Raw genomic sequence first — 72089 nt, forward strand, 5'->3', positions numbered from 1 at the left:
CCCAAGAGAGAAGTCTCAGTGGAAAGGCCAGTCCATCCACACACGCACACCCATCATCTGAGAGAGGTCTCTGCAGAGAGGCCAGTTTCTCTTACCACACCCTACTACGTACACCCGTCATCTGAGAAAAAGGTCTGAATGTAGAGGCCATTCTATTCATACAGTCTACTATGGTCACCCGTCATCTGAGACAGAGTTCTGGAAGCAAAGGCCTGCATGCCCTGCACCTTACATGGCACACCCATCATCTGAGATAGAGGTCTGACAGGAGGGCAGTCCCTTCCCATACACTGCTACAAACATCCATGATCTGAGACGTGTCAAACGAGAGGCCAGTCCAGGCACACACCTTACTCTCGATAACTTGTCATCTGAAAGAGAGTCTGACAGGAGAGGCCAATCCATGTACAAACCCTAATATGCACACCCATCATCTGAGTGAGAGGTCTGTAAGGAGAGGCCAGTCCATGTACTCATGCTACTATGCACACCCGTCCGTCATCTGAGAGAGAGGTCTCAAAGGAGAGAGCAGTCCATGTACACATCCTACTACACAGTCCCGCCCCATACACTGCTACAAACATCCATTATCTGAGATGTGTCAAAGGAGAGGCCAGTCCATGCACACACCTTACTCTCGCTAACTTGTCATCTGAAAGAGAGTCGGATAGGAGAGGCCAGTCCATGTACACACCTTAATATACACACCTGTCATCTGAGAGAGAGGTCTGACAGGAAACAGAAGATCCTCTCCACTCACTACTATGCACACGTGCCATCTGAGAGAGAGATCTTAGCAGAGAGCCCAGTCTCTCCACACACCCTACTCACACCCCTCACCTGAGAAAGAGGTCTGGAATGGGAGGCCTGCCCCTTCCCATATCTTACTATGGTAACCCATCATCTGAGAGAGGTCTGGTAGGAGAGGTCAGTCCATTTACACACCCTACTATGCACACCTGTTCCTGAGAAAGAGGTCTGGAAGGAGAGGGAAGCCCCTCCTCACACTCTACTGCACACACTCATTATCCGAGACAGAGATCTGAAAGTAGAGGCTAGTCTTTCCATACATTCTACTATGCACTGTCACCATCTGAGAGAGGGGTCTGACAGGAGAGGGCAGGACCTCCCCACACACTACTATGCATACTTATAATTCAAGAGAGAACTTTGAAAGAAGAGGGTAGTCCCTCCTAACTCCCTAATATGCACAACGATTATCCAAGAGAGGGTTCTCAGTTACACAATTCTGTGTCAGGACCGGAGGCTCAGATTATGCTTTGTCTTTCTTCGCTTTATTGACAAAGTTTTCACAGCAGCCATCAATGAAAATGTTTGAAGAAGAGACACCCTTCCATGAACCATAGGGAGAACCATAATAGGATAGTCCTTTCACAGTGTCCATGACGCCCAGCACAAAATACCTCCTCACTGACAGTGCCTTCTCTTTCTTCGATGCTTCGCAGCCAGTTAAGTGTGTTTTTTGTGTTCTCTGTTATCGTTTATCTAACGTTGTTGTTTTTTCCCTGTTTCTGCACGCATACAGTGGTGCCCCCCTTGGGGGTTTATTGTGAAGTTTCACTTTGCAGATTCCCGTCCTGGTGCTACTCGTACCCGCCAGGTGGCACTGCTTGGCGCGTCTCGCTGGCTCCTGTCTGGTGCGTCTCGTTACCTCAAGAAACCGCGCTGCAGGAGCTGCAAAACGCCTAGCCTTGTCCCGCTGTCAGGGAGATGCCCGAACCACCCGGGTCTGTAATTTCCACGGAATTTTCTGTTTCTAAACGCCCCAACAGGGGTCTGTAACAGCAGTAACGTCTGATGTCGAATTGTGTACTTTCACCAGTTGCTGATAAATACCTCATTAGGCGCATGGCCGGAAAGCGGAGCCCTGTCAGTTTCTTGAGGGCATTTTCTGTGCGTTAGGACAAGTGCATCCCTATTGTGAGCCTCTGGTCCACCCATACCTTGTCTGAGTTCCCCAGCCTCCTCTCTTCTGCGCACCTGCGCTTCCACAGTTCCTCCCTCTACTTGAGCATTTGCCTGCCTTCCACCCCCATGGAGGCCCAGGATGACACCCATGAGAAGGAGGACTCACTTGCGTATGTGCAGTGGGATGAAGATTTTTATGAAGCTGTTGAATCTTCCATCTAGCGGGTGGTGAGTGAGGTTGTTGGCCCTATGGAGCAGCACCCGTCGAACAGGATTGTTTAGGGGTGCGCAAAGTTTGCCCAAGCCCGAGCAGCACCCTCTACCCCCATCTCTAATGAGCTTGCCAGAGATTATCGTCCCCCTAAAATAAAATAAGGACAGGGTTGATAGGGATACACCTCAAGAGCTCCTTCCTCGCCAAGTCTACTCCTCCACCTGCCTCCCTCTCTCCCACAGACCCCCTTAAGACTCCCGGCCCAGCAACCCTTGAGCCTGATGACGACTTCCTGGGAGACTCGGATGACGAGGCACGTTCCTCGCGCCCATGGCGCCCTGCAGTGACTCCATCCTCTTCCCCAGGGGAGGGCTCAGGCATGTTAGATCCTGATGATATTGTCCACTCGCGGTCAGCCGCTTGGGCTCCTGGTGACAAGGTAGACAAATTTATCACCGGCCGATTCTGCAAGTCCCTTGAGAAGGAGGCCCGGGGCTGCCTCAATGCAGAGTGTCCGCTTCCCTCTCTAGAGGGCAAGGTTGCTTTTACCACCGAAATTGATTCCAAAATGGCCACCTTCTTGGCCATCTACATGAAGGATCCTCGTAAGGCCATTGACAGATCTTGGCGGTCACGCCAAGACAAGTTCCTCAATGCCATAGGCCCCATGATCAAAATACTAGACATGGCTGAGGAGGCTAAGGTTTCAGGATCCCTGATTTCCCCCGATGTGGCATCGCCGCTCCTTACTCATCAAGCTGGATCCCAAGCTTGGAGACTTGGCTTCTTCAGAGGCAGGCGCAGTGGTGCAAGGGGGCCACTTTGGGGACCCCTTCATCAAGGAACTTGGCAAGTTCATGGCGACCTTTACCTCTTTAGATAAAGCGCAATCCAACATAAAGAGAGTTTTTACCCCGTGGATTTTCCACGGACCGACCGAGGCAGGGGCCTCTCAGTCGGGAGAGGTTTCCTACAGAATCCTCCCATGGGACGAGGCTCCGGATGTGGCCAGAACCACACTAGTGTGAACCACAACAACTTCTACCCCACAAGGGGCCAGTGCTTCAGAGGTCGTGGAGGCTTCAAAGGCAACGCCGGAGGCGGCAATGCGAACGATGAGTGTTTTACCACATTGGGGGTTGTTTGGCCGTTTCTCCGGCCGCATGGGCTTTCCTCACTTCGGACTCGGGGGTCCTGCAGACCGTGCAGGGTTTCCACATAGAATTTTATGATCATCCTCGTCAAGCATTCAATCCTCGGCACATTTGTTTTACAGTTCGCGATGCAGACCTTATCGACGAGGAGGTCTCCGCGCTCCTTTACAAAGGGGCCATCTGTCAATCGGCCCTGCATCGCAATGGTTTCCTCAGCAATGTTTTTCTAGTAGACAAATCCGACGGAGGACGACGTCCGATTATCAATCTCCGAGAGTTCAACGAGTGGCTGGTTTGCCGCCACTTCAAGATGGAGGGGATTCCCCTCCTTTGGGACGTCCTGCTCCTATTGGATTGGATGGTGCAATTGGACCTGGAGGACGCCTATCTGGTTGTCCTGATGTCGTTTTCTGCAGTCCTGTTGGAGAGATTGCGTCAACGAGTTCACCACTCTTCTTTTGGTCTGTCCTCAGCACCATGGTGCATCACCAAGGTGCTCTACCTGGCAGTAGAATTCCTCAGGGCCCAGGGCATCCAATGATTGTGTACTCAGACGATATTCTCCTCATGGCGCAGTGCCCCAGGACTCTGATCAATCAGCTCCAACAGTCAGTGGATCTCCTGCAGGGGCTGGGGTTCATCATCAAGTAATCACAGTCGGTCCTCTCCCCAACTCAGAGAGTGACCTTCTTCGGATTCGATGTGGATTCAATACAATCCTCCTTGAGCCTTCCATCTCAAAAGATGGCCAAGATCCGCCACAAGCTACGCCAGACCATTTCCAAACCTCGCACATCTCAGACATATTGCCTGGTGGGCCTTCTCTCGTCGTCCATCCAGTCCATTTTTACGGGCCCCTTAACTATCGGGCCCTCCAAATGCCTAAAGGTGCACCATCTGCAGAGGGGTTTGTTGTAGGCCCAATCTGTGCCACTTACCATGGAAGCGAAGGAAGAAATCACTGGGTGGCTGACCCATATGGAGACGGGGAACAGCGGGCGATTTTTTGGCTCTGACCTCGAATTGGTCATTGAGTATGACGCCAACAGGTCTGTTTGGGGCTCCTGTTGTGGGGAGTTCTCCACTGGAGGAAGCTGGTCATTAGACAAACAAGCTCTGCACATCAATTGCCTGGAAATCCTGGCCGGGTCCTTTGCCATCCAATGTTGGACCAGGGACAGAATTCAGCCCTTTGTGCTCCTCAAAATGAACAACGTCTCTGTGGTCTGTTATATCAATCATCTGGGGGGCTCCCGCACCCTGGCGGACCTGGCAAAGGACTTTTGTAACTACTGCTTGGCCCATCACGTCTCAGTGATGGTGGAATATCTTCTGGGTCAGGCCAACCAGGTCGCAGACTGGCACTCTTTTTTGTAAGTAAGTTAGTAAATTTTTATTGTATATAGTTAATTAAAACCTTTACAATTATTGTGCAAAAATCTTCCAACTGGCATTTAAAAAATAACAAAAAATACATAGGCAATCTATACAATCATTTGTTAAAAAAATTGACTTTGTCGTGGGTTCTAAACTATTATTTACACCTCAGTCCTTTGGTTTTGAGCATTTGATCTCATGCCCTGTTTTTTGCTTTTCTGTATTAAAAGGCTAACTTTCTGCAAGAATCTGGCAGCACTGTATTCTACCTGTAACAGTTGACTATTCTGTGCTAACACAACTGCTGGCCGACATGATCTAATTTCAAATGTGCGAAATGCGCGTAATAGATAGAAATGTCTCAGGTAATTCAGGGATGAACAAATACACAGTAAATGAATCAGAGTTTCTTCTGCTTGGCCACAGAGTCTGCAGAGTAATGTTGGCCATGTTTGTTTCCATGCAGGAACCTGATCTTTTGAGATAAATGTCCCCATCCGAGTTCGTAGTAACCGTTGCTGGGTGGTTGTTGTGATTGACTAAGTATGGTTGTGGGGACCATCTCTCGTACGAAGCTAATACCATCCAGCCATGCTTTTTCTTTGCTATTGCGGCTTTATCTGCTATCCAGGCTTTTTGTTTTGCCGCATTATTGGCTATTTTTCTAAAAGCTGCAAAGGTGTAATTGGTGTTCCATGCGTCTTGCATTTTGAGGCTTATCAATGCTTCTCCTAGGACTGTATTCCAGGCGTATTTTACTTCTGTTTGATTCTTTATTTCGTTCCAACAGTGACCCATCAGCGAATCCTCTTGTGCTGCTTTTAATTTCCAGCACGTTTTTAATATTGCAGCTTGTCTTACTAAATGCTGGTACTTGTGCTTGTGATACAATCTTCGGAATCTGGAAGATGTATTTGAATTACTCTGATTGTTGTAGACTCAGGAAGTTTGTGTTTTGGCCTCTGAATAAATCGGAACCATACGTGAGGGTTGGGAGAAATTTAGCTGCGATTACTTTCAGCAAGTATAAGTTGGATGGGCACTTGAGTTTTGTTTTTAGTAAATTTAGAGCGAAACGTAGTTTGTTAGCCTGGGACTTTCTATACAGTAGATGATCTTTTAGAGTCCACCTTGAGTCTACCACTATTACTAGGTACTTGTATGTGAGACTTTGCTCTATGTTGTTCCCTGCTGCGTGCCATTTGAATTTTTGCCGCCCTGTATGTGATGATAAACAGATGAACTTCGTTTTTTTATGATTGATAAGCTAACCGTGCTCCCTGGTGCATTCATGCAACCTTGTGATGGAGCGTTGTAGGCCCATAGGGGTCTGGCTGCATAGGACGATGTCATCTGCGTACTGCATGCTACTTATTTTGTGATGTGCTAGCTTTGGGGGATCACTTTGAATTTCCATCTTTTGCCATAGGATCTCCCTTGGTACAGTGTCAAACGCTGATTTTAAATCGACAAAACAGGTGTACAATTTTGTTGATTTATCCTTTGCTTTTCGACAAGAAGGTTCAAAGCGAGCAAGGTTGCACGACGTGTTTGTTCCCAGCCTGAATCAAGTCTATGTGATTGGAAGGATCTTATTCATGGTGACCCATTCTTCCAGTGCTCTCAAGAGGTTTGATGGGTATATATTTGGGCCTCTACGTCAATGAGAGCGATCAGCCTGTAGTTCGTACGGGTCCGATCTAGCGCCTGCTTTAAAAATTGGATGCAAAATGCTCCCTCTCCTTGATGAAGGTATACTTCCCGTTTGAAAGGTGTGGTTGTACAATGGGGTGAGGTGTTCTGCCCAGAACAATTGGTCATGTTTAAAGAGCCCATTTGGCAAGCTGTTTGGGCCAGGTGCACTGTTTGTCCTCAGTTTTTTGGTCGAGCTGGAAAAGCATGCGAAGCATGCGTCCAAGCTCGACAACTAATGTTGCCGACTTCTGGGAATGTGTCTCAGATTTGCCCGTGTGAGCGCGCTTTTGCTGCTGGCTGCTTGCTGTGTGGGCACGCTTTCGCTTTCGGTTATGTCTTTCGCAAGACGTGTAGTGCTGGGTGCTGGCGTACTGCTGTTTGGAGCGCGCTCTTGTAAACATCTGTAATAGTTACAGTTTCTGTAAACATAATAAAATGAAATGCTTACAACACATGCAGTGCTGGCCGCTGGCGTTCTGCTGTTTGGAGCGCTCTCGTGATAACATATCCAATGGTTACAGTTTGTGGAAACATTACAATTAAATGCTTACAGTTTCTGATTCGCAGCAAGCAGTCTCCCCGCTGGTCTTCACCCGGGCCCCCTCCTGGGACCCGGGACTTCAGCTGCGGCACTTCGCTTTTGCTCCGGGTCGCTCCTCAAAACGAAACTTAATAATGGCAATAGCGCGCATGCACAGGCAGCCCCCGCCCTCCCACTCCTCACAGCCCGGAGACTCCTGTCCTGCACGTAGCACTGGCAAAATCTCTACCTTGCCAGCGTGCAAGTCTCCCACGCATGTGCTGCCGTTGCCCAAGCTGCCACAGCAGGCCTGGATGGAGGAGCGCCGAGCCATCACCGCCGCCCCCTGCCCAGCTCCCAAGCCGCACAAGCCCAGCAGGAGTCCTGGTCGTGCAGCCCCAGAGCCTCCAGAAGATCGCCCGCCCCTCCAGGGGCTTCGTACCAAGGCACAGACACCGCGCAAACGGAGCAGAAACCACAAGGTAAGCTCTCAACTAAAGTCCTACTTGCTCGGGTTATGCATCCAGAAAAAACATTAAGGGCATCTTAGAGCTTTCTTGATTCAGAATGTAAGCATCGCTTGCCCGGAACATCCACTGAGTTATTGCAAGGTCATCATTCAGGAGCCTCCGCGTTTCAACAGGCTCCCATGTTTTTCCCGAGAGATCAGCTACAACCGACACTCAAAAGAATTGGTTATGCTTGTTGGTATTTGTAGCAGGGGTGGTTGTGTGCATGTGTTAGGAGTGGCGGGAAATGTGCACTCCATCCCAGTGACTGGGTGTCACGGTCGGCAGGGTCAGGTTTGTGACCATCCCAGGGTGTGGGAGCCTTGGCCAGGGCACGGCAGGAGTGTTACTCTTCCAGTGCTCCAGGCGGGGTATTCAGGTGGCGGAGAGTAACGAACCTAGTTGGTAAGCCCCCCGAGCAGAAGAGCGACCCGCCTCATTGTTTGAGGGTCTGTGACAGGAGCGCGCAGACTCGGCGGCTTTCTGTCTGTCAGTGGCGTAACAGGGCTACTTTGGGGCGCCTAGTGTCACGCATGTGAAAGGGACAGTGTCTAGGTGTTAGTTTAGGGGTGGCACTAGCAGGCCCAGAGTCTGTGGATCTTTGTGAGAGGTGACAGGCAAAATATGAAGCCTGATGGGAGGAATGTGCCGGATTTGTATTTGTGTGTTCACCTCAAGGGTGGCAGCAGGGATTTGGTCGGGGCCTTTTTATTAGGTGTCCATATTGGCTGCAAGATAACCTGACAATAGATTACTTTATTATTTTGACATTTGTGCACTTGTTAAAGCTGTCTGGGCATTGTTTGCATCTCATTACTACCAGTTTAACAACCAAACATAGCAATACGCAGCATAAATATGACCAGTCAGCGCGTACGATTTAAAAAAGCACCTGCTGCAGAGGTCCTTGTGCATCGAGCTTCCAGGCAGCAATATAAATGTCGAGATAACTCTTGTGCTACATGTTCTTGCCAGAGATAGGGAGGTCAGAGTTTTGGCTAGTGGCAGTTTTGACTTGCCATAGTAGCGCAGACGGTTAATATGCCTGCTGCGAAGAACAGATCTATATGTCATGTGGATAGCTCAGCTCAAATTAAGCAATGGCCACCAGCATTAAAGCTGGCCCTGTTGACCAGTGACGTAAGTGTGACATCTTAAGGTTGCGTGAACACGGGGTGGTACAGGTGTCTGTGGTTATTTGACACATCAGTTGATTAGGTGTCTGGGCGGCAGGTGAGTGGCGGATCCTTTGCTGCTTTAAATGCAGGAGAACACCACGCCTTGGCGATGTGTCTCAGCGGCAGACAGCCCTTCCAGGTCCCCTTAATTATACCTTTATTTTTCTCACACTGTTTTGTGTTTATTTCTGTTTTCATATATTTTCTCTTCTCCAGTTATGCCCCCCCAGCCCATCTCCTCCCTCCTCATTTGCTTCACCAACATCTATCGCATCTTCTTCCTCCATCGATCACGTTATACTCCCTTTTGTCCCCATCTTCTTCATTCTCTCTCCCTGTTTCTTTCTTACCCTCAGTTTCCATTACCAGTGTGCCCTCTCTCTTTCTTTAGTTCTCTTGTGTCGCTCACTGTTCTTTCAGTCCCCTCAGCTTAATTTGCCAGTGTTTCCTTTCACTCCGTCTTTGTTCTGTCTTCCCCTTCCCTCGTTTTTCACCACCAGTCTATAAATTCCTTCCTCCGTCCCTCTTCCCTCTGTGTCCCTTCTCTGTGACCCCCTTCGCTTTTTTGTTCCTTCTCGCGTCGTCTCTGCCCCACAGCCTCTTTCGTTCATCTCTTTGTTGAACTCCGCCTCCACCCTCTCCCATCTGTCCACACCCCTCTTCTGCATCACATGCTGCGCGCCATCCTCGTGTTACACACATACATGTAGTGCGGTTAGCACTCTAGTTTTGCCAATACATGCACCCCCACATCCGCAGGCCAGGCGTGGCCTGCGGGGAAGTAATAAAAGGAAGGCGTGCGCTCGGGCACGTCACTTCCGACTGAGAGACCGGTGTGAGCCTCAGTCATTTTATGCTGCGCTAGCATATAGCGGCCTGGTGCCCAGCCTGGCACAAAACTACACTGGCGACGAGGAGAGGGGGCCCAACCCTCGCCCGTACACCTGGTACCTGTGGAGCAGTCCGCTCCCTTCCGCAGCGGCATCGCCCGCGTGACTGCTGGCTGGCTCGGACCCTGTGAGCCCACCGCCTCAGGTGCACCCCTGCTGCTGCTCTTGGTTTGCCCACTGGGGAGCAACATCAACCCCCTGGCCACCCCGGTGTGGGCGCGAGCTTCCGGCTGCCTCCCGCGGCGTCCCGCTCCGAGGTTTGCGACGCCTTGCCGGACCTCACGCATCTCGCGTGGTCCGCGGTGCCGGCGCCCTGCCAAACCTCACGCATCTCGCGTGGGGGTGGGAAAACAGCGTGCCGAACCTCACGCATCTCGCGTGCAACGCGTTTTGGGTGTGCTGTGATCCGGGGGAGTGTGACGTCGCCTGGGAGGCCTGCTGCCATCGCCTGAAGGCCCTGGAGGTTCGCCCAGAGTGGGTCTTGACCCTCCAACGCCCTGCCAGAAGCGGCGCACGTGACGCAGGGAGGAGCCGAGACGCGTGGTGAGCGGACGGCACAGATCATCGCTCAGGTACACGTGGGTGCAACGCTACACCGAAAAGACTGTCAAGGCCTAGAGACGCCCCTCCCTAGCCAGGAATCGACGTCATGGGGGATGCAGACGCTGCAGCGCCCGTCATAACCATCCCCTTCCAGCACGCCGCGACTGGGGTTCTCCCGCCATTTAGTGAGGCAAGTGACCCGTCCACGGCGTCGCCTCGATGGAAAATCTGGCTGGAAAGACTTGAGAACTATTTTATAGTTACGCGTGAGACGGACGACGCGGTCAAAAGATCCTTACTACTCCACTACGCAGGGGACGAGATCTTCAAGCTCTTCAAACATCTCCCTGACACGGGTGCGGCGGCTAGCTACGCGGACGCGGTTGCCGCCCTCAACGGACATTTTGATCCCCAATTAAACGTGGATTTCGAGGTCTTAAAGCTGGGACAGGCACGTCAACGAGACGGAGAGACCATGGACCAATTCCACACGCGTGTCAGGGAACTGGCCAGTTCCACCGACGAGGATCAACCAGGAGGCAACTGATTCAGGGATGCAGGGATAAGACACTGAGGGGTCAGATCCTCCGAAAACCTGGAATAACCCTGGAGAATATCCTCATCTTGGCTAGATCCCACGAGCTCTCAGATGCCAGAGCGGCGGCCATGGAACAGGCCCTACACAAAACCCTGATCAAAGTGGAGAATATCAAGACTGAACGCGCGGATGCGGTGCGGCCTCGGACATGTGGTCAGGCGCCGAAAGGATATAGGAAGAAGTCACCTCAAGCCCGGTGTGGATACTGCGGCCATGAACCACACGCAGCCAAAGACTGCCCGGCCCAGGGACAGACGTGTGGGAACTGTGGAATCCCGAACCACTTTGCGACTGTCTGCCGCAGGAAGAACCAGTCTAGGAACCCCAAGAAGTCGTGGACACCCACCAAAGCGGTCCGCCAACTGTCACTAGCTACAACTGACCCGGGCCCAGAGAGGTCAGAGAGACACCTGCCCACGGTCTGCGACGACTCAGATTCGGAAGACGAGGAGGCGTATGTCGTCTCGTTTGCGCGGGAATCAAGCAGCGACGGCGGCCGCAGCCCACATGTGTGGTACAAATGGGACAGAACGAGGTGAAGGTGATCATCGACACGGGGGCCACCGTGAATGTGATGGGACTCCAGCAATTCAACAAGTTACGTCCCCGCCCAGAGGTCCTACCGTCCAAAACGAGAATCTTCGCATATGGCGCGGACACGCCTCTACCCCTCAAGGGGAAGATCGTGATACCGGTTCGGGCAGATGAGGAAGAGGTAACGGCAACCATTCACATCATCAACCGGGAGGCTGATACTCTCCTGAGTAGCCACACGGCAGAGGATTTGAAATTGATAGCTTTCGCCAACCGGATCCGAGCCCACCAAGTGGACGAGTTGTTGGAGTGGTTCCCCGAGTTGTTCAGGGGACTAGGGTGCATCAAATGCGACCCCATCAAACTCCACATCGATAAATCAGTCTCCCCCACGGCTCTGCGCCATCGCCGGATACCATTCCACCTCCGACCCCTAGTGGAGAAAGAACTGGAGAAGTTGGAGAATCTTGGGGTAATTGAAAAAGTGACGGGACCCACTCCCTGGGTGTCGCCCATGGTGATAGTCGAAAAACCCAAGCAGCCGGGCGAAATTCGGCTATGCATCGATATGCGGCTTCCTAACACAGCCATCCGGAGGGAGAGGCACCTGACGCCTACCATGGACGACATAGTGGCCGACGTGAATGGATCCAAATGGTTCTCCAAAATTGACCTCAATGCAGGGTATCATCAGCTGCCCCTTGCGGAGGAGAGCCGATTCATCACCACATTCAGTACCCACCTCGGCCTACGGCGCTACAAACGCCTCAACTTCGGCATATCATCGGCAGCCGAGGTGTTCCAAAATACCATTAGAGAACTTCTATCAGGACTGCCAGGAGTCATCAACGTCAGCGATGACATCCTAATACACTCATCCACCGCATCTGACCATTATAAACACCTGCGGAATGTCCTGAAAAGACTAAGTGAACATGGAGCGACACTCCACAAGGACGAATGTCAATTCTTTCAATCATCGATTGAATTCTTTGGCTACATATTCAATCAGGAGGGGATTCAGGTCGACCGGAGAAAATCCAAGTCCATCAAGGACGCACCAGCGCCCAGATCGCCAACGGAGGTGAGGAGTTTCCTTGGGATGGCCACGTACTGTGGCCGATTCATACCGGGCCTAGCCACCCAGAGCGAGCCATTACGAACTCTCACCAAATCAGACGCTGTATGGCAGTGGGGCACAAAAGAAGAGGAAGCATTCCGGAGCATCAAGGATGCCTTGCTGGAAAACGCGACACTGTCCTATTTCGATCCAGGGAAGCGCACCGAGGTCATCGTCGACGCCAGTCCGGTAGGCCTGGGAGCAGTCCTGACCCAAGAGCATGAGCCCGGACAATGGACAGCCCTAGCGTTTGCCAGCAAGGCCCTGACCCCCACCGAGACCAGGTACGCCCAAATAGAGCGAGAAGCCCTCGCAATCAAATGGGCCTGCAGCCATTTTCACCTTTATCTCCAAGGCCACCCGTTTACCATGGTTACAGATCACCAACCCCTGGTACATCTCTTCAGGGGCACAGCCCCACATCCACCACCACGCATCGAAAGGTGGGTGATCCAACTACAGTCGTACGGAATGGAGGTGGTATACCGGCCAGGAGCCAAGAACCCGGCGGATTACCTGTCACGCCATCCATCTCCCCAGGAACCGCCCTCCTCCGATGATGACTGCGAGGAGTATGCCCGGTGGGTAGCACTCACATCATGCCCTCTGTGTATGACCATCGACGAGATCAAAGAAGCGGCTGCTGATGATAACCCGTACATGCGATCAATACAAGCCATTCAGGAAGGCACATGGGCCAACTACCTACACCCTCCCGATACCTGGACGGCAATGGACAAGGAGACCCTCACGAAATTCTGGCACGTCCGTCATGAACTCAGTGCCACAGATGATGGCGTGCTGCTAAGGGGAACACGACTGGTGATACCGCAACGTCTTCGAAATCGGGCTACCCAGCTGGCCCACGGCGGCCACCAAGGCACCACGAAGATGAAGGCCCGCATGCGGGAGAAGGTGTGGTTTCCCGAGCTGGAGACCATGGTCGAAGACTACGTGAAAAACTGCCTATCCTGCCAGCTGACAAGTGCTCCAGAGAGGCCGGCCCCAATCATCACGGAGGAGGCCTGCACGATGCCATGGACCAACATAAGTGTGGATTTTGGGAGTTTCCCGGGAGAGGGACACACGCTAGTGGCCATTGACTCGTACTCAAAGTACCCGTTGGTTGAAAGGATCGACTCCACAGCTTTCTCACACGTAGGACCCGCCTTAGAGAAAATGTTCTCCATGTTTGGCTATCCCCAGGAACTGAAAAGCGACAACGGGCCACCGTTCCAGGGAGCGGAATTCGCCACCTTCCTGAAGGCCAGAGGCATCAAACACCGACGCATAACACCCCAATGACCGCAAGCAAATGGGGAGGCCGAAAGGTTCATGCGAACCCTAAATAAGACATTCCGCATAGCAATGGTAGAACAAGCCGACCCTGAACAGAGACTACATGATTTCCTACGAGAATATAGAGGGACTCCTCACTGCACTACACAGAGAAGCCCCTGGGCACTCATGTTCCAAGGACACCGCAGAGATCTCCTCCCCACTGCCCCGGGGACAACACCAATCCCGAATGACTCAGAGGGGACCCAGGAACGGAGACGGCAGAATAATCGGAGAACAAGCCAGCGCCGGAGGGCGACCACGCGACGGCTGCGCCAGGGAGATCACGTGGTCATACGGAACCGGCGTCCTGGGGGAAAGTTTCAGACGCCCTATGAACCGGGGCCGTGGATTGTTACGGCCACGAAGGGGACCATGGTGACCGCACGCAAGGAGGGAGAAGAAGTATCGAGGAACACCTCGTGGTTCAAAACAGTACCCCCGGGGATAACCAACAATTCGGAAGTGCTGGAAAGCGCGGAGACAGTGCCCAAGGCTCTGACCCAAGAGGGTGGAAGCAACTCGCCGGCAGGGACGCAAGGAGGTTTGCCAGAATCAGAAGACGGACTTCCAACGTCGCAAACCCCCACCAGGAACACCCCACACCATCGGGGACCTGAGCGAAGTGAGAACCTGCGATACAACCTACGGCCCAATCCACCCCCAAGCCAGAAGCTAAAAGACTATGCCTGTCAGCTAAGCCCCTGAGTCCGTCAGCAAGGGACACGCAAGTACAGCATTTTGTTTTGCTTGAAATTATGAGAGACTGGTTATCCCACTTCGAGAATGTTTGATGAAGACATAAAAGTTTGTAAAGTTGGATAGGGATGTAGTGCGGATAGCACTCTAGTTTTGCCAATACATGCACCCCCACATCCGCAGGCCAGGCGTGGCCTGCGGGGAAGTAATAAAAGGAAGGCGTGCGCTCGGGCACGTCACTTCCGACTGAGAGACCTGTGTGAGCCTCAGTCATTTTATGCTGCGCTAGCATATAGCGGCCTGGTGCCCAGCCTGGCACAAAACTACAATACACACACCCATCACCTTGCTAAGCAAACACTCTCTTTCCAAACAAACTGTGGCAGAAGGGGGGCGGGGATTCCAGGATGGCCGAGTGGTGGACAGGGCAGGAAACAGATGTGAACCTCGCACACTACCTTGGGAGGTAACCGAGCCCAGTCTGCCTGGATGCAATCTATCCTCGCCCCCTGCTCTCATGACATCACCCCTGACAGATGTTTCAATTTTGACATTATTTATGGTGTTTCTGTGGATGTTGTACATGCACAGTACGCGCCTTGCGCTGCTCCGCTCCCTACCACCCAGGGACTGCACTGCAAGCGCTGTGCCCCGATAGGACAAGTGACAATAGGCGAGCATATGAGCATATTCAGAATTCAGAGTGCATTATTGACCCGAGGTTATAATGCCATAAGTTAAGGGTCTGTAGGGGGGGGGGGGCGTGGCTTAAGCGCCGACCGGGATGGCTGCGTGAGCGAGTTGCTCCGCGCCAAGCCCCGTACTTTCTCCTGTAAACCCGAGCCCCTGCTCGCCTGACGGCGGACATCGAGGTCCTGGAAGGTCACTGACGTGGTGGGCTGCGTCTGAACCCCGACTGGCCACTGGTCGCCGAGTGTGAGCGGACCTGGAGACTGGCCCGGTCTGGCCGGACCAAGACGGCAAGATGGCGGCGCCGACTAAGTGAAAGCGCCGAGTGCTGCGCTGTGAGGAGGCCCGGACTGCAGGGAGGCACCTAGAGGGCTGCGCCGAGGTGAGGCGGTGAGCCGGGAGGCGGACTACTGGTGCGGGCCGGAGCGGTGGCGGAATCCGTAGCGGCGAGCGGAGGTGGGTGGCGCCCCTCCCCCCCCTGATCTCCCGGCCGGCTGCAGAGCTGGGCCCCGGCGTGCGCTGGGCGGGCAGGGCGCGGCTGAACGCAGGGCCGCCGGGCCGTCAAGACAGCCACAGCGGAGACAGAAGAGGCGCAGCGGGAGGCAAGGAGTGCCGGAGTGCTGCAGTGGGAGCTGCCTGCGGCGCCTGGGCGTCCCGAGGGGCGGATTGACCGAGTGGCGGCTGGCGGTCTGCTCGCTGATGCAGGGCCCGCCCGGGGGCTGGCAGGGGGGCGCTGGACCTGCGCATTGAAATTTCGGCCCCAACGAGAGCTGGAGCAGCGGTGGCCTGCGTTCTGCGGCCCTGGTCTGGACATTGTGAACGGCTCCGAGTGACTCTATGCTGGGATTCTGGGGGTAAGAACGCTACCCGGCGGGGACTGGAAGGATCTGCAGTGGGGCCTGGGGCGAGCTCCCACGGTCAACCCAGGGCTTACCAGGGGAGTGCTCTTTGCGCCAACGACTGCCGGTCCCCACTTGAAGAATCTGGGTGGCGCTGCTCGCTGATCGCGGCCGACCCTCTCCAGACGCGGGAGGTGGGCTGAGGCACGCAGGCTCGGAAGGGGCAGTTGGCTGGGCCTGCCCGGTGACACAGGCTTCTGGCTGCCGCCATCGCGGGAGGGCGAATCTTCCCTGGCCCTGTGGCGCACTGAGAATTGTGGGGCCTGCACTTCTGGACTGGAGGCTACCGGCTGAGAGTGGTGGAGGGGAAGCTGGCCCAGCGTGGTTGTGTTGGTGCAGGACACTGGGGAGTGCCGCTCCTCCGGATATACCGTTGGACGTCACGGGGTGAGCCTCGGATCGAACTGTCCGGAGGGACTACCGCCGTAGGCTGTCTTCAGTGGACACTGCTTGCTCAAGATGGCCGCGCAGGGAAATGGCGTGGTGGCGCTGCCTGAGCGTGGAGGCATGGGATCAGAGGACGTGGATGGCAGTGTCGCGGCAGGGCCGTCGCCACAGGAACAACGTCTGAATCTCCGCCTTGATGCTATCTTGGCCGCGATCACGGCCACAAAGGACGAACTACACCAGGACATAGCACAGGTGGCGACAGGGCTTGGCCTACTGAGGGCGGACCACGCTAAGCTCTCGGACAGAGTGAAAATCAACGAGCAACTGCTCCAGGAGCTGAAGCCGGCAGTGGTTACCGCGGAACATAAACTTGAGGACGTTCTCCGTAGATTGGCGACCTTGGAGCGGCGGGCAGAAGACGCGGAAGGACGTAATCGGCGGAACAACGTGCGGGTGGTGGGGCTTCCGGAGAAGATTGAGAAAGGTGACGCAGTGTCCTACATGGAGGACTGGTTCCGAAAGGTGGTGGCGCCGGAGGGCTTGTCCCCCTTTTTCTCGCTGGAACGGGCGCACCGGGTGCCCGCCAAACCGCCCCTGGAGGGCAGACCGCCCCGACCGATGGTGGTCAAACTGCTGCACTATAAAGACCGGGATCTGCTGATCCAGCGGGCGAGGTCCATGGGGCCCTTCCAGGTGGATAACAGTAAGGTGACGATTTTTCCGGATTACACGCAGGAAGTGCAGAGGGGCAGGGCTTCCTTCCTGTCGGTGAAGAAGGAGCTCAGGGAAGAAGGAATCCAATACTCCTTGCTTTTTCCGGCCAAGCTACGGGTGATAGTTGATGACAGGACTCATTTTTTCCAAACGCCCGATGAAGCATGGTCCTGGCTGGAACTGTATCGTGCAGGGACTGATCGTGCACACAGGCCAACGAGGGATCGTCAGCAGCCGGTCAGGGTCAGGAAATCCCAGCGTATCCGCTCCAGGAACAGGCGCCAACGAGCTGAACGGGAGGCACAGATGCTGGCCGATAGACAGAGTGCGTTGGCAGCCACAGCTAGCATTACGGGGTCACAGCAAGAGGACGCTTCCAGAGGCTCGGAATCCGAAGAAGAAGGAGGGAAATCCGGTGACGAGGACTCAGAAGTGGGGGGAGGGCTGGGACCGGAGGTCACCCCACAGACATCGGATGGTATCTTTAATGGCTGATGCTCATTACTGCTGAACACCTCTGGGTGGCCTGAAGGGGCGATTGTTCCTGACTTTTCTTTGCCTACCAGGTATGGGGCTGCACTAGCAGTGTGGGGCGGAGGGCGCGGGGTGGTTGCTCTGTCGTCCTGGTTAGGGGCTCCATAGCCCTCAATAGACCCTTAAGGTCTTCTGTGGTGACGACCACAGGTTAGTGGGATGTGTTGGGTGTTTTTGGTTTGGAACGGGGCTGAAGCTGGGTTACTAGGCCCTGTCCTGGGGAGGGGGTGGGGGGGAGTTGGGGCGTATGTTTTGAAGGGGGTGCGCCATTGCTGCAATGCGGGCCGCACATGTTGGTGTGCGATACTGTTGAGACTGATGTTCTATGGGGACGTTACCTAACCTGAAATGTATCACATGGAATGTCCGGGGTATTCGAACTATGGTGAAGCGCCACAAGGTACACGCCTACCTGGTGAGGCGGGGTGTTCAAATAGCGATGCTACAGGAAACGCATCTGACGCAGCAGGAATGTGGAGCGTTGCAGAAGAGGTGGAGGGGTCAGGTGTTTGGCACGACTTATTCGGCATTCGCCAGAGGGGTGTTGATCTGGATTAGGGCGGGCACACCTTTCCAAGTTACGAGCCAGAAAATAGATCCAGAGGGTCGCTATGTGGTAGTGGAGGGGCGGCTGCATGGAAGGGAGGTGGTGCTGTGTAACATCTATGCCCCCAATGCTGATCAGGCCCGTTTCTTCGAGGGTTTATCGCGATCACTAGCGTCTTATTTGGCAGGCCCCGTACTGTTAGCAGGGGATTTTAATTCCATTACTGATGTGCTGATGGACAGATCACACCCGCCCTTGGTCGATTCCCCTGTGCGCCGCCAAGCGTCCCATAGGCGGGACTGGCAGGATAAGTGGGGCCTGGTGGATGTCTGGAGGGCGCAACACCCCGAAACGCGAGACTACTCCTATTTCTCCGCGCTGCATGACCTGCATGTTAGACTGGACTCAGTGCTGTGTAGCGATTCTTTGGCGAGGGTGGTAACGGGCTCTGAGTACTTGACCAGGACCATCTCGGACCATAACCCCCTGTTGCTCTCTATGCAATGGCAGCTGGCGAGATCGGCGGTCCCTACGTGGCGACTGCGTCCGGAGACGCTGGAGGACCCGGTGTTTTGCGACACGGTCCGCCAGGGCATGGATGGTTATTTTGAGGATAATGCTGGCTCGACAGCGACTAGGGCGATTGAATGGGATGCAATGAAAGTGGTGGTGCGAGGGGTGTGCATGGGGCGGTTTCTGACTGTGAGAGGGGCAGTGCTGAATGACCTTGCGGAGGCGGAAGAAGTGTTGAGAGGGATAGAACAGCAGAGGCCCGAGAGGCCGGAGATTCAGGACCGATTGTTGCAGGCCAAGGAAACTGTGGCGACTGAGACGGAGAGATTGCGGTGCTATGATTACAAATTGTATGCGGTGAAAGTGCATGAGGAGTGGGATAAGGTGGGCACGCTCTTGGCGAAGCTGGCTGATCCGAACCCTAGGGGGTGCCCAGTCCTGAGTGTGCGACAAGAGGATGGGGAGGTGGTGTACTCGCAGTCAGCGGTCCTGGGGCGCTTCCAGGCTTACTATACAGGACTGTATGCCAGCCACCTCGAGGCGACGGTCACGGAAATAGGGGAGTACCTGGAACAGATTCCTTTACCGCTAATGGATGAGGAGGACGCCCGGGACCTAGGGGGGCCAGTCACCCTGGCGGAAATCAGAGGGGCAATTGCCCATATGGCACGGAACAAAACCCCTGGGGTAGATGGCCTGCCGGTCGAGTTCTACGCTAAATTTATGGAGGTATTAGCACCCAGGCTGCAGATTGTGTTTGAGGAAGCGAGGCGATTGGGGCGGTTGCCCGACTCGATGAGGGAGGCGCTGGTGGTGCCGCTGCTGAAGCCGGGCAAGGATGCATTGGAGGTCTCGTCTTATCGTCCATTGTCTATGCTGACCGTAGATTACAAGATCCTGAGTCGTATCCTAGCTACCAGGCTCCTACCACTGATGACCTCCCTGGTACACGGGGACCAGGCGGGCTTTATCCCGACTAGGAACACGTCGATGAATGTTCGACGGCTGATCGGGGTTATTGATAGTGCAACGGAGGCGGAACAGGGCCCAGTGGTGTTGACGGTTGATATAGAGAAGGCGTTTGACAGCTTGGAATGGGACTTTCTGGAAGGCGTGCTGCTGAAGTTCGGAGTTGGGGAGGGGTTCCGGCGCTGGACAAGAGTGCTTTACTCCTCGGCTAGGGCGCGGGTACGGCTGGGGTCCTTGGTATCTCAGGTTTATCCGGTTGGCAGGGGCACGAGGCAGGGTTGCTCGCTTTCCCCGCTGCTCTTTGCCCTGGCTATGGAACCGCTGGCGGCACAGGCTAGATCGGGCGTTCTTTACGAAGGAATAGCACAGGGCCCTGATTTGCACTATATCTCGCTATATGCCGACGACCTGTTGTTGTACTTAGCGGACTCTGGGAGGGCGTTGGAAGGCGCAGTGGACATGTTGAGCAGGTTCGGGAGGCTCTCGGGCCTCAGGGTGAACTGGACTAAGACCTGTGTGTTTCCGTTGCGGAAGACCGCGCTCTGCCCACCGCTCACGAGGCCGGTAGTGTGGGAACCTTCTTGCTTTGTTTATCTCGGAGTGCGCATCTACCATGACACAGTGGACCTCCTTGAGGGGAATGTGGGGCGCTGCATCCGTGCGTTGAGGGGTAGTATGGAATTCTGGGCGTCCCTTCCGCTGTCAGTGTTGGGTCGTGTTGCGCTGCTGAAAATGGTGGCGCTCCCGCGGTTGCTCTATTATTTTAGGACATTGCCGATATGGATCCCGCAGAGGGTCTTCAGGGAACTGAGGACGTTGGTGACAGGCTTTCTCTGGGGCCAGGGTCGCCGGAGAGTGGCGCTGACCACATTGATGAGACCCAAATGTGAAGGGGGGATGGCACTCCCCGACTTTGAGTTATACTATCTGGCGGCGCAGCTCCAGATCCTGACTCAAAATGTGGCGAGGGAATTTAGGGGGCCTGATAGCGGCCGGGGGATCGGAGTTCAGAGGCATGTCTTATCGGCAGTCGTGATGCAACAGAGACTGGCTGATAGGGATCTTACGATGGAGGAGAGGACGCTTAGACTGTGCTGGATTCGGCATCTGAAGAGGGCTGGGAAGCGCCGGCCGTATGCTCCGGAGATCCCGCTGGGAATGCTGACTGCCTTGCCGCATGGCGGTGATTGGTCCCAACTGCTAACGTGGGAAGACCTGGGTTTGCAGATGGTGGGAGACCTCTATGTGGATGGGACGCTGGCCCCATTTCGGACTCTGCAAGAGCAATTTGGCCTGCCGAATGGTACCTTCCTGTTGCATGCGGCGGTTACCGCTGCGATGCAGCGGCATTGGGGGACTGGACTGGTAGAACCGGAGCTAACGATGGCTTGCCAATACGTAGTGATGGCCGCGGGTACCGTCAAGGCGGTGACCTGCCTCCACAACAGAATGTTGAACGAGGGACTGGTGCCTTTGGCTGAGTTGAAATCACGATGGGAGGCCAGCATAGGTAAACCAATCCCAGACACCGTATGGGCCCAGGTGCTGCACAGGACCTGGAAAGGTACGAGGAACGCGAGGTTTCAACAGGTGCATTTTTTTGTTATTCATCGAGCGTATTTGACTCCGGATAGGTTGCGTCGACACTTTCAGGTGCTTGATGCCGAGTGTCCCAGATGCCTAGTGTCTGCGGTGGATCTGGACCACATGCTGTGGGGGTGCCCGAGATTAGGGTCTTACTGGTCTGAGATAGGGACCGTCCTGCAGGCGGTTACGGATAGGGAGGTGGAATTTGACATGGCCGCATGCCTGCTCCTTTGGTTCCCGCACACTAAAAAGACCAAGATAACGAGCAAATTCATTGGGTTGGGTTTAATACTGGCGCAGCGGGAAATTACTTGGCACTGGAAGACTAGAGAGGGGCCGTCTGTGCGGCGCTGGCAGAATGAGTTGCTGAAATGGTCGGGCTGTGAGAGTGTGCTACGGATGCGTCAGGCAACTAGAACTGGTAATGAGAAGTGTTTGGAACTGGCACGGTCCTGGGAGCTGGTGGTACAAGCCTTACGGGACTACTTGACAGGGGGCGAAGAATCTGATTAGATATGGGACGGGATTCCATGGCACTGTTCGAATGTCAGAACTTCCTGGTGGTTGGTACCCTAGAGCAGGAGAGGAAAGTTGGAGCCCGCATTAGCAGCAGTTGGTGGGGAGGGGGGGACGTAGGGAATGGGTCGTGGGAGGGGTGATTAGCAGGCTCCGCAGCAGCCTCCCGGAACCGGGGGCCCTGGGAAGAATTCATGAAGATTGGGAGACGTACTGGTGGAATGACCTAGCGCGGGCTGGAAAGGGGTGAATAGGTTGTTCTGGGATAAAAGCAGTCACGATGTGTTGCATTCGACCTATGGCCCGACCAGGGCGCACATTGAGGTGCCTCCAGTGAACTGATTCATTGATACGCCGCCCGGCCTCCGGGATGTGGGCTTATCGGCTGTGTGTTGTGGTACTATCTTTTGAATGTTGAGGGCCGTCAATGTACAGGTTGGCCTGTTGCTATTGCTTCTTCATGATTCTGCAATAAAAATATATTTAAAAAAAAAAAAGTTAAGGGTCTGTAGGACTTATTGGATTATAAATTAAAATAACTTTTATTTAAGAATTATTTAAAAAAAAAACATTGTTATTTATAATATTAATACATCTAAGTCATGTAAATACAACACATATTGCATTACAAACCGTATCTCTTGGGCGTTCTGTAATTCTGAGTAGAGGTCAGATGGTAGCTCAATTTTGATACACTGAATCCATGTTTGTCCAGAGTCAATTAGATCATACGGCCATGGTATGCTGGTGTTCAGGTAGATTGATAATCCACTGGCTGCTCTACCTAATGAACCTCTTTTGGTGGCATATTGTTGGAATTCTTTGAAGCCGTTTATCTGAACTGATGTTATTGACCAGGTCTCTTGAAGTAATAAGATATCAAATTGTTTTAGGAATGCTAATAATTCGGCATCCTCTGTTTTGTCCACTAGTCCGTTTATGTTCAACGAGCCTAATTTCAAATGAGATTTTCATGCTACATTTTTCCTGTAGTCCATGGAATTTGATGTTGGGGGTAGGACTTTCCGGGTCTGACTGGTTGCTCCTGATGAACCTTGGTGGATGATACGTAAGTTGGTCCATCCTTCCTTAATTCTGTGGGAACGACCAACTGCCCCCTGGAGTAGTCCACAGTCAGTCTGTAATCTTGCCTCTACCAATGGGCATAACGGGCCTGGATATCTTTCAATTTCTACTAGTCTAATTTCGATTCACCATTTTGCGAACTCTTCTCTGTGTTGCCAACATTCTTTGGCATTCTTAGGATCACTCCAAGTTACCACTGTCTTATCTCTCACTTTTACATTTGAGAGTGGCAAACTGGCACTCGAGACACCTTCTCGATTCCAGCCTGTGGAAGCTGGACCCGCAGGTTTTCCAATACCTCTCGGGCCTGTGGGGTCCTTTCTTGACCTATCTCTTCATCTTGTGTCTCGACCACCAGGATCCTCGGTTTTTCAGCTGGAGGCTGGACCCTCTGGTGGTGGCCACGGATGCATTCCTCCAGGACTGTAGTCAAGAGAATGGTTACGCCTTCCCTCCGTTCTCAATGATCCCAAGAGGGGCTGCCCAGGTCGGTCGACAGGCGGCAGAGGTGGTAATGGTGACTCCGCTATGGAGATCGCAAGTTTGGTTTACGGTTCTTCTGGAACTTTCTTGGGATTCTCCAATCCGCCTCCCCCTGTTTCCTCGTCTTCTTCTGAATCCGGATCATGTTCTGCCTCACCTCATTGCTCAGGGCTCCCTGTAGCTGATTGCGTGGAGGCTTTTTGGCAATGCTGGTCACTCCCAGAACTTTCGCGACTGGCTGAGCTCTTCTTGGGCGGACAGCACCACTAAACCTTATTGTTCCACCTGGACAAGATGGGTTCGTTGGTGTCTTCGGAGGAACCTGGATATGGTTGGGGACATCGTCCAGATTTGAAATTTCCTGGGCGATCTGGCGGCAGAAGGCCTGGCTTACTGCTCAATCAATGCAATCAGATCTGCGCTTTCTGCAGGGCACCCCCCGGTCGAGGGGGCTCCAGTGGGGCAGCACCCTTTCATTTGTAGGTTGTTGCATAGTATTCGTCTCTCCTTGCCCATGGAACCACACTACTCGGCCTTGTGAGATGCCAATTTGGTTCTAAACCTTTTTCTGTCCTGGCAGCCAAATGAATACCTTTCTCTAAAAGAGCTCTTGGCTAAACTGGCAATGCTGTTATGCTTGGTCTCCTGCAGGAGGGTTTCGGACTTGAGGGCCTTGGACATTACTGCAAGAGTTTTCTCCCTGGACGGGGTGGTTTTCACGGTAGGTCGCTGCACCAAGTCGCTCACCCACACGGTTTTGTACCTGCCATTCCCTGACACCCCAAAAGTATGCGTTGTGCACTGTCTGAAGGCTTACGAGGACCTGACTCAGGAATTTTGCCCTCCGGGCCTTCGCTAGTTGCTTATTGCTCTGAAAAAAACCCACAAAGCAGTCTCTTCCCCCACCATAGCCAGGTGGGTGTGATGGGCCATTCAAGAAGCAGGCATTGACTCAAAGAAATTCGGGGCCCATTCGGCCAGGGGTGTCATGGCCCCTAAGGCTGTTTGGGGGTGCACCTGGAGGCCTTGATGCAAGCAGAGGACTGGTTCTTGGACTCGACCTTCAAGAGATTTTATTTCAAGCCAGTGATAGAGGTCACTCGGTTGGTGGTGAGTAAGCTTTAAGCTAGTATAATCTGAGCCTCCAGTCTTGGGATAGAATGAAAATGTGCCTAGCATCTTGATGGTAAGTTTGAATTCTATTAAGGACATGGAGGTGAGGATTATCCCACTCAACGCACATCCTAGTGCGAACCCTCCCTGCACGGTGGTAAGTAACCCTTTCATGTTTTTTGAATGTTTTGGAAATGAGTTTGCAACTGTCATTCCTCTGTTTCAGTTTCTGTTGACAGAATGTTATTAGCCTTTGATGCTCAAACAGTTTTTGTTCGGACTCTTACTGTCAGGTTCCAAGCCTGAAGCCGAACCTGACACTTACTTTGCCTCTATTTTCAGGGAACGATGGTTCAAAACAGGACCACTAAGACATTACTGTTGGCGTTACTCCGTGAAGAAAGAGGAGGCACTGTCAGTGAGGAGGCACTTTGTGCTGGATGTCATGGACACTATAAAAAAGAACTATCCTATTATGGTTCTGTCTATGGTTCATGGGCGTGTGTTTTTTCTTCAAAGTTTTTTATTGATGGCTGCTGTGAAATCTTTGTCAATAAAGCGAAGAAAGACAAAGCATAATCCTCGCCTCCGTGTCCTTAATAGAATTGAAACTTAACTTCACGATGCTTGGCAAATTTTCATTGTGTGGTGATCCTGCAAGAGGCTCGCTAGAGTAGCGTTTGATTTAGTGAGCATCTCACGAGAATCACATGGAAAATAATGGGTCTTCCACGAGATGTTTTATGATCCCGTGAAAGTCTTGAAGGATCCTATGGGGGAAAGTAAAACAAAAAGGGCCAATGCTCAACCTATACTTACCATTCTTATTTCATGGTTCAAGAAATGCTCTGATGTGTTTGGGTGCTGAACCAGAGATAACTCAGTTTGTTCCTGGTGTTTGGAGGAGAAGGAAGTCTGTGTAAGTTGTGCTCAGCAGAAGTGAATTTATTTGGAGCTGAAAGAGACTAGTGTCTTCATCTGCATTTCAGAAAGAACTCCAATTTCGGTAATATTGTATTTTATGTCAGTAAGTGTATTAATGTCGGTAAACTTATTGTACAGCACGTTCACAGAGTGAAAAGCTGGGGAGGTATAGCTCTCTTAATGTAGCTTTTGAGAGATGACGTTAGTAGATAGAGCGATATCAGCAAGTATTGCAGATCGTGCTGAAATGTGAAGTGTTCCAAATGCATGTACTTGTAGTAAAGGAGGCAGTGTTTCACAAATTATAAAACAAAGATTGTGGAATGTGTTAATACAAAGCTATTGTTTTTACGAACCTCACTGTACATACTTTAACCCTTTAACCCTATGAGATGTTTGAGTGGCAGCTACGGTGCGTCCAGGGAGCGCGTAGGTGCGGTGATGCCCCTCCCCCTCTTTCAGATGGCGTTCTGAGGGCAGGTGTGTGGAGGGTATGCAGACATAATATCGAATCAAAAATATAGAATGGCACAAATATCGAAGTAAAAATATAGAATGGACAAAATATCGAATGGACAGAATATAGTGGTGAAAAATATCGTTTTGAAGGTAAGTAATTTAATATCGATTTTTAAAATATAGAAAGTTAAAATATCGAAGTATATAATATAGTAATTAAGATATATCGAATTTTTAATAATATCGAATTCTTTAAAGTGATTTTTTTGTTATTTAATTTTTGTGTAATTAAATTCTGTAGCGGGTTGTGGGTTTATAGGGGAATAGGGTGGGAAGTAATTTATTTGTAATTAATTAAATGTGTTAATTTATGTATTGGTATTTATTTTGAATTCATTGTTAATTAATTATTCATTTGTAATTAATTGATTTTTAATTGGTAATTCATTTTTAATTGGTAATTCATTTTTAATTGGTAATTCATTTTTAATAATTGATTAATTGATAATCATGTTTATTTTATGAATTTATTTTCCGTAGCGGGTTGTGGGTTTATAGGGGAATAGGGTGGGAAGTAATTTAATTGTAATTAATTAAATATGTTAATTTATTTATTGGTATTCACTTTGAATTAATTGTTAATTAATTTGTAATTGGTAATTAATTAATTTTTAATTGGTAATTAATTTTTATTAATTGATTAAATGATAATTATGTTAATTTAATTAATTTATTTTCCGTAGCGGGTTGTTGGTTTATAGGGGAATAGGGTGGGAAGTAATTTAATTGTAATTACATTAAACATTTTTATTTATTTATTGGTATTGATTTTTAATTTATTGTTAATTAATTGTTAATTGGTAATTAATTTGTATTAATAGGACATTCATTTTAATAACTAATATTCATTTGTATTTTTTATTGATTAATTATTACATAATTTTAAATTTGTAATTTATTTTAATTAATTTTTTATTGTATTGATATTTAATTTATTTGTATTCATATATTAAAGGTTTACTTTCCATACTGTTAAACTCACTAGAGTGGAATAGTAATTTTTACCCTTACGCTATCCAACGCTTTCCCTACTGTTGCCCCCTCTGGAGTGGGAATAGTAATTTTTACCTCTACGCTATCCAAAGCTTTCCCTACTGTTGCACTCTCTGCAGTGGGAATAGTAATTTTAACCCCTACGCTATCCAACGCTTTCGCTACTGTTGCACCCTCTGGAGTGGAAATAGTAATTTTTACCCCTACGGTATCCAACGCTTTCCCTACTGTTGCAGCCTCCGGAGTGGGAATAGTAATTTATACCCCTACGCTATCCAGCGCTTTCCCTACTGTTGCACTCTCTGGAGTGGGAATAGTAATTTTTACCCCTACGCTATCCAACGCTTTCCCTACTGTTGCACTCTCTGGAGTGGTAATAGTAATTTTTACCCCTACGCTATCCAATGCTTTCCCTACTGTTGCATTTTCTGGAGTGGGAATAGTAATTTTTACCCTCCCGTTATCCAACGCTTTCCCTACTGTTGCACCCTCTAAAGTGGGAATAGTAATTGTTACCCCTACGCTATCCAACGCTTTCCCTACTGTTGCACTCACTGGAGTGGGAATAGTAATTTTTACCCCTACGCTATCCAACCCTTTCCCTACTGTTGCACTCACTGGAGTGGGAATAGTAATTTTTACCCCTACGCTATCCAACGTTTACCCTACTGTTGCAGTTGCTGGAGTGGTAATAGTAAATGTTACCCTCCCGCTATCCTACAGTAAAAATATTTTATATTTTTAATTAATAATATGTTGATATATATATATATATATATATATATATATATATGTATATATATATATATATATATATGTGTGTGTTAAAAAATCAAATTGTATGTTTATTTGTTTAACTTAAAATAATGATTTAATAATTTTTAAATCATTTAAGTATTTTTAAGTATGTTTGAGTTAATTATAGTTATTATTTCATTAATTTTAAATTACTTTTAAGACATTTAAAAAAAATCGATATTTTGACTAACTATATATTTTTTTTCGATATGTTTGTAGCTAGGACTTTGATATTTTTGCTTTCTATATTTTTACTTCGATATTTTTTTCTTCTATATTTTTGTCAGTGATCCGTGTGGAAACGGCAAAGTTCGGCGTGGCAGGCTGCTCCCTTTTGGTTCCTGATTTTCTCGCTTTTCATGGTTACCGCGTAGCTGGCTGGCTGCTGCCTTTTGGATTCAGGGGGAGCGCTGAGGGTTCGTGCTCCTTGATGGTCTCGGCGGCTCTGACGGCATCAGTGTTTCTGTTTCAGTGCTAGCTCCTGTTTCTGCTTGGCTGCTTGGCTACTGCTGGTCCCGGTAATTCGAGCAACGGCTTGGGACCCTGGAAGGATTTCCTGTGCTGTTTTGTTGACTCATGGGCTCCCGGCTACATTTTTTAGTGCAGATTTGAGTGGACCTGGATAAAAGCACGGATATGTGCACGGACATGTCAGTACGATGGAGGGGGCTTGCTGGTGATTGCTGATGATTTAAAAATCTATCTAGGCGGAAGAGCTAGGCAAGTGATATAAGTGATATAAAACCGGATATAGTGCCTTTTGTGCAATTGCTGGTTAAGGATTTATAAAGGAAAAAATATAAATATATAAAAATAAAAAAAAAACTCAGGAACTATATAGGAGAATTTGGGAGCAGGAGGGGAAAAAAGGAGAAAAGGTGCTGTCAATTAAAGACAATCTTAAAATAAAATAAGCTGCCACAGAAGTAGTAAGAGGAGGCACGATGAGGAAACAGCTTAAACTGGCGGCAGCAAAAGCGGACGTTGTGATTGCCGCTAAAAATAAAGCGCGCTCTGCAAAAGCCAAACCGAATCAGTCGAAGGGGAGTAATAAATTAGGCCATGCTGAGTCCTCTTTTAGTTCGCAAAGCTCTGAGATTGAGGATTCCCCTTTAAAAACGTTAAGAATGGTGGCACCTATAGAACTCACTCCCAGGCATCCAAATTTTCAGATAAGAATCTCTGCTGTTTGTTCAAATCAGGAGTTGAAAAATACCAAAGCCTTTCCTCTTTTTGTGAAAAAGATGGTATCCCCCCATTTCTTCCATTGGTAATTCGAGAAACAATGCTCTCGTGCAGGACCCTGTGCAGGTACAACGGGTGTAACACTAGGAGCATCTCCAATGGAGTCAGTATCTACTTTGGCGGGTATCTCCTGTTTTCAGGGCCATCTTCTTCAGGGGGACATCTGACACTGATCTTGGTACAGGAACTAGCTCCAGGCCTCTCGATTCCAATCCTACTAAATTAAGCGACAATGACAATGGCTATTGCGACTCCACTCCTTCTGTCTCCATCTTCTCTATCTCGAACCAGCTCGAATAGTACTCAAATGCAATTAAATGGCACTACTATGGCCCAGGCTCTGGATCAGCCAGATAAGCAAGGTCAGCAGCCCTCTGTAGAACAGTCAATACTTTCAGCTTGTTCAGGGCCCCAAAGCTCACTGGAAAGTAGTTCTACTAGAACAGAAGCTGAGGCCGATTTAGACAACATCAGATATCAACAAGGAGCCAAAGAGCCTGTTTTTATACTTCAGGATGAGAAGGAAGTCTCATACCAGATGAATATCAAAACTATGTTAAATATGATTCTCGAGGAAATCAGAGATATGAAGAAAACACAACAGTTAGAAATTCAATCGATTCAGCAATGCTTGTGAAAGATAGAGGAAGCAGTTGCTAGTCTTCCGGGTCATCTCCATGAGGCTGAGTCAAGGATTTCTACTATAGAAGATCAAATGATTGGTGTTCCTCAGCAAGTATACTCAGTGGCACATGAAAAATTGATCATGGAGACCAAGATTGAGGAACTTGAGAATGTTATACGGCGCTCTAATCTTTGGATAGGTGGTGTTCCGGAACAGCTTGAAGGGGGTGATACCCTCAAATGGGTGGAAACATTCATAAAAAAGGCTGTGCTACCTGATTTTATAGGAGACTTAACACTAACTAGGGCTCATCGGGTTCCCGCTCATCTTCCTCCAAATGATAAATTTCCCCGCATGATACTTCTCAATTTCGCGGATTGTCGTGGCATGGAAAAAGTTTTGACTTTGGCAATTTAGTTGAGACAGTTTGAAACTGAAAATGGAGCAAGGTGTAGAATTTTTTCTGATATGTCAGCATCGGCGTCGAGAAGACGGAAAGAGTTTGTCAAGCAACTATATTTGTTTAAAGCTCAAGGTGAACAAGCTTCGATAGCACAACAATCAAAACTTAAAGTTCTTGTCCATGGAAAGTTTCATTTATTTACTCGCCTGGAAGAAGCACAGGAGCTGCTTAAAACAATCTCTGCTGGAAGATAATGGACTGGCTGATTTCTTTATTGCTATTGCTACTTTCTTCTCTTCTTTTCTTTTGGGTGATTTAAAGACTGGTAGAGCCTTCTTTTTGAAGAGTTATGGTTTCTTTTTTTCTTGGAGGGGGAAGGAGATCACTTTGTGGTGAAATATCAGGGCACCAGTATGTGTTTGGGGGGGGGGATTGAGTATGTGGACAGCGGGAATATCCACATTTCCTAAGGGGTTGAGGGTTTTTTCTTTTTTGAGGGACAGTTAGGGTGGTTTGGGGTAGTTGGAAAAATGAGCAGGTGCTATAAAGGAGTCGCTAAATGGGGCAGGAATCAATTTAAAATAGAATTGCAGTGCATTGAGTTTTTTTATCTTTTTTGATGCTCTGTGAATGAGTCTATCCAATAATTGTCAAATTATCTCTGTCAATGTTAATGGAATTTTGAACAGACATAAATACGGTGGTGTGATTAAGTGACTAGTTACTCTAAAACCTCAAATTCCTTTTTTACAGGAAACCCATTTGAAATCTAATACTCCAAAATGTTATATTCCAGGAATGTTTTCAAGGTTTTTTTTTTCTTCAGCATGTGTTGCAATGCGGGGGGTGGCTATACATTTCTCTCGGTAATTTGATTGAGTGTTTCTTCAGGAACAAAGCAATCCCCAGGGAAGATGGAAATGGGTAAAGGTATCATTAAACGGCCAGATTTTGAATTTTGTTAGTTACTATGGGCCAATTTTTGATGACGACCCTGCATTACGTGCACTACATAAACGTTTGATTGGAGTCTCGGGCAAATTATTTTGGGGGGCGATTTTAATTATATTCAGGACTTGAAAATGGATACCTCCAACAGAGGGAAAAAACTATTGAAACCTAAAACAAAGAAGCTTTTTTTGTGCTCTGATAGATGATCTTCAGGTAGTGGATACATGGTGTTTTTTAAATCAAACTGGTCGTAAATATACTTGTTTTTCACGCCAACATCAAACTGCATCTCGTATGCATTTTTTGTTGTTGTCACACTCTGTGATTCTTAGAGAGGCAGATATTGGTGTGAGAAGTTGGCCTGATATATGATGTTCACTAGTTCTAGTGACCACCTTGTATCAGTCCAAACTGCCCTTATGGTGATTGTTTGTAAGTCAACCTTATAGACCAGCTATCCTAATGTTAGCATGGACAAAGCAGTCTTAGGCTAAACTCTTTTGGCATGTGAAGCCAGCTGTTTTACCACATATAACCCCTTGAACACCAGATGAAAGGACACAACACAGGTTGTTATGAAAATAAACAGTATATTTATTAATAACAAACACCTCTGAACTCTTTATGAGATCAGAGGGCTAAGCACATGACAATCTCTTAGGAAAAATACGATAAGTTGCACAAAATTACAATGGTGCCCTAGGGGCATGACAAACCATATACTAAGTAAATGGTATAAGTAGAACTATAGAAGAAATGAAGATGCCCAGAGGCTGTAGGATCGCTGGGACTACACTACCCTAACCTGAGGTAAGTAGCAGGAGTTGATGCACAATGTGGTCAACTAACTATGCGCTCTTTTCATATGAAACAAAAAAGTTTCTTCACTCATTCATTCATATTATTTGGTGTTTTTCTATTCCATAAGATCATGAAACTGTATCCAATATAATCCTTAGTTACATATGTTCTTTTATTAATTAATTTCTTCTTGTTAAAGGTTCATTAGTATTGCCAGAAATTCATTGCATTCATGAAAATTCAGCAGTTTATATTATGCCCAATGCATTTCGGGTTAAGGAAGACTAACCCTTCATCAGGGGCCTGTTGAAAAAATAATAAGAAAACATACAGGACCTTAGCATCTAGTGGAGAACAAGTACATATATTCATATTGCATGATTAAGTAAAAAACATCAAGTGTTTCAGCATGGTAGTATAATCTTGTTTGCAAAGACATTTTCTGTGACTGAAAAGGCTAATTCGACATTCGGTACAAAAGTATCATATCAATCAGGCCAGCCAGTGGAAGAGATAACTGGATTAAATAAAAGTGGCATTCAATTACGAAGTGAGCGTTAAATGCTACATCAAAACATGAATAGCGTGCATTGCTGTATATCTCGCTTGTGAGGCAAAATGAATCGTATCGGGGGATACGGAAGTTTAGGAAACAAGTACGCAAGCTGAGGAGGCCCACGGTACGCGTGTACAGAGTGTGAACTCACACGCGAGATGTGGAACTAAGTCAATGGGCAGAACAAATTACAAAAAGGTAAGTAAAAGATAATTCCTACTAGTTACGACTAAAACGACTGGATACCTGGACACTAGGAGAGTCAATCTACCTATGAGCACCGAAATGCTCTCGTTACCTCACCCACGGGCTGCGGGTGCATAGGTGTGAAAGTATGTCGGGTTTCTGCGTTGAAGTCAATGGAGCCTTGAAGAAAAGATGCTGCAGGCGACCAGGAGGAAGATATTCGGTGCGATCCAAGGGTGGATCGAGGAAGAAGAGGACGTGAAAGCAGTGGGGACAGTGTTCAAAGTCACTAGCCAGTGACCGGTGTGGAACCAGGAAGGAACCAGAGGCTGTCGTCGCGATCAGGTGAAGAGTGGACGCTTGTCTCTGCAGCCACGTGGACCAGGAGGTGTCTTCGACAACCAGGATGGAGGCACGTGCTGTCCCACGCAGGCTCTCGCTGTCGGCGGTGTCGAATCCGGATTTGGAGTCAACAGGCCTTGGCAAAGGCAACCCACGCGGTGAGTGGAAACGGCGTCTGGTGCGGACCAGGAGGGTCCGGGGTGCTCCTCTTTTGGAAGGGAGCAAGGGCCAGTCTGGAGCAACCAGACCAGCAGTATAGATTTCAAGGATCGTCATCTAGGAGGCCACTAGCCAGCCAGCAAGTGACCAGACAACGCGTCGAGCAGCAATCAAGCAAAAGGGCTCCACGCAGATCTCGTGGATGCTGGGGGGCTGGTCTTCAGTGCAGGAGCTGCTCAGGGCTGGGGCTTCTCAATCCCCAAAGCACTTACTTGAGGATGCCTCAGAAGTCGTGCTGGAAGCGAAGTGCAGTTTCTTCAAGATGGCCGGTCCCACGTGTCTCGTCGCACCCACGGGTCTCAGCTGTGCTGCAGATGTGGGTAGAGGTCGGAGAGGTCTGGGAGTCTGGGTCTCGTCAGGCTCTGAAGTCTGGTTCCGGCAGGAAGGACGACAAAGAGAACCGCTAGGACGCTTGATGATGCCTGCAGTTGCAGGGTGGACACTCCTTGCCCACAAGGGAGATTCTTCAGTCTTCTGTGGAGCAGAACGTCGAAGTCCAGAGTTTCTTCTTGTAGAGTAGTTCAGGATAAGTCTGTTTTGGAATGGGACCAGCTCCTACCTTTATCCTGCTAAAGGGGGCTGTACTGCTGACTAGGTCCCTCCCATGGGTGGGACCAGGAAGGGGGGTAGTTACACCCCCTATCCTTTGTCCGGTTTTGCGCCAGACCTGGGGCTGGAGTGCCCCAGCAACTGGTTTGAACCGGGGTATGCACAGGGACACCTTGTGTGCCCCAGGCATGTCTCATTCCTTTCAGCCCTCCCTACCTCAATACACAAAATCCTGTCTGGGGTGGTGCTAGCAACTCCCAAGGCAGGAAACCCTTTGTCCAGGCCTCCCTCGCTGGAAGGACTCCCAGCAGCAGGAGGTCAGACTTGTGTCTGTGGAGGCAGCATCCATTTTGTGATGCTGAGGCTTCGTTTAACTTTAACCGGGGTTCACAGTTACATACATGTCGTGTCCCTCTAAAAGGGTGGGATGCTACCCCCGTCGCCAGAATTGGCGAGGGGGTAGTATTCTAATTCGTATGACACCTTACTCGACATGTTTAGATAATGCTGTACCAAAGTTAGCATTCAACCGCGAGGATTATAATGCACTTAAGAGTATATGGTATAACGTTATCATGGAACAGCTATAAGGACTTGGTTCCGCAAGCTGCAGACAGGCTCAGCTCATGCTAGAGCACCATCTCACATAATTCCAAGCACTCTGCCTTCAGGATTGATAAGGCCTGCCATAGGAGTGAGTGATAGGAATATATGTGTCCATTTTAGGGTTAGATATAGGTATACTATATCTATAGCAAAGGGTGATTACACCACCTTGCCCCAGCCAGGGGTAGCATAATACATGCTGCAGCCCCTGGTAGGCCCTGGGTACACCTATGCCCTGGGTACCTAAGGTACACTGTACAGGGGCTGATAAGGTGACCCAGCATCCAATTAGGTATGTACCTAAGGTACATGGAGTCCATTTTACAGAGAGAACAATTAGTCTGGGGTCCTGAATAGCAGGGCCCCAGGCCAACTAGGTCAAAAACCAGCTAAACACTAGGAAAAAAGTTGGGGGTAACCATAGTCAGATATTCACCTTCCTACAATTGGTGCCAATGCTTTTTCTGACCATTCTCATGTTCAAGTATGTATAGGTTTGGGCCTTTCCAAAAAACGTAAGTCCAAGTGGCAGATGGACTGCCTTCTTTTGCAGGATCCAGTCTGGATTGATGAATTCAGATGTTGGATAAAGAGTACTTTTCTATTAATGAAGGAACCGCTGAAATCTTTTCTGTCTGGTTGGGTAGGCTGCAGCCCGGGGACAGATGATTGCCACCACTGCTAAGAAAACTAGGGAACGCTTAGATAGAATAGCCCATCTTCAGCAGTCATTAAACCATGCTGCTAATTCGATGGGTCCTTTAAATCGGACTCAGCTGGAACAGGCCAGGAAGGCTTTAAGAGATTTTTTTTATCTAATAAGATATGAATAGCTCCCAGGCTTACTCTCAGATAGTTTATGTAGAAAGTCAAATGGTGGGCAAGATGCTCGCCTGGTCAACTCGGGCTCGACAAGAGTCCACTTGCATTGTAGAAATAATAGATCCTCAATCTAATACAATAGTTACTGATAGAGCTGATATTCCTCGATTTTTTAAAATCACTTTCAACAAATTTATTCCATTAATCATTTGGTTAATTTTGAGTTGATTGAGGAGTATTTTGCTTCACTTCAAGTTCCTAAAATATCGCAGAATGTAGTGACGATGCTGCAGACGAAACTCAGAAGCCGAGATAGTGACAGCAAAAGCTTGTGGAGAGGACGGATTTCCGAGTGAATTTTATAAATGCTTCCTGAAGGAGTTTATCCCTTTTTTGGTAAAGCTATTTGATTATATTAAAATGGGTAGGGCGGTGCCTCCTGAATTAAAAAAGGCAATAGTAGTTAGCTTTGTAAAGATGGGTAAACCCTCTAATAATTTGAATTCTTACCGTCCGATCCGTTTATTGAATACTGACTACAAAATTTTCATGAAGATTTGGGCACAGCGTTGTACCTCTGCAGCTAGGGAAGTGATTCATGGTGATCAAACAGGGTTTATTGAAGGTCGGATGATGTCGACTAATACCCGTTTTTTGATTCAAGCCCTTGATTTTTTAAATATGAATAAGACCCCTACCTGTATCATCAGTATGTGGTGATGGCCGCGGGCACTATTAAGGCTGTGACATGTCTCCACATGAGAATGTTGAACGAGGGGTTGACACCGTTGCTGGCTTTGAAATCGCGATGGGAAGATAGCATAGGCAAGCCCAATCCAGACACGGACTGGAGCCAGATCCTGAGGCGGACATGGAAGGGCACGAGGAACGCACGGTTTCAGCAGGTGCATTTTTTTATCCTACACAGGGCGTACCTGACCCCGGAGCGATTAAAGCGGTACTTTCAGGTGCTTGACGCAGTGTGCCCGAGGTGCTTGGCTCCCGAGGTTGACTTGGATCACCTGTTGTGGGGGTGTCCGAAACTGGGGTCATATTGGCCGGCAGTGGGGGTACTCTTGAATGCGGTGACTGATAGGGAGGTGGACTTTGATATGGCGGCATGTCTCCTGCTCTGGTTCCCGCACACTAAAAAAACGAAAATCACGAGTAAATTAATTGATCTAGGACTTATGCTAGCACAGAGGGAGATAACCTGGCACTGGAAATCTAGAGAAGGCCCTTCAGTGAGGAGGTGGATGAATGAACTGTTGAAATGGGCGGGCAGTGAAAGCACTATTAGAATGCGGCAGGCTACTAGACTTGGCAAGGAGAGCTGTCTGGACATGGCGAGAGCCTGGGAATTGGTGGTGCAAGCGTTGCGTGATTACCTGGCGGGAGAGGATGGGGAGGAGTGATAGTCCATGCGGATTCCATGCACTATTAGCGATTGCGAACGACTCCTGGTATGTGGCGAGCCCCAGAGATGGTACGGTTTTGGACGACCCGCATTAGCAGCAGCGGCAGTGGTAGTTGGGAGGGCGGGGGGGGGAAGGGGGTCTGGAGGGGGGTTGCTCGACATAGCGGCCTGGATTGCTCTCGGCAGATATTATGTAGGTTAGACCAGGGCACCGGGGGGTTCCTGAGATAGTGGGCAGGCATTCTGGCTATCACACTGGGGACATCTGGGAAAGGGAATCTGGAATGGTTTGGCTCGAGATCTGTTGAACCGGATGTGCGCTGATGGCGGTCTTTCCTGGGGCATTTTGGGGTTGCTTGTTGATGCATAGGGGGGGGGGGAGTTTTAGGGGGGTAAAAGCAGATACTAAACTGTGATGCTGGCCGGACCCTGGGAAGGGGATACACAGAAATATCATCCTGGGAAGGATAGTTTTGCAATGCCGCCCAGCCTCCGGGATGTGGGCTAAATGGCTGTGTATGGTGTTTCTGTCATCCTTCAGGCTGTGATGCTGTAAGTGTAATGACTGGCCTCTGACGTGGTCTTGTTTCTAATTCTGCAATAAAAACACATTTAAAAAAAAAGAAAAAAAGACCCCTACCTGTATCATGATGGTAGACGCAGAAAAGGCCTTTGATTTAGTTAATTGGGATTCATTATTTTATACACTTTCTAGGTTTGGTTTTCCATTATCTGTAATAACTATGATAACAAATATTTACCAAGGGGCAAAGGCTCAGATTATAGTCAACGGGGATCAAGCAGGGTTATTAAAGATAAATCGCGGGACCAGGCAAGGTTGTCCCTTATCACCTCTTTTGTTTACTTTTTTTATCGAACCTCTTGCTATTAGATTACGAGCCAATAGGAATATTAGAGCCCCAATCGAAGGAATGGCAAAATTGAAACTTTTTGCTGATGACGCTATTCTATATCTAGAGACAGAAAAATTAAATTTACAGTCAACATTGGCGGAATTTAGGAATTTAAAACGAATAGGGGGCTATAAAATGAATCCATCTAAAACTGAAATTTTAATGCTAAATTCTGGGCCGGTATGCCTTCCAGAAGAACTAAAACAACAAGTAAGGAAAACTGATCCTATTAGGTATTTGGGAATATACGTTACATCTCATTATGAGGAATTGGTCAAGAATAACTATGAAGCCACCAGTATTAAGTTTCAGAATTTGCTGAACAAATGGTCTAATCTACCTTTGACTTTGATAGAGCGAGTGGCATTAATTAAGATGTCGATTTTACCTCTTTTGATTTTTTTATTCACAAATATTCCGGTAAAGGTCAACGGTAGTTTTTTTAAAGGGATCGGCACTATGATTAGATCATTCCTGTGGAATGAAAAGACTGCTAGATTTAAATTGCCAATACTGCAATTAGATACTCAGTTGGGTGGGTTGGCGCACCCAGCATTTCGGTTATATTATGATGCATCTTTTTATGATCAGGTAGCATGTTTGTTATCTAAAACTTGTTGGGTTGATAAGTTTTTTAACAGCAAGATGATCCAAGAAGCTGGAACTCAACTCCCTACTTTTTTAAAGACCACAAAACTTCCAAAGAGAACTCGATATAAAACATTATTGGACTTTTCAAATCGTCTGTGTATGGTTTTTAAACAAAAGGACTTTTCAGGGTACTTTTCTTTATAATTAATCGAGGGTCGAGATTTAGGCTTGTATATTCATTCTACTCAATTGAAAAAATGTAACAATTCTAGCTTAGGGGTTTTGAATCAATTGGCCATTTAGGGCAGATTAATTACCAGTTAAGAAGTTCAGGCAAGAAGTATGGGTCCCAATAAACCTTCTTTTTTTGAATTTGTTCAAAATATAAATTTTGGGAAAAAGTAACATTTTATTTTTAACATCCCCCCTGGTAAAATTGCTTCTGCACTATGGGGGTCATTAGGATGGCGGGCGGACTAAGTCCGCCCGCCATTCTATCGGGTATTGGGACCGCCCACCATAAGGGCGGGGTCCCATGGGGGATATTAGAATGTGCCCGCGGGCGCATCCTGCATTTTTAGCATTGCACAAATGCATTTGCATTAACAAAGCGGCAGGCTCCCCGAAGGGGGGCCCCAGAGTGAAGACCGCATGCGATGCCGCCACGGAAACGCATCTAGCTAAGACCATGGTAATATGGCTGGCGGTGTCTAATAGACACTGCCACCATATTAAACCTTTTCCGCCCTGGCCGCAAGGCGACCGGGGCGGAAAAACGGTGGACGGTCTGCGGTCCCCCCCGCCATACTAATATGGCGGGGGTCATTTATGTGAGGATGGCGGGCGGATTGCCCCCGCCAGGTCGGCGGTGGCTACCGCCAGCCTGGCGGGGGTAATCCGCCCGCCATTCTAATGGGCCCCTATATGTTTCGAGAGTATCTGGAGTGGGCAATTGGTATCGCTTATTGAATTATCAAGATGAGTCTCCTTTGGTATTAAAGATGTTGGAGAAGGTTGAAGTTCATACACAGTGTGTTCTCTCTTATCAAGAATGGCAGAAAATCTCATCTTTAGGCAGTAAGGCTTTAAGAGCGGCTAATTATAAAAGAGTGGCATTTTTTGCCAACTGGATGGTATACTACACTCCAGAAGGAAGCACTAAATAAAATATTCCCAGAGGTGATAAATAGTTGCTTTTGCTGCAGTACTTTAGCAGAAGGGGGATGGCAACATGTTTTTACCTTAAATTTTAAAAAATTTGGCAAAAAAAACTATTTACATATTTTAGTGGTGCAATAATGAAAATGTATAAACCTTCAGTAGAAGCTGCTTTATTTGGCATAGGTATTAAGGAGGCTATACTTTCCGAATCTCGGACGTTTTCTTGCTATTGCTATGCTGGTTGCCCGTTCATTGATTTTACAAAATTGGAGATCAGTGGAAATACCTTTGTTTGAGAAATGGTTGAGTAAAATGAAACGCACAAAATGTTTTGAAGAAGCTTATGCTAAGCGGGTGGGGGCAACTAAGAAGTTTTCAAGGGTTTGGGATTATCTTGCTGATTGTTAATTTGATGATGTTTTGTTGAATTAAGATGCGATTTGCTTACAGTGCAAAAAATGTTTTGTGATGTAAAAATAACAACTGTTTTCTTGTTGCTCTGCTCAATAAAAGAAAAAAAAGATGTTTGAGTGGTAACATTGCTATTTCTAGAGTGAAACACTGTACTCAGTGTTAGCAAAGGTGTCTCAAGAGGAATGTGTTACTTTAGAAACTATTATGAAATCAAGTTTGAAGGTATAGGAAAGTAGGGTCGTTCTGGCATAGAAACCCCCACTTTTTGCCTGGTGTCAGTGTGTTTTGACTGTAGTTCACTGGGATCCTACTAACTAGGACCCCAGCAGCAATGTCCTCTCCTCTAAATTTGATGGTAAGTACTTTGTATATCCCTCAATTGGCCTACTGGAATTCCTCTAAAAGTTCCTAGTATATGGTCCTAAGGCATCTATGGCATTGGTAGAGCAGGGGCTTCGCGTGAGCTGCAGCATGTATTATGCCACCCATGGAAGCCTATATAAACTGTGTCTGCAGAGCTGCTATCGCAGTCTGCATGAAATGGTGCATGCACCTTTCAATTTAGATATAAGGTTTTCCTTATATCCCGGTCACAACACTTTAAACCTACAAGTCAGCCCTAAGGTAGGACCTTTAGTCCAAGGGCAGGGTCCATGCCTCTAAGTGTGAGGGTACCCCTGCATGATGAGGGGCACCCCTACAAACCCCAGACTCCATTTTGTGGGCTTTGTAATTGCAAATTTAAAGTATGTAGTGAACACTGGCCAGTCGCGATATCCAACTACTATAATGGCTACTCCGAACCTGGTTATGTTTGGTGTCAAACATGTTGGAATCATGCAGCCACACCAATTTCACTGCTAGTTGCATGATACCATGTACTGGGGGGCTCCTTAGACGACTCCCCAATACCTGTCTGTGTAGCCTTGCAGGGTGTACCTGCCAGCACGTTCTGCTGCCGACCCCAGACATTATTCTGCCTCTCTGCTGATGAGTTTAACTCGGGCAGGTGAAACTGAATAAAGGATTGTGACCACCTCTCCTTTAGAATTACGTAGAGTGGGTGTGCTTCCGAACAGCATCAGACTGTGTTGAAGGGCACATTTGGTGTCATCCTTGGATAAACTTTCTTGCTCCAGTTCAGGAGCCCTTGGCTCCCGCTCTGGGCTCAAAACTGCAAAACTACCCAAAGGGCAGGAGAGTGTTCCCCTTCCTGTCCAGCTCCTCCTTAGGGAGGTGTCCCGAGCTCCTCCAGGTGGCCACTTGAGTCTGCCGTCTTGATTCATTGCCCCTGGGAGTCTCTGACTGGCTAGATCAGTTGAGTAGCATCCCTGCCCTCCCCTGATAGGTGGGTCAACGAAGAAGACGTCACTGTCCCTGTTAGGGTTACTTGAGGGCTCCCCTGAGGGTGGGTCCTTGGATTCGTCCAGACACCATCTTCAAGAACTGCTTGTCTTCTGACGATCGCCTAATGACTCTTCTGCTGTTGGACACTGGAACTCTGTTGCTGGATCGAGCCAGGACCAAAGAAAAGACTGCTCTTGATGGGAAGACTCCTGTTGCAACTTCGTCTCCGTGCTCTACCAAGTTTCTGCAGGTCCTTCACTATGCATCCTGCGAGTCAGCAAGGACTCTGCATGCATCCAAGCAAGAAGAAATCTCCCTTGCATTGGAGGAGCAGGCTCCTCAATGATGACCCACAGACACCTCCAGGTTCTACAACACAGGTGGAGGGTGGGCGCACACTGCCTCACATGCCAGCACTCAGTTTGCCCCGATGCATCATAGTAAATACAGTGCATGACGACACTTACTTCGGTGATAGGCTTTAGTTTTACACCCTTGTTGGTGCAGCCAGTGCTGTGTATCGCTAGACACGTGTTTCAGGATAGTTGTCTGCAACAGAGGTGGTGGTTTCTTTGGCTCCCCAGAGGCCTGATCAATGTTTCCACCAACGCTGAAGACTGTATTCCATCTCCAGCTGACTTGAACTGCGTCCCTATGCATGCATCTGTTTGCCATTGCCAAGGCCACTTCTCACTTATGCACTTGGGCTACCTGGTGTATATATCCTTGTTCCCTGGGTATCCACGGGCCTCCAACCTTCCTTGATCCTACTGGTTTCTTTGGGATTCTTTGGGAAGGGTCCTAAATGCATTAAATCCCAACCGCGACTTTCCCCGTGTTATCCTATGGATGTTTGACCCGGTGTAACCACTCTGCACCCGGGCGGCTAGAGGTCCCTAGCTACTTACCTTTGGTGGTTGAGTGGTTCCTGTGGGATTCTGCATCCTTGGATATCAATCTCGTTTGGTCCTCACCTCACATCCCATTTTTTTAGTATATGGTTTGGCCCCCCCCCCCCCATAGGGGCCCACGTATTTTTCCATGCTACTTTTCTGTTTGTGAAGTATGTCTTGTGTGTATTTGATATCTCTGAAAAAGATATATACAAAGTAGTTCCTAGTGTTTTTATAATAAATCTTACAGTATTTCTATAGACACTTGTGTGGTTCTTACTTGTGTGAAAGCTTCACTGACTGACTGTATGTTAAATGCACCTGCTTGTCATCCTCCTGAATAAACAATTACCGCTCTCCACACCTACCCCTTGGTTATCAGGGACCAAAGCACTATCACTAAGGGTTGCCTGGACTCAGTTCAAGGTCCTTCACCTTAGGTGTACACCATATTCTGAGCCAGCCTCTTACAGATGACATATTAGAACATATTTATGTAAAAAATACACTGGGTGAGAGCTTTGAATTTTTCTGGAGAAAGGAATAGCAAGTTAGTGGTTCAATAGATATAAGTATGTGATTGTGGGTGAACAATGTAGAAAACTACAGAATCGAATGAAGAATTACTTTTATGATTTATTGACCAATATGTAACTTTTACATTTTTCGGTTGTTTTCTCTTTTTGTAGGAGGAAAATGGAAATTTGAAGTTGAAAACTAGCATGTGAGAAAATATATTGAGGCATAAGTAAGTAATGTTTATTTTTGCAGATTAATTAAAATCATTGCAATTTACAAAAAACATCTAAGTAAGAAAACATTTACTAGTAAAAAAAACGGAATTCATACTTAAAATGTCATTACTTTTACAAAAATACAGTACTCTATAAGGAGCAATAGTCCATCAAGTGCTCTGTGGATTTTGTCGACAACTATTTAAAAAAAAATTGCAATAATAGGGACTGACATACAATTCAACTGGCGGTAGTCAAGATCCTCACTTCAAGGTTCCCTTCCGTGGGACTACTATTGTCTTTCTTGGGTGGCCTAGTTGATGGAAGTAAAGTATTCACTTGTAGAAGAAACTTGGCGGCCCAGCAGGAAAGCTGAATTGATTTGCTGTTTAGTAATGTCAGCACTGCAAAACGCGTATGTTAAGTGCCCGGAAAGCAGCGGGACAGATGCACAGAAAATGTAACAAGCTTTCGTCAAATTGACTGCTAAGTCGGCAGAAAGAGTTCGACCATCTTTGTTCCCAGGGCGGCACCTGGTATTTTCAAGGAAAGGCTCCCATTTGTGTTTTTAAATAAAAGTTTGGGAAATGTGGCACATAAGGTATGTGTGGGGCTTCCAGCTCCTGTAAGATTGTAAGACTGACTAGCTGTATTTTTGTCCTGCCAGTTCACCTTTATCCATGTAGCATGATTTTAATTTGGCAGCTTTATTGGCTGTTTATTTTAAAGCTGCGTGGCTGATACAAAAAGAGAATTAGGTAGTGGTGTTCCCTAACAGGGAAACGGCCGCACATTCGTTAACACATCGTAAAGATCATACAGTAAAAGCATGCAATATACATATCAGATTTAGAGTATTAGGTATGGGTGCTATCTTCGCCCTGAACACCTAGGGACTTATTTATGAAAAGTGACGCATCGCTGCGTGAAAACAGCGATGCGTCACTATTCACTGCGCTCTCCCTGCGACATGATTGATGCGTCATATTTATAATATGACGCATCATGTCGCAAGGAGTTACAGATACGTCAGTATTTTTGACGTATCTGTAAGCGCAAAAGTCACGCATTGCTGGGGTGTGTCATAAAAGTGACACAACTCCAGCAATGCGTCCTTTCACATGGGGAAAGCCCCATGTGAAAGGGCTTGCGTCAGTCTTACACCTGCTGTGAGGCAGGCGCAAGATTTTGACGCAACAGCGTCCTAAAAGTGACGCAGTGAAATCTCATAGATTTCACTGCGTCACTATTACGAGGCTTTATGCGTGTGAACGCCCCCTTTGCATACATTATACCTGACGCAGGTATAATGTAGCGCAGGGGTTTACAAAGTGACGCATCTAGGTAGATGCGTCACTTTGTAAATATGGCGCAACAAGGCGCATTGTTTACGCCACTGGTGCGTCACAAAAAGTGACGCACCGGCGGCATAAAAGGCACGCACGGCCTCATAAATGAGGCCCCTACTACCTAGAGGTGTTATTAGCACACCTAGATGTGCAACAAAACAAGAAAAAATTGTAGGGCTTTACCAGCACACCTAGTGTCAATTATTAAGTATTATACAATTTTATTTACACCATCTGTTTGTACAATCCCATTAATGGAGCTAAAGGGACATTCTCAACAATACACTTCCAAAACAGAGAATCCAGAACAAGTAATCATCTTGCTGTTCATTTGTTTTTATTCCAAAACCAGTTTCCCCATAATTAAACTCCAAGCACACAACTTGCCAACACATGTTTCGACTTACAAAAGACTTTTTCAAGGCTGGAAATATCAAAATATACACAAACTAGCAGCCCGTCCAGACGTTGTCCGGGTATGAATTGCTGCCGGCAGCAGTATATTGTTTTGTAGGATTTCCTTTTGTTAGCATTTCTTATCTGTGACAGGCCTGGGAAACGCTCCGATTCACAGTGCACTGCTGATGCACTTAAGAGTGCGCGTTCAGTAGTGTGTGAACTCGAGTTTCCCTACTTTATTTTTCCTTGCAATAATATGTAGCGCGAACTAAACAACATGGCATGAGCACAATTTACATTACAGAAGAACACATTCATTTGTGGTAGGCACGGGGAGACAAAGCGATTTGCCTGGAATCACAGGATGTTGAGCTGATGCCGAGATTCGAACGTAGCTCCCCAGATCTAAAGTTCGCAATTCTAGAACTTGTGGCGGGAGGTGTGTCTAAAAGTGTATGTCGGTGCTGGCCATTAATGAAAGAGACCTGTGCATTTTTCAAATGGGTGGTGAAAAAATATGAGTATGTTGCTGGAGATGTTGGCCGCCGTGCCACCAATGTACTTACTGGGGGAGGGTAAACACCTATTATTCCGCAACTTTCTTTCCGCATACCATCACTCAGCATACTTTCATTACGAAAGTACCATGACTCTGCAATGCCATTATAACGCATGGCATTAAATTTTATATGCTTTTACCACGCATACATTTACAACGAAATTCGTTGTAAATGCATTAATGATAAAAGCATGTTGTTTTTAATGTTTGGATAAGGTAAGTATAGGTATAGGGGTATATGTTTTGAGGTACTGAGGTATATGTTTTGGGGTGTTTGGGTATTTTAAGGGTTCAGATATAGTTTTGGGTTATGGGTTACAGGGGTAGTTTTAGGGTTTAGGGATAGGTATGGGTTTTGGGGTACAGGGGTATTTTTAGGGTTCAGGGCTAGGTTTGGGTTTTGGGGTATAGGGGTATTTTTAGGGTTCAGGAGTAGGTTTGGGTTTTGGGGTGCAGGGGTATTTTAGGGTTCAGGGCTAAGTTTGGGTTTTGGGGTACAGGGTTATTTTTAGGGTTCAGGGCTAGGTTTGGATTTTGGGGTACAGGGGTATTTTTAGGGTTCAGGGGTAGGTTTGGGTTTTGGGGTACAGGGTTATTTTAAGGGTTCAGGGCTAGGTTTGGGTTTGGGGGTGCAGAGGTATTTTTAGGGTTCAGGGCTAGGTTTGGGTTTTGAGGTACAGGGGTATTTATAGGGTTCAGGGCTAGGTTTGGGGTTTGGGGTACAGGGGTATTTTTAGGGTTTAAGGATAGGTTTGGGTTTTGGGTACAGGTATATTTATAGGGTTAAGATGGGTTAGTGTTTATGGGTGTTGGTTTATTTTAAGGAGTAAGGGTGGGTTATGATTATGGGGTGCAGGGGTATTTAAAGGGAGCAGGGTGGGATTAGCACTCGATATGAGACATGGCATGAAGGGCGGAACGTACCACACGTCCCCAGCGTTTGTCACGCCCCCAGCACACGCCCATAGCACAACGCAGACACGCCCACATTGGACTACTTTGCTGGCACGGTTCTTTTACATTTTAAATGTATATGGTGGGCGTCTGCATAGCCTATGTCCTTCTGCTGCAACTGCCCATTCCAACGCTGTATTGGATGTTGTGATTGGTGCTGTGGTTCCTGAGGTTACCCGCCTCAAAGGTTTGGGCTCTCTCTTTATTATATTAGTATAGATAAATAAACTATCCACATACATATACATTTACTCAAGACAACATAAATATCTACATTTCTACATGTAAAATTGTTAATACACATAGTGACTATTGAAGAATATATGAATATATACAAACATGTATAATACAAGATAAACCACAAAACAACACATCTAACGATGTCATGTTTTCACTCAAAAATGGACATAGTTGTTACTATACCATAGAGTATGAAAAGGCACACTTGTACTTAATAGAAGAAATGTTACCAATATTATCTATACTAATTAGAAGAAGTGGAATGGAAGGGAAATGTAATCAACAGAGGAAGCAGAAAGGTGAAAGAATACACCTGAATAGCCCAAATGGGATGCCAAAACCCATGTTGGTATAAGAATAAATGAACACAAATGTAACCCACCATATGGCTAGTACGTATCACAAGGTCCCGGGCCATATGACGTCCTAAGTGAGATGAGGAACCATGTAGGGACCAATCCTGGACACACCTATAATAGCAATTATAGAGATCATTGCCATGAAACTGCGATCTCTCATGCTCTAGAAGAGAATCCACACTACTATTATACACAGTCCAAAAAAGGGACCAATGTGTCAGGGTGGAACATCCAATAATAACAAATATCAGGGTGGATGCTCAAGTAAAAACAGATATGGCAAAAAGCACAACAGGTTGGACTAGGTACAAGTTATAAAAGTACAGTCATGATACAAAAGTTAACCAATCTGACCCAGGGATATTCCATACTAAGCAGGCTGTCCAGTGTCAATCGCCGAAATCATGAAAGGGCACAACAATGCATATCTAAACCTCAGATTGGAAGGGTACAATACTGCACAAAACAACAACCTAGGCTGAGAAACAACGTCAGGTGGGAGAATCACAAAACCCATCCTTGAAGTTGCTCTTACCCCAATGGAATTGTAAGTATCCAAATCTCCCAAAGATGGATGTTACCCAAAAAGTCCTATCAGAATCAACAGATGCTGAAAGGATTGATTAAAAAGACTGGTGTTACCTAATGTTACAGAACACCAATCGTGAGTATATCCACGAATGTAGGTAAAAGCGCAAACACACTCACCAAAGGAACAAAGTCACTGCTATCGGTGATGAACAAATAAGTTCAAAATAGACTCGGCAGTAATGCGTAGCCAAAAACAAGTAATCCACAATCGCCGACTGTTCTACTGGCGACAGTTCACGCTTCCTTCCTTTTAGTCCAGTCCGTAAAAAATAACCTACACCCATAATGAGAAAACTATGTTAAAAAAATAGAATAGCTGGATGGCCCAAGTTATTAGCATCTTGAACTAAACAAGAGTCCTTCCTGTAAGAGCTACTTACCAGGGTAAACGGCTGGTCGCACCTGTTAGGAAGCCGCCAAACGTGAAAGTCACCAACTAACTCAATGCTCATCTATTATTTACCCAGGTCCCACCATAGTAAGCAGAAACCTGGGAAAACAAAAACAGCAAAGAAACACGTATGAGTTCTACATTGCGCAAAATACATATTCCTAACACTGGAAGAGGAAAACGGCCCCCTGGCAAACTCTCTTACTAGCTCACCTGTTGGGCAGAGTGTCTCGCAGCAAAAAGGTCCCTTCCTCCGATACCGAGTGTAAACAACAAACTCATCGGAGCTTGTTTAAAAGGAGACATGATTCCAGCGATAAGGATCACGTGATCGTTTCCTAATCAAAACAGGGGAGGAACAAGTTGTGTCCTAAATCTTTTCAATGCGGCGGCCTAATTAGACTACCTGCCAGTCATACAGACCACCTAACAGAGTCAGGCGGTCGATCGTAGTCTGGAGCAATTAAACAAATAAATCTTGTGTACGCTTGAAATGAAAGATGTAATGGACACTGGTAAAATATGACTATAGTCTCCCTAATAGCCCGCTATGGCTGTCAACACGATAAAAGTAAAAATCACACTAAGAAAAAGAGCTCTTCTGCCATCAAGTGGTTGCTGCTGAAAGTACCAATGGTTATTCTCCGTAATGTTCTAAATGGTACACGGTACAAAAGGGGGTGGTGATGGACGGAGCATCTGACTCAATCAAACACTCACACCCAGTCAAAAGATCTGGGTTTAATCCATCACCGTTCTTTAGCCCACTTTGCCACCCCAGTTCAGACATGGCTATATGCAAATCAGTCTGACCCTGTGCCTCATGGTAACAGTCCTGCCCGAACTGCCAAGCCATGCCTTCCCTGGACCGGAAACAAGCTTCCGAGGACCGGTTTCTGGCATTCCAGCCGTCTTCAGCCTGGCTTGCTTGAATCCAGTGGCAAAGTGAGCAAGGGACTCACGTCTGAGCATACCCTGCCACACTTATGGCAGCCAAAAGCGGTACAAAAGGGAGTGGTGATGGACGGAGCATCTGAATCAATTAAACACTCACACCCAGTCAAAAGATCTGGGTTTAATCCATCACCGTTCTTTAGCCCACTCTGCCACCCCAGTTCAGACATGGCTATATGCAAATCAGTCTGACCCTGTGCCTCATGGGAACAGTCCAGCCCGAACTGCCAAGCCATACCTTCCCTGGACCGGAAACAAGCTTCCGAGGACCGGTTTCTGGCATTCCAGCCGTTTTCAGCCCGGCTTGCTTGAATCCAGTGGCAAAGTGAGCAAGGGACTCACGTCTGAGCATACCCTGCCACACTTATGGCATCCAAAATCGGTACAAAAGGGGGTGGTGATGGACGGAGCATCTGGATCAATCAAACACTCACACCCAGTCAAAAGATCTGGGTTTAATCCATCACCGTTCTTTAGCCCACTCTGCCACCCCAGTTCAGACATGGCTATATGCAAATCAGTCTGACCCTGTGCCTCATGGGAACAGTCCAGCCCGAACTGCCAAGCCATGCCTTCCCTGGACCGGAAACAAGCTTCAGAAGACCGGTTTCTGGCATTCCAGCCGTCTTCAGCTCGGCTTGCTTGAATCCAGTGGCAAAGTGAGCAAGGGACTCACGTCTGAGCATACCCTGCCACACTTATGGTGGCCAAAAGCGGTACAAAAGAGGGTGGTGAAGGACGGAGCATCTGAATCAATCAAACACTCACACCCAGTCAAAAGATCTGGGTTTAATCCATCACCATTCTTTAGCCCACTCTGCCACCCCAGTTCAGACATGGCTATATGCAAATCAGTCTGACCCTGTGCCTCATGGGAACAGTCCAGCCCGAACTGCCAAGCCATGCCTTCCCTGGACCGGAAACAAGCTTCCGAGGACCGGTTTCTGGCATTCCAGCCGTCTTCAGCCCGGCTTGCTTGAATCCAGTGGCAAAGTGAGCAAGGGACTCACGTCTGCGCATACCCTGCCACACTTGTGGCGGCCAAAAGCGGTACAAAAGGGGGTGGTGATGGACAGAGCATCTGAATCAATCAAACACTCACACCCAGTCAAAAGATCTGGGTTTAATCCATCACCGTTCTTTAGCCCACTCTGCCACCCCAGTACAGACATGGCTATATGCAAATCAGTCTGACCCTGTGCCTCATGGGAACAGTCCAGCCCGAACTGCCAAGCCATGCCTTCCCTGGACCGGAAACAAGCTTCCGAGGACCGGTTTCTGGCATTCCAGCCGTCTTCAGCCCGGCTTGCTTGAATCCAGTGGCAAAGTGAGCAAGGGACTCACGTCTGAGCATACCCTGCCACACTTATGGCGGCCAAAAGCGGTACAAAAGGGGGTGGTGATGGACGGAGCATCTGAATCAATCAAACACTCACACCCAGTCAAAAGATCTGGGTTTAATCCATCACAGTTCTTTAGCCCACTCTGCCACCCCAGTTCAGACATGGCTATATGCAAACCAGTCTGACCCTGTGCCTCATGGGAACAGTCCAGCCCGAACTGCTAAGCCATGCCTTCCCTGGACCGGAAACAAGCTTCCGAGGACCGGTTTCTGGCATTCCAGCCGTCTTCAGCCCGGCTTGCTTGAATCCAGTGGCAAAGTGAGCAAGGGACTCACGTCTGAGCATACCCTGCCACACTTGTGGCGGCCAAAAGTGGTACAAAAGGGGGTGGTGATGGACGGAGCATCTGAATCAATCAAACACACCCAGTCAAAAGATCTGGGTTTAATACATCACCGTTCTTTAGCCCACTCTGCCACCCCAGTTCAGACATGGCTATATGCAAATCAGTCTGACCCTGTGCCTCATGGGAACAGTCCAGCCCGAAATGCCAAGCCATGCCTTCCCTGGACCGGAAACAAGCTTCCGAGGACCGGTTTCTGGCATTCCAGCCGTCTTCAGCCCGGCCTCCTTGAATCCAGTGGCAAAGTGAGCAAGGGACTCACGTCTGAGCATACCCTGCCACACTATGGTGGCCAAAAGCGGTACAAAAGGGGGTGGTGATGGACGGAGCATCTGAATCAATCAAACACTCACACCCAGTCAAAAGATCTGGGTTTAATCCATCCCCGTTCTTTAGCCCACTCTGCCACCCCAGTTCAGACATGCCTATTTGCAAATCAGTCTGACCCTGTGCCTCATGGGAACAGTCCAGCCCGAACTGCCAAGCCATGCCTTCCCTGGACCAGAAACAAGCTACCGAGGACCGGTTTCTGGCATTCCAGCCGTCTTCAGCCCGGCTTGCTTGAATCCAGTGGCAAAGTGAGCAAGGGACTCACGTCTGACGGCCAAAAGTGGTACAAAGGGGGTGGTGATGGACGGAGCATCTGAATCAATCAAACACTCACACCCAGTCAAAAGATCTGGGTTTAATCCATCACCGTTCTTTAGCCCACTCTGCCACCCCAGTTCAGACATGGCTATATGCAAATCAGTCTGACCCTGTGCCTCATGGGAACAGTCCAGCCCGAACTGCCAAGCCATGCCTTCCCTGGACTGGAAACAAGCTTTCGAGGACCGGTTTCTGGCATTCCAGCCGTCTTCAGCCCGGCTTGCTTGAATCCAGTGGCAAAGTGAGCAAGGGACTCACGTCTGAGCATACCCTGCCACACTTATGGCGGCCAAAAGCGGTACAAAAGGGGGTGGTGATAGACGGAGCATCTGAATCAATCAAACACTCACACCCAGTCAAAAGATCTGGGTTTAATCCATCACCGTTCTTTAGCCCACTCTGCCACCCCAGTTCAGACATGGCTATATACAAATCAGTCTGACCCTGTGCCTCATGGGAACCGTCCAGGCCGAACTGCCAAGCCATGCCTTCCCTGGACCGGAAACAAGATTCCGAGGACCGGTTTCTGGCATTCCAGCCGTCTTCAGCCCGGCTTGCTTGAATCCAGTGGCAAAGTGAGCAAGGGACTCACGTCTGAGCATACCCTGCCACACTTATGGCGGCCAAAAGCGGTACAAAAGGGGGTGGTGATGGACGGAGCATCTGAATCAATCAAACACTCACACCCAGTCAAAAGATCTGGGTTTAATCCATCACCGTTCTTTCGCCCACTCTGCCACCCCAGTTCAGACATGGCTATATGCAAATCAGTCTGACCCTGTGCCTCATGGGAACAGTCCAGCCCGAAATGCCAAGCCATGCCTTCCCTGGACTGAAAACAAGCTTCCGAGGACAGGTTTCTGGCATTCCAGCCGTCTTCAGCCCGGCTTGCTTGAATCCAGTGGCAAAGTGAGCAAGGGACTCACATCTGAGTATACCCTGCCACACTTATGGCGGCCAAAAGCGGTACCACTTTGTTCGCCATAAGTTGGCAGGGTATGCTCAGACGTGAGTCCCTTGCTCACTTTGCCACTGGATTCAAGCAAGCTGGGCTGAAATGCCAGAAACCGGTCCTCGGAAGCTTGTTTCCGGTCCAGGGAAGACATGGCTTGGCAGTTCGGGCTGGACTGTTCCCATGAGGCACAGGGTCAGACTGATTTGCATATGGCCATGTCTGAACTGGGGTGGCAGAGTGGGCTAAAGAACGGTGATGGATTAAACCCAGATCTGTTGACTGGGTGTGAGTGTTTGATTGGTTCAGATGCTCCGTCCATCACCACCCCATTTTGTACCACTTTCTTTGCCACAAGTTGGCAGGGTATGCTCAGACGTGAGTCCCTTGCTCACTTTGCCACTGGATTCAAGCAAGCCGGGCTGAAGACGGCTGAAATGCCAGAAACCGGTCCTCGGAAGCTTGTTTCCGGTCCAGGGAAGACATGGCTTGGCAGTTCGGGCTGGACTGTTCCCCTGAGGCACAGCGTCAGACTGATTTGCATATGGCCATGTCTGAACTGGGGTAGCAGAGTGGGCTGAAGAACGGTGATGCATTAAACCCAGATCTGTTGACTGGGTGTGAGTGTTTGATTGATTCAGATGCTCCGTCCATCACCACCCCCTTTTGTACCACTTTGTTCGCCATAAGTTGGCAGGGTATGCTCAGACGTGAGTCCCTTGCTCACTTTGCCACTGGATTCAAGGAAGCCGGGCTGAAGACCGCTGAAATGCCAGAAACCGGTCCTCGGAAGCTTGTTTCCGGTCCAGGGAAGACATGGCTTGGTAGTTTGGGCTGGACTGTTCCCATGAGGCACAGGGTCAGACTGATTTGCATATAGCCATGTCTGAACTGGGGTGGCAGAGTGGGCTAAAGAACGGTGATGGATTAAACCCAGATCTGTTGACTGGGTGTGAGTGTTTGATTGGTTCAGATGCTCCGTCCATCACCACCCCCTTTTGTACCACTTTGTTTGCCATAAGTTGGCAGGGTATGCTCAGACGTGAGTCCCTCGCTCAATTTGCCACTGGATTCAAGCAAGCCGGGCTGAAGACACCTGAAATGCCAGAAACCGGTCCTCGGAAGCCTTTTTCCGGTCCAGGGAAGGCATGGCTTGGCAGTTCGGGCTGGACTGTTCCCATGAGGCACAGGGTCAGACTGATTTGCATATGGCCATGTCTGAACTGGGGTGGCAGAGTGGGCTAAAGAACGGTGATGGATTAAACCCAGATCTGTTGACTGGGTGTGAGTGTTTGATTGGTTCAGATGCTCCGTCCATCACCACCCCCTTTTGTACCACTAAACGGTACAGAGCATAATCACAAAGTCTAAGGTCTGATAGAAAATGATCCGACCAATGACCACTGATGCGGCCATCCCGAAATATCCAATTAAAGGGGAATATATTGACATGAACAAAAAAAAAAAAAAGAAAAAAAGGATCCTCGTTGAGTCCCACCCTCTTCAACGTCTACATGAGCCCCCTCGCGGCCATCGCACGCCAACACAACCTCAACATAATCTCCTACGCCGACGACACCCAGCTGATCCTCTCCCTCACCAACGACCCCGCCGCCGCCAGAGCCAACCTGCACGAAGGGATGAGAGATGTAGCCGAGTGGATGACGACCAGCCGCCTGAAACTGAACTCAGACAAGACGGAGGTCCTCATCCTGGGCTCCTCGCCCTCCGCCTGGGACGACTCCTGGTGGCCCCCCGCCCTGGGCTCCGCACCCAAACCGACGGACCACGCTCGCAACCTGGGCTTCATCCTGGACTCTTCCCTCTCCATGACCAGACAAGTCAACGCCGTCTCCTCGTCATGCTTCAACATCCTACGCATGCTACGGAAGATCTTCTGGTGGATCCCCACCGAGACCAGGAAGACTGTCACCCAGGCCCTCGTCACCAGCCGACTGGACTACGGCAACGCCCTCTACGCCGGAAACACCGCCAAGCTCCAGAAGAGACTCCAGCGGATCCAGAACGCTTCAGCCAGACTCATCCTCGACATCCCACGAAACAGCCACATCTCCGGACATCTGAGAGACCTGCACTGGCTCCCCGTCAACAAAAGAATCACCTTCCGGCTCCTCACCCACGCACACAAAGCCCTACACGACCAAGGCCCGAGCTACCTCAACAACCGAGTCAACTTCTACGCTCCCAAACGCCACCTCAGATCAACCAGCCACGCCCTCGCCGCCGTCCCACGCATCCGAAGAGCGACAACAGGAGGAAGGTCCTTCTCCTACCTGGCCGCCAAGACCTGGAACTCCCTCCCGACCGACCTGCGCCTGACCCAAGACCACCTCTCCTTCAGGAAGAAGCTCAAGACCTGGCTGTTCGAGCAGTAACGGCACCCCCCTCCTAGCGCCTTGAGACCCTACGGGTGAGTAGTGCGCTCTATAAATGCCTTGATTGATTGATTGATTGAGTGATTGAACGCCAATGTGTTCTGAGACTGAAACTTAAGGGACAAACGGAGGATATATCTACAATAAGGCATTCCAATGTGCATCAGTGTACCCATGGGGCACAAGATGCATAAAGTGACACCAAACAGCCATATGTCAAAGCCCAAATCAAAAAAGGCCTGAGGTTGATGAACAGAGCAATAATAACAGATATATCACATCAATTGTATCTTTGAAGCACTAAGCAAGCTGTGTAATGACTCACCAATTCTCGAAGGAAAATATCAAATAAGTAAATAAGAACTACCATTCCATGTAGAACCAGACCTCAGAGAATATACCACAGCAAAAGGTAGGTTACCCTCGAATGTAAATGTAGCCTAGGCAACAATGAGCACAAACCACCTACAATAAAAATCGAACAGAGGTAATATTAACAAATTAACCAACTTCGATTGGTGTACTGATGACAGTTAAGCAATAGATCACAGAAAAGAGAAGAACAGGAGAGCACGATTAGAGTCAGAGCCAGTTTCATTCTCCAATAGCTGTATGTCTATTTATTGACCAACCGGCCTTTAATCTAGTTCCCAGCATTAAGTTCATCTAGTGCATGTCACATCTTGGAGTACATATTCATACAGAAAAAGAACCTTCATTTTGACACTTTAGTCACGTTAGAAGACATGTAACTCATGGTCAGTATTTAATCCTTTATCCACTGCCCTGAGTTTAATGAGCCACTTGGCTTCTAACTTTCTCAGGGCCGCAGTTCTATCCCCACCTCGTGGATTGACACCCGCAAGGGCGATTCCGTGAAATCTCAAAGACAATATTTCAGAGTTGGCATGGGCCTCATTATAGTGGATAGCTAGGGGATAGTTCTCCTTGCGATTTCTGATGGCTCTCACATGTTCTTGTATCCTTTCTTTGAGAGGTCTTATTGTACTGCCAACATATATTAGGTCGCATTGGCAGATGCTACAGTAGACTGTGCATTTGGTGTTGCAGTTCATAAAATCCTGTATGTGATGTATTTGTTTGGTATTGTAGCTGAAAGTCTTTTTTCTATCATCTGCAAATTGGCATACATTGCACATAGTGCATTTAAAAAAAACCTTAGGTTTATTGGGTAGCCAAATGTTAGTATTGGTGGTCACAGGATTTGAGATGACTGAGGGACTTAACACATTTCATAGGGTTTTGCCCTTTTTATACACAATGCGGGGTTTATTAAATACATGTGAATTCAAATCACTGTCTAGTTTGAGAAGTTGCCAGTGTTTCCTCAACATTCTAAACACTTGTGTGCTGTTGGAGTTATATTGAGTAGTGAATGCAATCTTATCATTCCTGGCCTTAGTAGACTTTCTACACCCTTGCTTCAATATATCTGTTCTTGACATTTTGTTAATCCTAGTGTGTGCTTTATCCAATAATCACTTGTCGTAGACTCTGGCCAGAAATCTGTCCTTGAGGGTTCCTATCTCTTGTTGGAATTTGATTTCAGTGCTACAATTGCGCCGTAACGTTGTCATTACCCCAAAAGGGATGGCACAAATCTATTAAGTGGGGTGGGCACTACTGGAGTGCAAAACAGCATTGCATACCGTGTCCTTTCTGTACAGTGTACACTCAAGCTTGCCATTCTCAGTAAACAAAGTGACATCCAAGAAATCCACACTCTGTTGACTATCTTAGATTATATTAATTGTGATTGATATATTCAAGGAAAGTTTTTAACTCAAGATCATCTCCTCCCCATACCATAAAGATGTTGTCAATAAAACGACACCAGTATATGACCTGATTGGTAAAATCTGGTGGGCAGTTTTTCCATAAATGGTGCTCCTCAAAGAAGCCCATATATATGTTGGGAAACGAAGGCGAGAATTTCGCCCCCATTGCTACACCTGAGTAGTGCTGGTACCAGGCATCATTGTGTTTAAAGAAATTATTGTCTAACGTGAAACGCGTTCGCTCAATAATCAACTGTGTGTGCTCCTGAAGCGTGGCATCGCGTTTAGATAGAAAATAAGTAAGGTCTTCCATACCTTTGTCAATTGGAATGCTCGTATAGAGAGCACAGACATCCAAAGTTACCAAAGTGAAATCCTGTGTCCACTCAAGATCTTCCAACTTGTTGAGGAGATCTTTAGTATCTTCTATAAATGAGGGAAGATTCCGAACTAATGGCTGTAATGTTAGATCCATGTATTCCGAAATACTTTCTGTAGGCCCCCCCTATTCCAGATATTATTGGTCTACCTGGGGGCGATGTCATGCTCTTGTGTATTTTCGGCAATGTATATATATATACGCCGTTCTCGGATTCGGAATAAAGAGATACTTCAGTTCCATATCAGACAAAAGGTCTGCACTATGCCAATATCTTAGGACCCTATCCATTCGTTGATTCACGTCTGAGATAGGATTATGTAAAATGTAAGTATAAGAATCCTTATCAGCCAGTTGCTTGTCAATATCTGAAATATAGTCAACATTTTCCATAAGGACAATGTTGCCCCCTTTGTCAGCCTCCTTTATTACCAAATTGGTGTGATTTAGTAGTTGTTTGAGGGCTGTTCTCTCTTCTTTCTTAAGATTGTCACTATGTCCTAAGTGTGTACCACAGATTTTGTCCTCCAGTTTGTTTCTGCATTATAGAAGCAGTCAATCAGATTATCTGATGCTGTTACCGGTAAAAAAGTGGACTTCATCCTTAGGCCACTGTCAGTTTGTAGGTTACTTTCAATATCTAAATCATGCATAATCTCTGTTAGACTTGGCACCTGTTTCAAACTGTCATCCAATTCCAACAGCATTTGTACGTCTTGTATGTCTTTGATCGTTTGTCCCCTTTTAGCAACACTATACACCGGAATTGAACATATTTTTTTATTTGCATCAAAAAAATTCTTGAGTTTGAGCCTTCGGACAAACTTATATAAATCAATATGTAGTGCAGCAAAATCAGGTTTGGACAACTTGGGCTATTCGGGTGTATTCTTTCACCTAACTGCTCCCTCTGTTGATTACATTTTCCTTCCATTCACCTTCTTTTTATTAGTATAGAGAGTATTGGTAAAATTTCTTGTATTAAGTACAAGTGTGTCTTTTCATACACTATGGTATAGTAACAAGTATGTCCATTCTTGAGTGAAAATATGACATTGTTAGATGTTTTGTTTTGTGGTTTATCTTGTATTATACATGTGATTATATATTCATATATTCTTCAATAGTCACTATGTGTATTAACAATTTTACATGTACATATGTAGATATTTATGTTGTCTTGTGTAAATGTATATATATGTGGATAGTGTATTTATTTGTGTATATTTATATATTTCCAGCCTTGAAAAAGTCTTTTGTAAGATGAAACACGTGTCGGCAAGTCGGTCTTAATCCAATTTTATAAAACATATTATTTGACACCAGGTGTGCTGGTAAAGCCCTACAATTTGTCCTTGTTTTGTTGCACATCTAGGTGTGCTAATAGCACCTCTAAGTAGTAGGTGTTCAGGGCGAAGATAGAACCCATACCTAATACTCTAAATCTGATTTGTATATTGCATGCTTTTACTGTATGATCTTTACGATGTGTTAATGAATGTGCAGACGTTTCCCTGTTAGGGAACACCACTACCTAATTCTCTTTTTGTATACTGCTTAAGTGAGTCCTGGCACTTCGTCTTTCTCTGCATGCGTGGTCTGAGTAAGGAGACTTACCAGACAGTTAATAAGCGAGTAAGAAACTAACTACCATGGCAAGTTTTGAGGATGATAGGGATAAGGTTTTCAATAACATCTTTCCTGAAAAAGGGATCCAGAATAAACCAATAACAGTTAAAGATGATAAACCACAAGGGTTGAAACAATTATTCATAAAATTGGAGAGGCTCCGTAAATCGGAACTCTCCAGATGGTGGGACCTGACCACCGTTAAGAAATACATAGAACTCAAACAAATACAGAGGGGGCTTAGAGTCATAATTTTCCCCATATTTGAAGATCTGGACCCTGATTTGCTTGAGGAATGGGATAACCTCATTTCAGGGTCATCGTTTGGTATCATAAAAAAAGAACTGGGTAAAGTGTGCACCATCCTAAAGATCAATAATATAAATACGCAATCTGATAGTCACCAATAGGCGATATGTTGAATATCAATAAGCAATACAGGACAAAAGAATTAGTCACAATTCCTTGTAGTTTAAGAGTCTTCTTTATCTTTTTTATTCTTCAATTCATCAAACAGAAAACAGCCTCTTCAATTCATCAAACAGAAAACAGCCGATACGTGTTTCGTAAGTACTAGATGAGTACTAAAACTTTCTCAAGGCTGTAACAAAACATAAAAATCAAATATGAATATTGAGTAATACATATAAATCAATAACAGCATATCTCGAAAAAGAGGAAAAATTAAAGAAAATAGCCAGAATCGAAAAAGTGGAAGCAAAGCTGAGGAAAATGTAAAAAGGAAAAAAGAAACATCAGAACCCAAGAGAAAAGAAATATATGTAAGGTGCAATGAATCCACCTAAAGTCCCAAAGATTCAAAAGAATGAAGCGTAGTTGCATAAAAGAACTAGATATGTGGACCAAGAATCATCTAAAAAACACACATTAACTAAATGTCCTATATAAGGAATAAAATACCAACACCACATGTGTTAAATTGACACAGCACGTACATAAGAGTAACAAGTCACGAACCAAGCAACAACTAACCTGAAAAAAAAATGTACAATAAATGTGAAAAGACGTCTGGCACAATCGGATGCCGATGTCGGGTAATTCCTAATAAAAAGCAATATGATAATAATAAAGATGTAAAAATACTGTATACTAGTGCAATTGAAAAAGAGTATTTCTCTTCCAGGGGATCCTCATCAATAGTCATAAGCACTGAATATTCCCGCCCATGTGCGGGACCCCGGAAACAATATAAAAATATATATGTATAAAACACATATATCTCGCTCCACATATATGTATGTACATATATCATTTTTCTCACATCAATGCAGCCCCAAAACTGAGGCTAAACAATGCAAACACATATACATGAACTGCAATTAGTAAGGAATCAAAAAACACATTAGGTCAAAAAATCCTTGAACTTTGTGTTTTAATGAGTCAAACCACTCATAAATCCTGAAAATTGCTTATAAATAGACATTGTTAGCCCTCAGGCTGCATTGCAAAACAATATCATAGAAAATGAAACCATTTTCACAATAACTGGCACCGTGCCTTTAAGGCAGCCATGACCCCAGGCTTCCCATCATGCCTCAGGGGTGACAGTTAGGTCAGTTGTTCTTTCCGGCTCCTTCAGTCAGGACCCTGGTGAAACAGCTCCTTTCCTTTTTGACTTTCTGTCAAAAAATATTCAGCATGTGCTTAAAAAAAGGTATTTTTCCTGTCAAAGATGCCTTCTCTCTTCAACAACTGTCCTTCATGTGGAAGGAAAAAGGCAAAGACTGACTCTCATTCAGTCTGTATCCTGTGCCTACCAGACTCTCATTCCTCTAAAACCTGTGAACACTGCCAGGTTTTATCTTCCAGGACTCTTAAGGATCGAGAGAGGATTAGAGCTTATGGGCTTTCTGAGAGAGGAAGATCTCCCAAGAAGCAGAAAAGTCGGAAGACGCGGTCGACGTCGAGAGGAGCCCCGACTGGTTCACATTCGACGTCGGGATCGGCGTTGGAGAAGCAGTCGACGGCGACGAAGAAGAAGATGTCTTCAGCGTCTACATCGAAGGTACCTCCGCTTCAGTCAGCGTCGAGGGACAGGTCGCCGTCGAAGCGGAAGAGCTCGACGGCGAGCCGTGTGACGTCGAAACAGCATCGTCATGCTGTGACGTCGAGGCATTCTCGACGCTCGACGTCGAGCCATCCTCCGTCGACGACTAGCCATGGTCGTTCGACGTCGAGGGAGCCTCTGTCGACACATCATCGGTCGACGTCGATGCAGCCAACGTCGACGCCTGGACGAGAGCGTTCGACGTCGGAGCGGCATTTGGAGTCGAGGCACGCCCAGTCGCCATCAAGTCAACGGCGATCGGCGTCGAAACAGCCTCCATCGACGTCGAGCAGACAGCCTTCAACGTCGAAGGACAGCCATGGCCACCCGAGGTCGACGGAGAAATCACGGTCGACGTCGAGGGAGCGTCTTCCTGCTCGGCGCTCGGCGTCGATACAACCACCGTCGAGGGATCAACAAAGATCCAGGGAGAGAAGTTCTTCTCAAACAAAGAACTTTACTCCTACAAAATCAAAGGAGGTGGTTCGGGACAAGGGAAGTGCCTTGCTAGTCCAGACTCATGCCCTAGAGCCACAGTTGGGTTCTCCAGGTTCAGCATCGGCTGCGGAGGTGGAACAATCACCAGTGCAGGATCCCCCCGCCAAGAGACGGAGACTTGCAGAAGAAAGATCTCGCTCAAGGTCTCCCTCTGGATCTCTGGTGAGTCTTTCCTCATCATCCTCATCATCTCGGAGTGGCAGATCCTCGGATGGACGGAGCGGCGCATCTAATAGGGGGAGGTCCGAATCCCCTGCAAGATCGCAACAGGATCGAACGGAACGACCTCAACGGTCGCGTACACCTGAGAAGGATCCCATCCACAAGTCTCCTTCTGTTCATCTTTCCCCAAGGTGGAATAGACCTCTTCACCACTGGGCAGAGGACAAGGAGACGGCGGAGCGCCTAAAGCGATATCGAGACCAACCTCTTCGCAGTGAAAGGTCTCGTTCTAAACACTCAAGCAAGAGACATTCTCGTCACAGAGAGAGATCTCGTTCCAAGACGCGTTCTAGCAGAAGAACTAGGCCCAGGAGGACAAGTAGTTCTTCAAGTTCGTCGAGAACACGATCTCACAGGGATTACTCCCCGACTCTTACTAACAGTCCACGCTCAAGAGTGTCTCCAACTGAGGATATTTTCTCGTTCCAAGATATCTTGGGCAGGGGAGCCCTGAAACTGGGAGTACCGATGACAGCTCCACAAGTCAAGACGACTGTCATATTCGAAACCCTGCAACATAGATCAGCACCCAAACCGTTGTTGCCGTTGGTTCCGGGTATAATGGAACATGTGAATGAAGTCTTCCTCACTCCGGCAACGGTGAAGTCCGTTCCAGCGAGGATTCTCAAAAAGTATCGTCCTCCGGAAGAGGATCCTCTGTTCCTCAAAGCTGATCCCCCGCCAGATTCAGTGATCATTACGGCGGCAAGAAAATCCAATGCGGTGGCTTCCTCATCCACGGTACCTCCGGATAAGGATAGCAAGGTGCAGGACTCATGGGGGAGAAGGGTGTGTAACACCTCAGCCTCTTTCCTCAAGGTTTCTAACGCGGAAGCCCTGCTCGGCAGGTATGACAGGTCTCTGTGGGACTCACTTCAGAGATTTACCGCAAAGCTCCCTGAAGAAGACAGAAAGGACTTTGAGGAGGTTCTGATGGAGGGCAGTCAAGTCTCCAACCAGATTATAGGATCGGCAGCAGATGGGGTAACTCTGGCGGCACATGGCTATGTGCACGGAGTTACAGCAAGGAGAACATCTTGGTTACGCCTCACAGCATTAAAACCGGAGGCTCAAGCAAGAATCCTGAACCTTCCTTTTTCAGGCACATCTCTCTTTGGGGCAAGTGCGGATGAGGAAATGCAGCGGATGAAGACCGAGTTGGACACTCTCAAAGCGGTGGGACTCGAGAAGAAAAAGGAATTTAAGAAGAAATTCCGTTCGAACAACAAGGGTTATTCGAAGCAGAGGGTTCAAACCCCTCAATGGCAGAAAGGCCAGAACCAGCAGGGCCAGCAAAAGACACAGTACAAAGGCAAGGGCAATTCCAAGGGAAATGGAAATCAGCGCCAAGGCAACAACTTCAATAAAGCGCAGCAGAAGCAATGAGTCTTCACTTCCCCCAGCGCCGTTGCCCACTCCAGTGGGGGGAAGCATTGCGCATCACAGGACAGAGTGGCAGGCCATCACCAAAGATCAATGGGTGTTGTCTATGCTGCAGAATGGGTACTGTCTTCGTTTCCATCGTCTACCTCCGCACGTTTCCCCGATGTCAACATCAAGTCACCAGCTACAAAGGTTAAAAGCAGAAGTAGCTACACTCCTCGAGAAAGAAGCCATCGAGAGAGTTCCGGTGTCCCAAAGGGGGAAAGGAGTGTACTCGAGGTATTTTCTGGTCAGAAAAAAGGGCCAGAAGGAAGAATACAGGCCCATTCTGGACTTGAGAACACTCAATCTGCATGTACGAAAAGAAAAGTTTCGCATGTTGGCGCTTCATCAGATATATCCACATCTCAGGCAGGGGGATTGGATGTGTTCGATGGACCTTCAAGATGCGTACTTCCATATTCCAATACGGCAAGATCACAGAAGATTCCTTCGGTTCCGGGTGGGGACCTCTCACTACCAGTTCAAAGTCCTCCCGTTTGGGTTGAAGTCGGCTCCCAGAGTGTTCACCAAGTGTGTCGCAGTGGTGGCGGCAGCTCTACGCCGCAGGGGAGTTTTCGTATACCCATACTTAGACGATTGGCTGTTGAAAGGTCCAACTCCAGGCAATGTAAGGAATCAATTCAAGACATGCATAGAACTTTGTCAACGTCTAGGTCTACATGTCAATTTCAACAAGTCTGTATCACAACCAACTCAGAGGATCCACTTCCTAGGAGCTCTGCTAGACTCCGAAGTAGGAAAAGTGTTTCCTTCGGAGGAGAGACAGTTTTCGATAGCCCTCAAGTGCCAACAAGTTCTTCTCCACAGGTCCCAGAAGGTGCGGAAGATAGCCTCGCTCTTGGGGTCGATGGCTTCCTGCATCTTCCTAGTGCCGAACGCCAGACTTCGGATGCGTCCTCTTCAGCAGGATCTGGAGGACAAATGGGACCAACACTCAGATCAGTGGGACGATCGGATCACTTTGTCGGAGGTTGCTCAATCTTCCCTCCAGTGGTGGACAAAGAGACAGAACATGCAGATGGGGGTTCTCTTCCATCAACCGCCTCCAACACAAACGATCATCACAGATGCATCATTGCAAGGATGGGGAGCGCACATGGGACCCCTACAAGTGCAGGGTCTGTGGTCTCCCAAGGAAAGCACTTATCATATCAACTTGCTGGAGTTGAGAGCGGTTCACCTGGCTCTCAAAGCGTTCCTTCCCTCGCTTCAGGAGAAAATGATTCTAGTACAGACGGACAACACCACCACGATGTACTATTTAAACAAGCAGGGAGGAACACGATCAAGGACTCTGTCTCTGGAAGCTCAGCGCATCTGGCATTGGCTTCTAGCTCGCAAGTTGTCTGTTCAGTCAGTCCACCTCCCAGGAGAGCAGAACGTGAGGGCGGACGCTCTAAGTCGGCACTTCGAAGACAGAGAAGACTGGGTTCTCAACGACGAAGTGCTAGACGACATTTTCCAGTCTTGGGGTCGTCCTTCAATAGATCTCTTCGCAGACGACGAAAACACCAAATGCCCAAGCTTCGCCTCCAGGTTCTATCGACCAGGAACGAGAGGGAATGCTCTGTTAATGGACTGGTCGGGGCTGTTTGTGTACGCCTTCCCACCCCTTCCGCTGATCCCGAAGGTGGTGAGCAAGCTGAACCACTCGTGCACAACGATGATCCTGATTGCCCCAGACTGGCCGAGACAATGGTGGTACACAGACCTACTTCACCTATCAGTGTCTCCTCACAAGAGGCTACCATGCAGGCAGGACCTGTTGTCGAAGATGAACGGGAGGATTCACCATCCCAACCTTCCGTCACTGAACTTGGCAGCTTGGCTCCTGAGGTCATACAGTACGGCCATCTAGGGCTGCCACAGGACTGCATGGCCATTCTGAAAGAAGCACGACGCCCTTCCACTAGACATTCGTATGCATGCAAGTGGAAGAGATTCTATATGTGGTGCATGCAGAATGGTCACAATCCGGTAAAAAGTCAGGAAGAAGCAGTTCTCCCATACTTGTTGTACCTGACTAAAGCAGGTTTGAAGTTTAACTCCATTAAGGTGCATTTGGCCGCTATTACAGCTTATAGGCGATCACCTTCACAAACTCCTTTTTTCAGCTTCCTGCAGTAAAAGATTTCCTGCAGGGTCTAAAGAAAGTGTATCCTCCTGTTCGGCCTCCTGCTCCGCCTTGGGAGCTGAACCTAGTCCTATCAAAATTGATGGGTTCACCTTTTGAGCCTATTCATAAAGCTTCTTTACAGCATATTTCCTGGAAAGCTGCTTTTTTGATAGCGATTACGTCAGCCCGTAGGGTGAGCGAAATTCAGGCCCTATGTACTAAAGAACCGTATACGGTTTTTCACCTGAACAGAGTGGTGCTTAGAACGCATCCTTCTTTCCTGCCTAAAGTGGTATCAGATTTTCATGTCAATCAGTCTATCTCTTTACCCACTTTCTTTCCTAATCCCTCTACTCCAGCTGAGAGGGCATTACACTCTCTGGACCTGAAAAGGGTTTTAAAGTTCTATCTGGACAGGTCCAAGTCTATTCGACATTCTGATCAATTGTTTGTTAACTACGGTTCGATCAGGACTGGTCATGCAGCCTCGAAACGTTCTATCTCCAGGTGGATCGTTTCGTGTATCAAGCTTGCTTACCAATTGGCACAGAAGACTTTAGGGGGTTCCCCTAAGGCGCATTCTACTAGAGGTAGAGCAGCCACGGCGGCTTACCTGCAGGATGTGCCCATGTCTGAGATTTGTAAAGCGGCGACCTGGAGGTCTGTCCATACATTTACCAGGCATTACTGTCTAGATTCTGACACGAGAGCAGATACCCAGGTGGGCCAGGCCTCCCTGAGGAATCTGTTTAACAGCTAGAATTTCTTTTGGCTGTTATGATTGGTTGGGTCATGTACTTCTCATTTACCTGCAGGTGGTTGATGGGCTTGCTATTCTATTCAGTGCTTATGACTATTGATGAGGATCCCCTGGAAGAGAAGGATAAGTTACTTACCTGTAATCCTAGTTCTCTTCCAGGGGTATCCTCATCAAAGTCATAAGCAACCCACCCGCCTCCCCAGGTAAATGAGATTTGGTACTGTTTTGTTTTCAATCTTGTGGTTGAGCCCTGTCTTCAGGGTTATGCAAAGAACAACTGACCTAACTGTCACCCCTGAGGCATGATGGGAAGCCTGGGGTCATGGCTGCCTTAAAGGCACGGTGCCAGTTATTGTGAAAATGGTTTCATTTTCTATGATATTGTTTTGCAATGCAGCCTGAGGGCTAACAATGTCTATTTATAAGCAATTTTCAGGATTTATGAGTGGTTTGACTCATTAAAACACAAAGTTCAAGGATTTTTTGACCTAATGTGTTTTTTGATTCCTTACTAATTGCAGTTCATGTATATGTGTTTGCATTGTTTAGCCTCAGTTTTGGGGCTGCATTGATGTGAGAAAAATGATATATGTACATACATATATGTGGAGCGAGATATATGTGTTTTATACATATATATTTTTATATTGTTTCCGGGGTCCCGCACATGGGCGGGAATATTCAGTGCTTATGACTTTGATGAGGATACCCCTGGAAGAGAACTAGGATTACAGGTAAGTAACTTATCCATGTATACACGAGACAAAGGTAGAATAGAAGCGGTAGCATAGTTAAGTACACTGCCAGAAATAGTATCACAACCTCACGGATGGTTGAATCACATGAGTAAACCTAATAGTTGACTCCACTAGAATTTAATGTAAATGAAGTCTTCGTATACTACATGTACCAAAGGATTCCAGACGGATAAACAGTGAAGCGACAAGGGCCTCACATATGGGCCTCAAACTAAATTGATCATATCTGCATATAGAATCCGCTTACCAGAAGAAGCTGACTAGATAATTCTCAGCTCTTCACACCATTAGTCCCAAATGTACACCATATGAGTTTGGACAAAAGTGATGAATCTCTGGACAGAAATTATCCAGAAGGTCCAATCAGTTACTGTAAGTAAACACGAAACATTATTATTATTATTATTATTATTCTTCAGTATAGATATCATTTGTAAAGCCAAGTAAAGAAACACAGGTGAGAGAATTTGGTAATAGCCAAGAACACACCATATAGACAAGAGAAAGAAAGGCGACTTGTAGTGCATGCTCATGTTACAAATTAGAAAACCTAAAGAGGTTATGTCCACTATTGAGAGTGTAGGAAGGTAGATCCCTGACTATGGTTGCCCCCAACTTTTTGCCTGGTGTTTTGCTGGTTTTCTGACTTAGTTGACCTGGGACCCTGCTATTCAGGGCCCCAGGCCTACTGCTCTCTCTGTAAAATGGATTCCATATACCTTAGGTACATATCCAATTGGATACTGAGTCACCTTATCAGTCCCTGTACAGTGTACCTTAGGTACCCAGGGCATAGGTGTAACCAGGGCCTACCAGGGGCTGCAGCATGTATTATGCCACCCCTGGCTGGCCATCCAAATCTGACACAACTGGCTGCTTGACAGCTGGGGCAAGGTGGTGTAATCACCCTTTGCTTTAGATATAGTATACCTATATCTAAACCTAAATGGGCACACAGATCTCCTATCAGTCACTCCTATGGCAGGCCTTGACAATCCTGAAGGCAGAGTGCTTGGAATCGTGTGAGATAGTGCTCTGGCATGAGCTGAGCCTGTCTGCGGCTGTCGGGATCTATCCCTTAGCCGTTCCCATGATAACGCATACCATATACTCTTAAGTGCATTATAATCCTCGCGGTTATATGCCAACTCTGTATCGCTTTATCAAAACATGTCGAGTAAGGTGTCATACGAATTGGAATACTAACCCCTCGCCAATTCTGGCGACGGGGTTAGCATTCCACCCTTCTAGAGGGACATGACATGTATGTAACCTGTAACCCCGGTTAAAGTCAGACATAGCCTCAGCTCCACAAGATGGATGCTGCCACAGAGACACAAGTCTGCCCTCCTGCTGCTGGGAGTCCTCCCAGCACAGGAGGCAAGGACAAAGGGTTTCCTGCCAGGGGCGGTGCCAGCACCGTCCCAGACAGGATTTTGTGTATCCTAGGTAGGCAGGGCTTTAGAGGAAGGTGACTGCAAGTGGCACCCCGGTGCTCACTGTGCATAGGCCGGCTGGAACCAGTTCCAGGGGCACTCCAGCCCCTGATCTGGGGAAAGCCCGCCAAAGGAGAGGGGTGTAACCACCCCCCTCCTAGTCCCACCCATAGGTCAGGACTTAGTCGCGTGCCAGCCCCTTTTTGCAGGATAAAGGTAGGAACTGGCCCCCTTCCAAATTAGATCAATCTTTGAATCCTGAACCGACCTTCTACACGAAGAACTCAAGACTCTTCTCAAGATTTCTCCCTTGTGACTAAGGAGTAGTCACCCTGCAGCAGCAGGCACCAACCAAGCATCGCGGTTTGTTGCGAGTCTCTCCTCCGGATCAAGACTGCTCCAGCACGACGAGAACCGGCTTCCCTGGCACCTCTGACCTCAACCTACATCATCAGCCCAGCTGTGATCCGTGGGTGCGACGAGACCTCGAGGGACCGGCCATCTTCAGAACTGCACGACGCTTGTCCAGCACGACCACCGAGTGACCCTCGACTGAGTGCTTTGGGGTAAGAGAAGCCCCGACCCTGAGCAGCTCCAGCACCGAAGTTCAGCCCCCCTGCATCCACGAGATCTGCGTGGGGCCCTTCTGCTCTTTGCTGCTCACCGCGTTGTCCAGGTCACTTGCCCGTTGGCTAGTGGCCCCCTCACGACGCTCCACGACGACAAACACCGCTGGTCTGGTTGCTCCAGACTGGCCCTTGCTTCCCTCCTTCAGAGAAGCACCCTGGACCCTCCTGGTCCACTCAAGACGCCATTTTAGGTCCACCGCGTGGGCCTTGCATTTGCCAAGACTTGTTGCCCCAATCCTGGGTCCAGCGACGTCGACAGCAGAGACCTTCGTGGGACAGCTCGCACCTCCATCCTGGTCGCCGACAACGCCTCCTGGTCCGAGAGACTGCAGAGCCCAGCAGCGCCCACTCACCTGGCTGAGGTGACTTCGTCCGGTGCCATCCTGGTGCCCACCTAAAATCACTGGCTAGTGATTCAGAACTTGGTCCCCTCTGCTTACAGGTTTTCTCCTTCCCTGATCCAGGCTTGGATCACCACGAACTTCTTCACTGGCCGCCTGCCAGCAACTTCTTTCTTCAGGCTCCTGGATCTTCAACGAGGGTTTCCGACGCAACTTGAACCCTATGCAGCCGCAGCCCCTGGGCTAGGTAAACTGAGTACTCCGGTGCTCCAGCATAGTCCAACACCCTAAGTGTTCGGATCCACTCTCGTTTTCGACCCACCTAGTCGGGTTCGCCCGAGAACAGTAACTTTGCAATTGCTAGTATCCATAGACTTGTTCCCGCATTACGCGTGAGAGTTCCCACTCTGCACACGGCGTCCCTAGGCCTCCTGCTTCTAATCCAAGGGTTCAGTATTGTAGGCCTAGCGTTTCTACAGTCTAGAAAAGTATTACTTACCTGCTAGTAACTTCGCATTCCACTTCTTGTGTATATGGTTTTTCGTGCCCCTCGGGCATTTGTGTAAATTGTGCGACTTTCAGTAATTCTTTAAGAGTTTTGTTGTGTGCTTAGCTCCCTGTCTCATAAAGAGCCAGGGTAGTCCTGTTATAAATAAATATACTTTATTTTTGATAACAACTTGTGTGGTGTCCTTTCACTTGGTGTTCAAGGGGTAATGTGATGGTAAAACAGCTGGCTTAACACGCCCTCTAGAGTCTTAGCCTTAGACTGCTCGTATCCATGCTACTAGGATAGCTGGTCTATAAGGTTGACTTACAACCAATCAGCAATAAGGGTTGTTTGGACTGATACATAGTGATCACTAGAACAGTGAGCACTGCATATCAGGCCAACTTCTCACATTGGTGAGCAGCGGTGGGATTTGAGCTTGCTGTTGTTTTACCACACATATCCTAAGAATATCATTTGAAAGATCACATAAGTACTAAGGTACATATAACTTAGCTTAGAATACTCTGAGTTCTACTGAACCAGCTGTTGTAGCTCCTAGGGCCTAGCACACCCTAAACTACAACTCTAGCAAGGGATTAGTAGGTAAACACATAGTGTAGGTAAGTGCACCACTTACACCTCACTAGAAAAGCATGTCTACCCATGGAGAGTCTACTGAGACTCCCCTTGTGGATATTGACCCTCCACAGGTCAAATCAAGATATGCAGCTCTCAGTTTCCAGGAGATGAGACAAGTGTGTACCTCCAGGAAACTGAAACAGGGGTCTAACCCCACCATTCCCTTTCTGATAGGTCTCTTAGAGACATATGATGCGAGAAAAATTTCTCAGTTAGATGGGAATATGCCAGCCCTAGAGGGTACCATTGGAGATCCAGACTTCCTTGACACTGAAGACAGAGTTGAGGAGGAGGATCTAGAGGAACTCTCTGAGGGTGAGGCAAACAAGGGTCCTGAGTTAGTCAGCTGACTCACTAGGGACAACTTAGACCTACTTGGGAAAGGATCTGGGGGACCCCCAGTACTGACCCTAATGAGGCCTAACCTTGGAGTTAGAAGAGGTAGATCTCCTTCTAGGGACTCCAGTGTATCTCTGCACTCTAATGCCTCTTCTCAGAGGAGAAGGATTTCTCCCCAGAGGAGATTGACTTCCCCTCAGAGAAGAGAGCATGAAGCAAGGATGAAGCAGGCTAATCTGAGGATTGAAAGGGAAGAACTTGCCCTGGCCAAAGAAAAGCTTGCCTTTGCTAGAGAACAGCAGATGAGTGGGACAGTTCCCACTGGTGGCAGCAATCTCCCAAGAGATAAGGAAAGGAGTTTAGATACTAAACACCTGACTAAGATAGTGCCCCCCTTTAAACAAGGGGATGACATCCAGAAATGGATGGCTGCTTTGGAGAGGGCCTGCACTGTACAGTGCATCCCCCAAAGTCAGTGGGCAGCTATACTGTGGCTCTCCTTTGATGGCAAAGGTAGAGATAAGCTCCTCACTACAAGAGTTGAGGATGCTAATAATTACCAAGTCCTGAAAAATACACTGGTTGATGGGTTTGGCTTAACCACTGAGCAGTACAGGTTGCTGTTCAGGGATACCCAGAAAACTCAGTCTCAGGATTGGGCTGACTTTGTTGATTGTGCCACTAAGGCTTTGGAAGGCTGGCTGCTGGGTAGCAAGGTTACTGACTTCACAGGATTGTATAATCTTATTATGAGAGAGCAAGTCTTAAATAATTGCCAGAACCAGTTATTACACCAGCACCTGGTAGACTCTGATCTGACCTCTCCACGAGAATTGGGTAAGAGGGCAGACAAAAGGGTCAGAACCAGGATTAGGCCTAAGAACCAAGGTGGTGACCAGAAAAAGGAATCAACCAAGCCTCAAGAGAAGGGTGGGAATAAATCTGCAGATCAAACCACATCAGGGCCCCAAAAATCCTCCGAGGGGGGTGGGTCCCAGAATCCTTCCAATGCCCAGAAGAAACCTTATTGTTATCCCTGTAAACAGGTGGGTCATTTGAAAACTGACAGCAGTTGCCCAAAGAACAACAATAAGGAGAACATAACCCCAAGTAACATTCCCAAACCTCCTGTTACTACTAGTAGTAATCCCCCAGGTGGTGGGAGTGCCCCCAAGAATTTGGGTGCATTTACTTTGGGAGTTCCTGGGGACTCTGGCCTAACCAGGTCCCCTGACTTAGATACTCTTGTCTGTGAAAATGGCATGGGGTTTGCCAACTTCACTACTTGTCCCAACACTTTGAGCAAGTACAGACAGGAGCCCCTCATCAATGGTATAAAAGTTGAGGCCTATAGAGACACAGGGGCTAGCATCACCATGGTGACTGAGAGTCTAGTCCCCTCAAGGCAACTTTTACCTGGTGCCACATACCAGGTGACCAATATTGATGGAATACAGAGAAATCATCCCATGGCAGTGGTAAATCTCAGCTGGGGAGGTGTCACTGGCCACAAGAGAGTGGCAGTGTCACCAAACGTGCCTGTAGATTGCCTACTGGGGAATGATTTAGAGCTCTCAGCCTGGGCTGAGGTAGAGCAAGAAACCCATTTTAAAATGGTGAACCTCCATGGTAAGGTTAGTGGGGCAGTGATAGCCACAGCCCCAGTCCTAGATGTCCTCCCTGAACAGGTCAGGAGGGCTGTGCCAGTCACAGCCCAATCTCAGACAGCTTCCTTCCCAGAAAAGGTTAGCAGCGCTGTGATGGTCACAGCCCATACCCAAACTAAGTCCCTTCCTGAAAAGGTTGGTAGAGTTGTGATGGCCACAGCTCAAACTCAGACAGATAATAGTGTTGTGAAGCCTGAAACTATGGATCACTCCACTCAGACAGAGAGCATTGAGGAGGAAGAGAAATCTCCCTCCCACCAGACTCTATGAAAGGATCAGCCTCCTCAGGGAACTGATCTGACCCCTTGTGAAGGAACTGCCCCAGAGGTAGTCAGGCCTAGCCTGGCAGAGCCCCTGATGTCAGTGGACCCTTCCAAGGTGGGACCCAGTCTGGAGCAGGTAACCTGCCCCTCTCTACCCTGCCTCAGTCAGCCCAGGGCTGTAGAGGTCAGGGAGGCCAGTGTTGGACCCCAAAGGGCCCCCTGTCCAAAAGAAACCCCCTATCAGCAGATTAAGGGCACTGAAGCTAGTAGTCCTAGCCAAGTGAAAATAAAACCAACTCCTGAGGGATCCCCCTTAAATTTAGTTAGGGACCTCCCACAGATGGACACTGTTGGGCACAGCCAAACCTGGGACCTAAGGGCCCCAAACCTGACCTGTCCCTCCAGTAAGCCAAACAGAGGGACCCAACCTCCAGCTGTAGGTAGCCAGAGGTTGACCCTGAGAGCTCAAAACAACTCAGTCTTGGAAAGAAAGGCCTCTATGGTGGAAAATGATTGGAGGAAGCTGAGACCAAAATTAGTGGAGCCTCACTTCAGTACTCCATTTCAGCACCAGCCTTTTACTTTGCCAAAACACACCACAGGTAGAGATTCCCTATGGTGGAGACCCTCAGATACCCTTAGGGTGAGGGATTGCTTAGTGGACCATGACATAGGGGGTAACCATGCCAGTGCTGGTACTTCCTTATATGGCCACTTAGG

The sequence above is a fragment of the Lissotriton helveticus genome, chromosome 12 (genome assembly GCF_964261635.1).
Source record: "Lissotriton helveticus chromosome 12, aLisHel1.1, whole genome shotgun sequence".
In the NCBI taxonomy this organism is placed as follows: domain Eukaryota; kingdom Metazoa; phylum Chordata; class Amphibia; order Caudata; family Salamandridae; genus Lissotriton; species Lissotriton helveticus.